Below are 70,509 nucleotides of genomic sequence, written 5' to 3'. Positions count from 1 at the left end.
TATTTCACTAACTTTTTCAACCCACAATTCTTTAAGTCTTACTCTCTCCATCCTATAAAAATATGTGCATTAGAAACGACACGAGAATTAGAAGCACAGATGATAAAGTAAGAGACAGAAAGAAAATGGTAGTTAAAGTAGTGTTTTATGAATTGTAATATTGGGTCATAGTAATATAAATTAAAATTGTAAATAAATTGATGTACACAGGTAACGAGTACGAAGGGAATATTTTTATGGTAATAATACATTTGCAATCAAATACTTCATCTATCCCTAAAAAATAGACAACATTTGAAACGACACGATTTTTAATGTTTTAATGCACAAATAGTAAAGTAAAAGAGATAAAAATAAAAATTTATTGGAGTATTGTTATTGGAGAACGGGACTCATAGAGAAAAAAATTTCTTAAATAGATTGGTCTATATATTTTAAAGGGCCGTCCAAAAATAACAAATGTGTTGTATTTTTAAGAGACCGAGGGAGTATAACCTGCCGTCTGAAAAACTTCAAGAGGAGCCCCAGCTGGGGTTACAAAGGAAAGAGTTATTCGCAGAAACTTGTGCCGGGTTTATGGCGACGTTTGCTCTACACGCACCAAATTTCTCAAGAAGATGGACCATGTGAGTTTTCTTGTAATTCCATTTTACTCCGTTACAGAGGAAAATTAGTTTCTCTAAATACTGCTGCAGTGTGAGCTGTGCAACCAAGGGGCAACAATGCTTACAACAAACCAAAAAATCTAGTCCTTCAAATATCATATTCGAAACACCGCGTGAAGCTCGACATGATGAGGAATACTGGGTAGGTATCACATTTCACTTGCTTTGTATTTTTCGACATGTTTATTTTGGTGAGTATGCAACATGAAGATTTCAAAAAGAAACATAGAATGGAATTGATGGAGAATATATGTATGTATTGCATTCTTCTATTTTCCTGGTTAGATGGCCGCTTGGTTGAGAGCTGAGAGCCAATGGGAGGGCCGAGAAAATGAACGGTATGGAATTCAAGATATATCCCTCCTTTAGTTTTCTTTTTAAATAAATATTAAAGCCTTTCTCCCATTTGAAACTTGAATTATTGTTGGCATTGTGCATGAGAGATTAATTCAGCAATTTTTTATATCAAAAATAACGGAGTAGTACAATAATTTTTCATTTACCTTCGTAGTATTGTGTGACTCAATTAAAATCTCAAATTTTTACTCCTTCCGTCCTACTATAAAAAGTAAATAAATTTGTAAATGATACAGATTTTAATGCACAATTAACAAAGTAAAGAGACAGATGTGAAAAAAATAAAAGAAAGATAAGAAAAAGATAGTAAAAGTAGCATTAGTTGATTATGAGATCCACATTCTAATGGTACAAGTTGTAAATAAAATGATGCGTAGAAATAATATGTTTTTAAAAGTTTTTCATATTTAGACTTGGTCTAATGTTAAGGGACAACCTAAATTGGTAAAACTAGTTTAATTTTGGAGGATGGGTGAAGTATTAGAAAGAAATATCTTGCCTATTGATTATAGAACAAAATTAAAAATTGGTCATCTATATATGTCCGGATTTTTTTTAATTCTACATATTAAGTGTTATAAACATAAGAAGTAAAATAATTGGTGGTTGCTCATCTTATAATATCAGATATGCCGAGAGTAACAGAAGAAAATTCGCCCAACAGGTAGAACACTGGCTGCAAATAATCACTTCCTCATAATCTAATGTACATACAAATCCTCCATTTTATCCAGGAGTTCAATGCAATGACAAGGAGATACAATGCAAATATGGGGAAAAAGTGCCTGTGTATTATTGTAATGGTACAATAATTAATGTCCAACACTTGTTCTTGAATATATATTAACAATATACTAGGCTGATGTTGATCTCCAAAATCAGGTGAAGAATGAAAATGGAGAGGTGAAACCTAGCATACCAAAAAGTGTAGCTGGAAGCTTGGACTTGAGCATTCAACATTTGTCTCATGGAGAAACCTTTCCAGGGGTACTAACTAGTTTGCCATTTTAACTCGGGCGTTTGATGGGAATGATAGATAAGATAAAACATGATAAGACCACACGTTTTAGGTCACCTTTAGTCGAGATAACCCCAAGATAGAGGACTAATATAACCTAGCAAACGTTAACTTGTTCTTATGCTTGTGATCAAACGATTAATTTAATTTAGGAATGGTTGAAGCATCCTCTTCTCTGCCTATTGGATACAAAGCCCTCGATCCGCTACGGCTATATTGCAAATTTATGCATTGCTAAATATGCACGCCGGCAGGGTGTTGCCAGCGTCATCATAGATTATGCCATTTCCGTTGCCAAGTCCAATGGTATTGACATCAAATAAGCGAGATACTGTATATTTTTTGTGAACATAGGAAATACTAAGTAATTTTTTCCATATAGGTGCAGAAAAAGTTTTCGTTCATGTCCACCGCCACAATAAACCTGCTCGAAACTTGTATCAGAAGATCGGCTTTCAGGTAAAATATTTGTAGGATAAGATATTTGTAATCATCTATGTTACTTACAACTATGAATTTCATTAAACCTTGCTTTAAAAAAGTATACTGTATACATTTGTTGTATTGATTGTGATGAAGTTTATTGCAGGTTGTTGACGCAGCAAGTACTCAACTATCCGCAGAACAAACATTTTTATTATGTCTTGAACTTTCAAGCTCTGATGTTTCAAATGGACGATGATGAATTATTGATTATTCGAAAGCTATTTTTTCTTTTAACTATGACACCGTGAAACCAAATATTCAAATGAATTTTCGAATGATTGTTCGATTATTTTATTACTAGCTGCACGTATACATATGTTTTACAATAAACAAGTCTAAATACACAAGAATTACTATTTCTAACAATGATTACTATATATTCTAAGCTGTAATATGAAATTATTCCGTTGCAACATTGATAATTTAATAATTAAGTAAACTTCCGCCCATAATTTTGTAATTAAGTTTCCAAATTTGATTTTTTATCAATAATTAACGAATGAATAAATAAATAGCTTCATCCGTCCTTGAAAATTTGTCACTTAGTATTTTCTACCTTTCACTTTTACCATTTTTAGTAATGGACCTCACATTCCACTTACTCATCATCACTCACATTTTGTTATAAAACTAATACTCCCTCCTTCCCATAAAAGTTGAGTCGTATTCCTTTTTAGTCCGTCCCATAAAAGTTGAGTCATTTCCTTTTTTAACAAAAGACAAAACATCCAATCACTCTTACTTTATTCCATCATTTATTTTACTCTCTCTTATCTTTCCTACTTTTTTCATCTCTCTTATTTATTTAATATAAATTCTTAATCTCCGTGCCCAAAAGTTTTGTCTCAACTTTTATGGGACGGAGGGAGTATATAAAAGTAGGACTCACATGCCATTAATTTTTTCAACCAACTTTCTATTACATTTCTTAAAATATGTGTCGGATCAAATGGTGACAAATTATTTGGGACGTTGGGAACTACTCCCTCTGCCCCACTCAAGATGGCCACATTCTTGAGTTGCACGGGATTTTAGGAAATGTTGTTAGATGGAATAAAGTAGAGAGAAAATAGGTAGTTGAATATTTTAATGAAGAGAGATAAGAGATAAGGGTATTTCTAAAATTGAAAAATGATCATCTTGATTGAGACAAACAAAAGAGGAAAGATGACCATCTTGAATGAGACGAGGGAGTATCAGTTTTCTCATATTTCTAAACATAATATGATCAAGCAATCAACAACTAAAATATCATAGTACTCCCTCCGTTTCACTATAGTTGAGTCATATTACTATTTCGGGAAGTTTCTTCATAGTTGAGTCATTTCCTTATATAGTACTACCTCCGTCCCCCAAATTTTGATACACTTTGACCCCGCTCGGGTTTTAAGAAATGTAATGAAAAGTTAATTGAAAAAGTTGGTGGGATGTGGGTCCTACTTTTAAAGTATTAGTGTTATAATAAAATGTGAGTAGGAATGAGTTAGTGGAACATGGGGTCCACTACCAAAAATGGTAAAAAGTGAAGTGTATCAAATTTTCAGGGACGGACCGAAATAGTAAACTGTGTCAAAATTTGGGGGACGAAGGTAGTAACTTTTTCCTTTTTCTTACTTTACTCTCTCTTACTTTATTCTCTCTACTTTATTCATTTTATACTTTATTCTCTCTACCTTTTCATCTATTTTACTTTTTTTATCTATTTATTTAACAGACCCAACATTACTTTCTAAAATTCCGTGCCGAAAAGTTTCACCTTAACTATAGTGAAACGGGGAAGTACTAATTTAATTTCGGACATAATTTTGCTAATAAATAACAATATAAAATCCAATATTACTTTTACTCAAATAGTTCTGAAATCCATTGGATTTGGCGGACCCATGTACAAAATGGGTAGGGCTAAAGCCCTTAATAAAGTTATATTTTAAATTTTTTTTTATAAATTTTTACTTTATCTAAATTTAAGGTAAATTATTATGTAAAAACCCTTATAAATAATCTAAAATACTCAAAAAAATACTTTAAAATAAAATTTAGAAATCACAACCGTTATTGTTATTTATTTCTGCGTCCTCCCCTAGATTTGGCCTACTCTTTTGAAAAGCAGATTGGCCAGCTCAATGTACTCCCTCCATCCTACATTACTTAAGTCATTTTTATTTATACTCATTTTGAAAAATAATGATAAATTGTTAAAGTGGAGACTCTTATTTTTTTCTCTCTCAACTTTAACTATTTATTGTAATTTTTTTTAAAATAAGTGCAAAAAAAGAAGAAGTGAGTCAAGTAATGTTGGACAGAGAGAGTGTGTATTAACATACCTTTAAAATATCTAATTTTGTTTATTCTTTAATTGCATTCATTTGACAAGCTTTACGGGCTTTTTATTATAATGAAAAAGATTAAGGAGTGAATGAAATAGAGAACGAGAATAAAATGAAATGATAATTCCATTTCATAATTTGTGTTTGGTGGTAAGCACAAGGAATATAAAGAAAATAGATTATTTATTTGTTTTATTTGTTTTTATTTTGCTATCTCTAATATATACTCCTATTTTATTCTTATTACTTAACTCACTTTAAAAAAAATTGAAGTTCAAATACAATCTACTGAGATGCCCAAAATAGTTGTGGATGAAGAAATATAAGGTTGGATCCTATCTCTTATGTTGGATAACATAGCAGTGTGCGGTGCACCAAACGACATCACTTTGGCTCATATTCAATCCTTTTACTTTTCTTTGGCGGAAACTTAAGTCCGATAATAGTGCCTTTTTCCTTTCATTTATTTAATTTAAAATACATAATTTTCTGTTTAGTTAGTTTATCCCTCATTTCTATAATATATATAATATATAGTCAAATTTATTCTTCTTTTCTTTTCTCTTTTTTTTCTTCTTTTCTCCTCAACTTTATTTCTTATTTTCGTAGCAAATCATTTAATCTATTTTATGCAATAAACTAAATTTATTACTCTCCTTTATTTATAAAAATGCAACACAAGCTCACACTAAATAATTTTTAAATGATAAAAGTATTATATGCATCCTATAACGAGTTACACAGTAAATTATTAAAAAATAAAAATAAAGATGAACATAATGTCTTTAAACTCTAAATTGAATTAGATTTAATTAACATAAATTAGTTTTATTTTTAACTATATTATTTTATAAAAATAAGAATGCGCGAAATGATATGAAAATTTTATAAAAGATTCACACATGATTTTGAGTTTGATTACAAATATTTATATTATATCGAATTTTTTTTTCCTTAAATTTGTTGTAGATATTTAATTTGAAAAGTTAATCTTTTTCCTAAATTATTAAAAAAAAAAATTATTTTGTACTATAATTTGTATATTTATGATAATAAGATGGTTTGATCATTAGATTGTGATTTATTAAAGTTCAATGTGAGAAATTAATTGTATAACATGATTTATTAGAATGTAATAAAGATAAATTTTGTATGGATAAAATTAGAGGATAGTAAATTTAGTTTTTTCCTTCAAATTGATTAAGTGGTAAGCAACGAGTAAAAGAAAAAAAGATAAAGGAAAAGAGGAAATAAAAGTAAAAAGACAATGACATTATCATTTTCCGCCAAAGAAAGTATAGTAAAAAAGATGGAATATAAAGTGAAACTGCGAAAGTATACAGTAGAACTATCCTTACCTGTCCATTTCCTTCCCCAGAATTCCAGAAGCCCTCCCCTTTTCTCTTCATTTGCTTGACATATCAGATAAGATATTCACTCGCCAGCTCTCAGATCAGATGACGGCGTACGGTGCACTGATTTCTTTGACGAACACAATTAACTATATTTTCCATTCTTCACATTTTAGAGTTGTTGAGCCATCTCTTCATGTCATACAACCCGCCATCAACGGGCTGCGTTCATTGAAACCAATTCTGCAAAAATTAGACAACACAAGTCCAAGCAGGTGCAGGAAGAAGGTGAATGCTTTGGATGGAAGAATCAGAGATTTCATATGGGAGTTCGAAGACAAATTGGAATCCCTGTTCACGGATCAGATTCTTTTACAAATTCCTGCAGACCATGTGTATGAAGAAATGAAGGAGAGAGTTTGGGATTTTAAAGACTTAAAAGAATCCCTTTTCTCACTACAATTTCAACTTCAGTTTCAATTTCAAAGCCCTCCACCTGACCAGCCAGAAATGGCAAGTAACATTCAGAGGAGAAGAAGCAGAAGAAGAAGAAGAGATAAACACAAAGTAGGCCACTCAAAATCAAGTAGAAAGTTTAGAAGTAGAAGTGATGCCTTGGTATTCTCCATTGATCTACGATGCCTTCAAGATGATGTTGGTTTCTTTGTCCGCGCACTCGAGGATATGAAGTGGGAATATATATATGAATTATACAATATGGGTGAGGACGAGGCAGCTATGTCGTCAACAATTGGTTTTCGTGGAATCAACTCAGAGATGATTGGATTATCTGACCAATTCCAACAACTCAAAAGAGATCTTTTGGAGGATAGTTGGAGCCATGTTGAAATGCTCGTTGGAATGGCAGGCATTGGGAAGACCACTCTAGCTGCCAAAATTTATCAAGATCCAGAAATCTTGAGCAATTTTGAGTGTCGCGCATGGGTCACAGTAGGAAGAAAACCTGAACTTAGTCGTGTTTCACGAAGCATTCTTGCTCAACTGTGTAGAGTTAGGCTAGGACACGCAAACGCAGATGATTACTGGAAGCAAAGAGTAGAGGGCAAGAAATGCCTCATTGTGATGGATGATGTTTGGGAGACACAAGTAATGCGTTCCTTGATGAGTTTCTTACCACACCCTGACAAAGCAACGATTGTTATCTTGCTTACTGCTCGAGAAAAATCGGTACTTGAATATCGTACGTTGGAAATGGTTTCGGAGTCCACGCTGGTGCGGTTTTTGAACATAGAAGAAAGTAAGAAGCTATTATGCGAGAAAGTGTTTGGCGAATTGATTTGCCCTCCTCAGCTTGACAATGCTGCTACCAAAATTGCAAAGAATTGTGAAGGTCTTCCTCTCATGATACTAACCGTTGCTGACATCATATCGAAATCTGAGCAAAACAGAGATCCAGACTACTGGAGTGATATTGCAGAAGAGAGAAACTTAGTCTTCACATATGCATATAATCTGATATCAGAGGTACTCTTCCCAAGTTACAACTACTTACCTCAGTATCTCAAAATGCCTTTTCTATTTATGGGAGTTTTCCCTCGAGAATATAACACCCCACCATCCAAGATCATCAATATGCTTACGGCTGAGGGTTGGTTTCTTGACACAAACATAAAGGAAACCTTTGAAGAGTCTGTTTGGAGATGTTTGGACAAGCTTTGTTTGGATAAAAATCTTGTTTTATTCAGCGAAACGAGCATCTATGAGTATGGGATTCCAATTGGTCATCGCAAGTATAAAACATGTCGGCTTCATTCTTCTTGGCGGCACGTGTGTAGAGGAGAAGCTAGGAAGAACAAGTTTTATCATGTCTTAAAAAGGCTTGTTGATGGCACTGAAGAAGGGATAAAAGGTCAGCGTTGCTTGTGTCTCGAAAATAACATGTTATTTGGTATCAAAGAATTTTGCAACTCAGTTAGATTGAACTGTGCATTCTTAACACGATCTATCTTTTTTTATGGTCCTTACCACCAATATCCAATCTCAGTAGATGTTGGTTTCAGATTTCTTAGGGAACTAGATGCTCTTAGCTTGCGTTTCTACACCTTCCCAACAGAAATTCTTGGCCTAGTTCAACTCAAGTATCTTGCTCTAACTTGCAACGGAGAACTCCCTGCAACCATATCCAAACTTTTCAACCTTCGATTCTTGATCATTCATCCACATATGAACATTAGATGTTATAGAGCTCCATCATATGTCCCAATACAAATATGGGATATGAAAGAGTTAGAGCATATTGAAATCTTAGGAAAGATTCTTGTAGCTCCATCTCATGTTACTTCTTTGGAAAAACTATTGACACTCGTAGGTGTGAATGCTACTATTGGCACTATCTCGGAACTCTCCAAAAGAATTCCTAATATTAGCAAATTAGTAGTTCATGCTGAGCTAACACCTTACGACGATCATAACCTTGTTTTGAGTTTCTTTGGATGCATTTCAACACTTGAAAGTTTGAAGACACTTAAATGTAGTATCATAAATCCTGTGGCCAAGTGTGGGTATGTTGTCCTTGAGAATCCTAGTTCACTAACATTCTCGCGTGGACTGAAAAAGTTACATTTGAGTGGCATGGGTTTTCCTTGGGAATACATGGATGTCATTGGCTCTTTGCCAAATCTTGAAGTGCTCAAATTGCGATCCTACGCCTTTCGAGGTCCAACATGGGAAGCACGAAAGGAAAGTTTTGCCAAGCTTGAGTTTCTTCTAATTGAAGACACTGATTTGGTATACTTGAACTTAAGATTCGGAGAGCTGTGTCTCCTTAGCTATGTAAGCCTAAAACATTGCTACAAGCTACAAAGGATCCACTGGCCGGGTCATAAGGACAGAAAGATTGAATTGGTGGACTGCAATCCTTTAGCTCTGACTTGTGCCAAGAAGTTACACATGACTCCATTTTCTCGCCTTGATGTTACTGCCTCTTCGACTATTTATGAGAAACCAATGACAGTCAATCTTCAAAGGTTAGTCCTAAATTTAATTAAACATTGTAACTTATTTTAGATTCTGTTGAGGATTATAACTGGATTATGTATGGAATAAAAACTGTCATTGTATAGGTAGCCTCTTTGTGTTATGCTTGAATTTCTCTGTTATGGTGTTACATGTCATCTTAGGATTCAGGAATATGTGAACTGTTGAAATGGGAGTTAATTGTTTTTTGCATCAATCACTAGCGAAAGCTTCATCTAGTTTCCATCAACCAAACTTTTGTGACCAATAAAATATGCTTCATCTAGTTTCCATCTACCAAACATTTGTGACCAATAAAATATGTGTATGTTTTGTTGCCCAATCTTAACTCTGTATAATGTTCCTCTCTCAAATTCATTGTTGCAGATCCTATTCCGATGATGATGATGATGATGATGATGATACAGAAAAGGATGATGGCAAAGATTCGGATGATGTTGAGGAAATGAGTAGTAGCTCTGTGGGAATCTATGCAAAGGCCTCATATTAGTATATATTTCAACTTTGGATTTATGTCTGCTTTGCTGCAATGATAAGATGAAACCGTTTCATCTTTGGAGACGACACCTTGATTCAAGATATCCGAGAGCACTACCGTGATGTATCTCATATTGTCGAAAGAGGACTCACGGCTCGGCTATTATTATGCTTTCTGTTGAGTTTCAGTTTATTTGTAATTATAATTTCGGTGTAGTTGCATGTTTCCTTCTATTTATCCTTTTGGATTGTATTTTTCCCATTAAGTCATTTTCTGTAACCAGATTTCTCTCAACCTGTGCTAAGCCCGAGCGTGTCGAGGCTTTCGAGAAGTGTTCGACCAACTGTAAATAGGGGCATGAGAAGGAAGGCCTCTGGCACACACAAAGGCGAATCTGACAGATTATTATACTCCTATACGAAAAATTTCTTGTAACAGTGCAAGAACTCATTTATTCATGAAATAATCGAATAGGGTCATAATAGTCCAAAACAACTACTATTATATCCATATTTTTATTCACATGGATAGGATTTGGTTTTCCTGGAAAAGGCTATTTTTGCCCGTTAAGTCTTATTTTTGTCATACATTTGCAACCAAATATAATCGGCCATCTGAAAAACTTCAAGAGGAGCGCTAGCAATAAACATTCACAGGTGCGACGACAGAAGCCTGGATTCATGTCGACGATCACTCTACACACACCAAAATTCTCTAGAAGATATTGGACCATGTGTGTTTTCTTGTTATAATTCCTTTACAGTTACAGAGGAATTAGTTTCTCAAAACAATGCTGCAGTGTGAGCTGTGCAACGAAGGGACAACAATGCTTACAACAAATAAACAAATATAGTCCTTCAAACATCATATTCGAGAGACCGCGTGAAGCTCGATGTGATGAGGAATACTGGTACGTAGGTATCACATTTCACTTGCCTTGTATTTTTCGACATGGTTATTTTGGACAGTAAAATTGTTATATACTTACATGTGAAGTGATTATCCAACTATGTAATAGGAAGTGATTATCTAACTAGCTTGCCATTTTAACTCGGGCGTTTGTAGGGATGATAGATATGATAAAACATGATAAGAACTCCAAGATAGATGACTTATTTACCCTAGCAAACGTTAACTTATCTTATGCTAGTGATCAAACGATTGATTTAATTTAGGAACGGTTGAAGCATCCTCTTCTCTGTCTATTGGATACAATGCCCTCAATCCGCTACGGCTATATTGCAAATTTATGCACTGCTAAATATGCACGCCGGCAAGGTGTTGCCAGCATCATCATAGATTATGCCATTTCCGTTGCCAAGTCCAATGGTAATGACATCAAATAAGCAAGATACTGTATATTTTTAGTGAAAGAGGGAATACTAAGTACACTTTTTTCCACATAAAGTTTTCGTTCATGTCCACCGCCACAATAAGCCTGCTCGAAACTTGTATCAGAAGATCGGCTTCCAGGTAAAATATTTGCAGGATAAGATATTTGTAATGATCATCTACTCCTGTAACACTGTGAAATCAAATACTCACATGAATTAATATTTCTAACAATGATTACTATTCTAGGGGCGTGTTATATTGCTAACTCACCCCTAAATTCCTAACTACAACTAAATGATATGCATTAGATTTTTAAATTAAAGGTGAAGATCATTCAACCCTTGAGTATTAATATCATTCAAAAAAAATATCAATAGGGGTATTAATGTCAATTAACTACAAAATTAGTTATAACTTTTAAAAGAAATCCCAAAACTTTAAATTCATATAACATATATCAAATTAAAAATAATTTTATAAGGATTCCAACGATATCCTACATGTATATGTTCCGACGTCAAAATTTAAAAAAAAAAAAAATCGAAAATTTTAAATTTTTTCACACAGCAGAAATGTCAACATAGTACTATATAAAATATGCCAATATAATACATATAGAATGTCAATATAAGCAATGAGTTAACATTCTTAAAGCATTGTGTTGACATTCTCAAAGCATTGTGTTGATATTTTCGAAACACTATATTGACATTTTCATCCAAAACTCTAATTTGGAGTTTTTTTTAGTATTTTTTTATTTAATTAATAAAAACAAAAATTACACATGGCAAATTGTAGACCACATATTTTCTAAAATTGACCTTAAATTAATCATAGTTAACAATTAAATGACGAGTTAGCAATTGATCACTCCCATGTTATTCTAAGCTGTAATATAGTAGGAAAGTATTCCGTTTCAACATTGTTAAATTAATATTAATATTAAGTAAACTTCCGTCTCATAATTTTGTAAGTTTCGAAATTTGATTTTTTATCTATAATTAATGAATGATTAAACCAATTATCAGTTTTCTCTTGTTTCTAAGAGCATCCGCAGCGGTGCTCGTCCGTGCGTCCGTGCCGCTGAGCAGCCATACGTGGCGTGTTCTTATTGGCCAACGACATTAACGTTGGCAAATTCGATTTTTATTTTTTATTTTAAAAAAAATCATAAATAATTCAAAATAATACCAAAAAATAAAAATAAAAAAAATTGAATTCCCAAAAAAATAGAGCCGTTTATAGACGTTTTTTTTGGATTTTTATGATTTTTTTTTTAATCCCAAAATCATCTAATAAATACACACATTCATCATCCACTTTTCACATCAAATTATCTCTCTTTCATACTTTTTCATACTAATCATCCACATCTTCGTCTCTCACCCAAACTCTCTCTAAAAAATTCAAAAATGGATTTCACCAATCTCATTGCGGAAGCGGAACGCGAAAAACAAGAATATTATGAACAATATCGTGCCGCCTATGAAGCCTATGTCGCCGCCAATACACCCGCCCCTCCTCCTCAACCAACTAGAGCAAAACGTCGCTACATTCTTCGTGATCGAGAGGGAGCCCATGAAAGGCTCGTTGCCGACTATTTTTCCGACCAGCCGCGGTATCCAGAAGATTACTTTCGGCGCCGTTTTCGCATGTCAAAATGGTTATTTATGCGTATTGTCAACACATTGTCCACCCGCGTTGAATATTTTCAAGAAGGTGCAGACGCAACCGGTCGGCAAAGTCTCACGGCGTTGCAAAAGTGTACTTGTGCCATCCGACAACTTGCTACTGGGCAAACGGCTGACCTCTTCGACGAGTATTTGCATGTCGGTGAGTCAACTGGAATCCTATGCCTCAAGAATTTTTGCGACGGCGTTCGTTCTGCTTTCGGCGAGGAATTCCTTCGGGCATCCACCACCGACGATTGTCAACGGTTGCTTCGTCTTCACGAAACAGTCCACGGTTTTCCCGGTATGCTAGGCAGCATTGACTGCATGCATTGGAAGTGGAAGAATTGCCCGACTGCTTGGAGGGGGCAACACTTAAGCGGCCACAAAGGTGGCGGCCCAACGCTTATCCTTGAAGCGGTTGCCGACTACCGCCTATGGATTTGGCATGCATATTTCGGTGTTGCCGGATCCAACAACAACTTGAACGTGTTATATTCTTCACCACTCTTCGATGATGTTTTGAATGGTGTAGCACCGGCGATCGACTTCACCGTCAACGGAAATGCATATCACATGGGTTACTATCTCGCCGATGGTATCTACCCAAGGTGGTCGACTTTCGTGAAGTCGTTCAGCAATCCACAAGAGCAAAGACAGATTCTTTTTGCGCAGCGTCAAGAGTCTGCTCGGAAAGACGTCGAAAGAGCTTTTGGTGTCCTTCAAGGCCGATTCAACATTGTGAAGTCCCCTTCTCGGCTTTGGTACGTTAAGAATATCGCCGACATCATGTACACGTGTATTATCTTGCACAACATGATTATAGCTGACGAAGGACCGATGGCGGCTAACTTTTACGACGAGGATGAAGCCGGAAGCTCAACCGCGAGGTCTCCCCCACGCCGAGGTGTGCATACGACGGTGAACGAGAGGATGGAAAGAAGACACACAATGCGCGATACAAGAGCCCACACTGAGCTACAAAAAGATCTAATCAATCACATTTGGGCGAAATTCGGCAACGAGTAGTGTAATTTTTAATTTTTAGGATTTTAATTATGTACTCCATCCGTCCACGAAAATTCGTCCCGGTTTGACCGGACACGGGTTTTAAGAAATGTAATGGAAAGTGAGTTGAAAAGGTTAGTGGATTGTGGGTCCTACTTTTATATATTAGTTTTATAATAAAATGTGAGTAGGAATGAGTTAGTGGAATATGAGGTCCACTACCAAAAATGGTAAAAGTGAAATGGGACAAATTTTGGGTGACGGACGAGAAATGGAAAACTGGGACAAATTTTCGTGGACGGAGGGAGTAATTTTTAATTATTTTGTAATTTGTAATGTATTTCGGATATTTTTAATGCATTTTAATATTGTGGAAATATTTTTATTTAAATTGAATAATAGAATGGTGGGACCCTTGAGCTTGTCCTTAGCTAAGAGCACGGATGTGGGTGTTGTGCTCTTAGCTAAGACAACAGTAAAAGTGGGTCCGGGCCCACTTCCGTGCTCTTAGCTAAGAGCACGGATGAGGATGCTCTAAACATAATCTAGTCAAGCAAACATATAAAATCTCATACTAATTTAATTTCAGACATATATTGCTAATAAATAACAAATATAAAATCCAATATTAATTTAATCAGCCGAGGTTGTCTAATGTTATTAATCGGAGTATCTTATTTAATGGAGCAATGTCATAAATAAAATTAATTAACAGTGACTAACTAAAATAAAAAAAAAAACGAAGTCCTCCAATCAAAATCCCGCTATTGGAATCCTCTTTGCCCAGTAATTAGGGTTTGGTTCTGACCATAAAATTTTTGAATTTTTATTTGTTAGTAAAAAAATTTCGTGTGCCTCACATCGAAATTTCCGGCTTTGGAGAGAAATGGGTTCACGAGAGAAGGGTTCGGCGGCGCCGCACCACCCACTCTTGAGCAGCCTTGTCGTGCGTCCTGCCGCCGATACTGCTGGAGGCGCAGCCACGGCCGAAGATGGAGCTACCGGCGCCGGCGCCAGCGATTACGAGCCTGGCGAAGTTCGCCGGGATCCGCCTCCTCACTCTCGCTCTGCTCGGCACGACGGCCATGGTACTACTCCGGCTCTTCTTTTCTTCATTTCTTAGTTAAATAGTTCCCTAACCAAACCCTAGAAGTTCTAGCCTTACAAGCACTACTTTCATCGTTTTCAATTAATTGAAGTTTGTTGATTATGTGCCGATTTGCAAGTTTTGGACATGTTGAATTTGAATTTTGGGGGATTTTCGTATGCATTTCATTTCGAGATGAGATTCTCTTAGTTGGCTCATGTTTGTGCAGTATTTTGTGTTGATTTAGAGCTTTTAAGTTCAAATATCACTGATATACATTTGGATTGTTTATGAGACAATGCCTTCAATTTCTGATTATTTAGTTCTTCTGGAGTTTAACGGACTGCACTTTTTCACGCTTATGCTAGTATGGTGATTTACAATTTAGGAATCACAAGTAACAAGGAACACATATGTTCATATTCTTCTGTCATTTGATTATTCATGTTTGTATTTGGATAAGAATGGTAATTTTTGTGGGGACATTCAGAAGTTGCTTGTTTGGTGAAGACAGCTGTGTTATACATGGATTTCTTTGAGGTCAGTGTTATAGTTGCTTTGTAAGTCGTGTCTTGCACTTGGTTGGAAGCTTGACATAACAGTAAATGATGTTTTTTTGGAATTTCTTCAAATTATGTGATTGCATTAAAAGTTACTTATTCCTATATTATTAAATTTAGTGTTATTTTTTTCTTCCAACATTATTTGGATGAAGAGGATAAAGAAGTGTTTTTCGTTGGAGAATATAGCAGGCTCCATGTGCCGCTGGGGCCTTCATCTAACTGTATATTTTCCCTTAAATTTTTCTTTGCACTGCAAGACCTTAAAATGCAAATAATGAACTCAATCGTTATATTATTTCCAAGAGCACTTCATCTTATTACAGGATATGATACAAATTGGGCTAAAATGTGCCTAACAGGCAAATAATTTCTTCTAGAATATGATTTGTCAACATAGCAAGGGATACATGCAATACTTTGTAATGCTGATGGGTTAGAGTTTTATCTTTATGTCCTTGCCTTTAAATTTCTTAACAAGATAGAATATCCACTCAAATGCCGTTAATGAATTATGATAGCCTTATATTCTTTTAGATTTTTTGTACTCCATTTGGTATCATCTAATGTACTACCTTATTCTAGTGCTTTAGTTGTTTTAGGTTGTAATCATATTTGAGCTTCAGTTTTATATTACAGTATCATCCACCCCCTCTGCCATTGCCTTGTGTCGTATGTTAAGCAATCATGCATATGGACTATTGAATTGTGAATGGGTTTTTCTGTTGTTTTCTACAGCTGTATATATTGCCTGGTGCAAGAATTTGGGTCTTGAGGATGGCTTGTTGGAACTGTTTTGATTATTTAAGAGGTTTAAATATGTGTGGAGAACTACTTGATGGATATACAAGATTACTGATATAATGATATGTTCCACTGACCAGCCTTGGGATGTGTGCTTTTGTAAGCTACTATGGGCACATGATGTCATCAAGTAGACTTTTGCTTATAGAAATTTAACATTGTTACATGGTATCTGGAAAACAATGTCTTGCCCATGAGATGCGAAGATGTCCTGAATGGTGGCAGAATTTTCGGTTAAATTAGTTTTCAAAGTCAAATTTGTTAAGATTTATTAGTAGGCCAAAAAAGCTGTTATGGTGGTGAGGGAGAGGAATGAAGAGTACCAGCAAAGCTGGCAATGAACACTAACTTTTACAATCTGTTGATTTCATGATTATGGTAATGAATAATAGAGGATACATTTTCTTTTTCGGATCTGATGTGGTTTCAGAAACTACAAAGGTTATTGAAGAGCTGACTGAAACTGGGGTTGTTATAATGTGTTCTGTTCTTAAATACTGGACCGTGTAGATCATTTTATAGCAAGTATACTACTGGCAAGAAAGGAATATATTGGCGGTGAGCAGACTGAAAGTGGAAACCAAGTTTAGTAGTGTTATATCGACTTTTGATCATATGGGATGTAACTGCTTTTACCTGGTGGGATGTCCCTTTACAGACCCTTTTAAGGTCTGCATGGTCAAACCTTCTGGCTGTTTTTTTGGCTTGGTGATGGAGGGACTATGGTGCGTAACTTAAGTAGCTTCATGTGCTTTGGATGAGCTTATGAACTCTGAAGATTTCTGGATAAAGTTTGAGTTGAATGAAGTTTGTTTCTGAAATATTTGGTGCTGTCTTCTGTACTGCAGTATTTGTCTACTACTTTCGAGCGAAACACATGGTGCATTACCATTTCTTGTTGAATTGTCATCTGGCTTTTAGTCATTGTTCGTTTAATATTTGCTTGATACGTAGGGTCTACTTATTTTAAATGTGTGATTTTTGCAACATGTAGCACTGAATCAATTTCAAGCTAGCTGACTTGTCCCGGTGGTCTTGAGTATGATCTTAGGGGTGAGTAAGTGTTGTATCTCTTGTTCGTATTCTCGGCAAGGAGATGCTTCAGCAATCGGCAGTGGTTACTGTTGACATGATTTTAATTGTGCTAGGAATTTCTGGGGTTGCAAAAATTGGCGTCTGTAGGAACTGTTCATGGTGACTTGACATCTACTCTTTGTGATTTGGTGTTCCTATCCTGAGCTTCACTGGTTTCTTTCAGGATATAGAAAGCGGGCAGGTTCTGTTTCTCCTATTCGTAGAAGGGATGCTCATCGTCGTTCTAGTCCAGGTTTTGAAACCTTTGGTTCATCAAGGGGTCGTGGTTTCCGGAATGAGAGAGAACCTGGTCAATATCGTGACTACTCACCCCCTTATGCCCGTGGTAAGGATGGTGGTCGGTTTCCTGGTAGAGGTTATGATCAGTTGGCACGTGGGTCTGGAGGTCCTGAACCAGTAAGAGTTGAAGGTGTTCCTAGAAATAATCCTAATGTACGACCAAGAGAAGGAGATTGGTTTTGCCAAGATCCCTTGTGAGTGCCTGCTATACTCCTTTTCATCTTTTGTATGCATCTTTTTCATGCTTTGTTTCAGTTGAAAAAACATTATTTTCGTAGTACTATTTATTAAGTGTATGTGTGTGTATGTTTATATGTTTATATATCTTCCATTTCTTACTCTCTCCATCCCATAATAGTAGGCACTTTGGGATCGACATGAGTTTTAATGCAAAATTGGTAAAGTAGGAGAGAGATGGAAAGAAAAAGTTATTGGAATGTTGATAGTGAGGAACGGGGCCACCTCATAAGAGAGAAAAATTTGCCAAAAATGAAGTGGACTAATTTTATGGGACGGACCAAAATGGAAAAAGAGGACTATTGTTTAAGGACGGTGGGAGTATTTTTTTTTTCTGGTAGTGGAATGAAGTTTGCATGACGCAATTGAAATGAATTTCCTAGTAATTGTGTGATAAATGAAGCCAAAGAAACTACCTTGAGTGGTGGCATTTTGTACTTGTCTGTGTTTTCTGTAAGTTTGGCATTTTAGCTTCGCTTGTTTTGTAATTGGTTATCTCATACATACTTTCTACCATGTTTCAGATGTAAAAATTTGAATTTTGCAAGGCGAGAGCATTGCAACAACTGCAACAGGCCCCGTTATGCTTCATCTGGAAGCCCTAGGAGAGGAGGGTATTTGGGTCCCCCATTTCCCCCTCGCGAACGTGTTCCACCTCCTCTATTGGATCATTCTCCTGTAAGGAATATTAATGGTGGCTACAGGTCTCCCCCTCGTGGTTGGCCAAGAGACGGCAGAGACTTTAGAGGTTCTGGACCACCGGGAAGAAATGAAGTAAGATTGCCTGATCCTCTAATGCGCGGTGAAAGGCCAAACTTTCTTGAAGATGATCCTAGGGACAGGTTTGGATATTATGATGGACCCCCACTGCCAGAGTGGGGCCATAGAGACCGTGGAAGAGAGAACTTTTTTCACGAGAGGAGAGGAGGGTATGGAAGTAGGTTTTTGTCACCACCTCCTGCATCAACAGTTCCTCCCCGTGGTTGGGCATCTCATATCAGGGATAGGAGCAGGTCACCAGCTAGAGGCGGGCCACCAGCTAAGGATTATCACCGTGATATGCATATGAACCGGAGACGAGATGGCCGGCGTCCTCTTGGAAGGGGTGCATTTTAGTTTGTAATTGACTGTAATGGCAAAAGCTGCTCTGACAATTGTTCTTTCTGGTGAATATCTCATCTAATTTTGGCTATTGGATTCTAAAACTGTGTGTATCGATAGCATTCCTTTTTTTGAAATCTAAAATGATTTTTCTCTGGTTATCACGTTTAGGTGCAGAACATCTTCATCTTCGACTCCTTTGTTTTATTCGATTCTTCATCTGCATCTCCTCTTGTAAGTACTGTCTTCATTTGATGCTATGCTGTGATATAAATGGTCTTGAAGGTTGCTGACACGATGAATTCTTCATATATATGTAGATGTCTGTATGTCTTCTTGTGGTCGAAAAATTATAATAACAGATTTTTATTGGAGGACGAAAAAATATAACAAATTTCTTATCTCTAAATCTTCTGACATTTTATCCTTCCTCTAGCTCAGCTCAGCCCCCATGTCTGCAAAATGACCCAAGACATTTTAAAATCAAAGCAAAATTTGTATTCATAATATAAAGAGAAAATTATTCATTCTTGTGGATTGCGTTACCTGAATTCTGCCATCAGAGGTTCCAATGACTAAGATATCCTGATTTGTGTCAAGGGCCATACAAAGAATTCTGCTGGTTAGGTTTGTTTGAAGCGTTTCAACTCTGCTAAGCTTCTTTCTGCACCAAACTTCAACAGTTCCCACTTTGGATCCGAGATATACGAGCTCCGAGCTCACGGCCATGGTCCGCACATCCAACATTGATGCCAATGATCCGACCAAACTATAGTTTGATGTGCTCCATATCTAATGGATCAGAGAAAAGCGCAATGGCATTTATTTTGAATAGGTTATTTGCAACATGGCCGTGTCACAATGGACTCAAATTAACAAAATACCTTAACATTTGCTCCGTCGAGGGAAGGGCCTGCTGCATATAGCAGTCCATCATGAACTTGGAGCGCGTAAACAGGGTTGGCTTTCCCTATTAGTTTCTTGGAGCCGCTCTGTATATTTCCTAGCGTTCCTGTTACTAGGTCGATTTCCTGAAATACGGGTGGCAAATCAAATGTCTGTACAGTTGCACATGCGATTGTTAGAACATTCGATTTTCTCATGAACATGTTCTTAATAACATAAGAAACAAAACCAATCCTTCACGCTCGACAGCAACTTCGCATTGTTGTGGATGAGGCACAACTCATTATTAGCATCAAACATACAAGATTTCTCTTTGAGTTCATGTTCGTACGAAAATCAAAGAATCATGCTATCGCGTGAATATATATTTTGGGACATGGCTTAAAAACCTGAATGCTAGTATCCTGACATCCACAGTAGAGTTTCCCTTGCACCAGAGCCAAACATTTGACATTCTTGTTTTGATTGAGCAGTTTAGAGGATCCATTCCACGAGTGCAGCTGCGGACATATACGCATATTAAACCAACCAGACTTCATAGACGACAGACAAAGTACGTACAAATATATCTAGTTTACCTTGACGCCGCCTCCTTGAGGAACGAAACATGCTATGTTGCTAGCAACTACCAGGTTGTTTATCTGATCCTTAACCTCCTCAACTTGTTCACAGTAAATTCCTTCCTCTGATATTGACCAAATCTGCAAACAATTTTCTAAACTTTTAGATACTTTTCTAACTAACTGCAATCTCGAAAACTCATAAAACCTCCTACCCTCACTGTCCTGTCGACCGACCCACTGTACAGTTTCTCCGTTGATTGTAGTACTGTCAGGCTAGTCACCGCCTTTGTGTGCTCCCGGATTTCTTGGATAATGCATAGCTCCGGCCCCCAAACCTTTATAGTTCCATCTGAGTGGCCGGAGAAAATTTTTCCTTTGAAGCATGTCAGTGCAACAACTTCTCCGTTGATCGAACAATCTTCTTGGCTTAGTTCTTGATGACTCCATATATCCTGCAAATGGCATCCCCATTAAAGGTGTACATTTCTAAGAAATTAAGCAAGAAGACTTACGGCGCTATTGTCGTGCTCTTGTGACAGCACTTTGAGCATCTCAAATGCCATGCTAGAGGATTTCTTAAGCTCCCTCAGTCCTTTCAGAATGTCTTTGGTGTGACCTGCTAGATCCTGCAACCCTTCTGAGATCGAAATTATACGTTATCAGATGATGAAATATCAAATCACGTAAACAAGAGTATCCATGAATGAAACGAACCGGTGTGGCGGATGAAGCTGTTGAGGCCAAGCATGGAGAGTGCTCTTTCTTCAACATTCTTGTCCGATTTGAAAACAGACACAAAATGGTCGAGCAAACACACGCGCGCTGCTCCTCTTATCCCCGTATCAGGAAGGAGCGAGAGCATGTATATCAGCCAAGTCGCGGCCATGAAGCACACCGAGTTCAACTCCTCGTTGCTGCTGCTCAGGCCTTGTGCAAGACCCTCAAACACTAGCCCAAACTCATGGCTCACAAGATGGAAAGCCACTTTTCTCTCCCACTCCTCACCAGCTCTCTCATCTTCCTATATATATATATATAATCACCAACTTATTCAAATGTCAAGTCTTAGGAGAAAGTTTCCTACTTCAAAAAGAATGAGACATTTAAAATGGGATAGATGGAGGGAATTTTAGGAAAGGAAGATGATCAGACCATGGTGTCTTGCGCATTAGCAGATATGTGGTGACGACGTTGATCCCTTCGCATAAATGCCACATAGCTCTTCTCCAGCCCTGCTCGTTTGAGGAGAACGGCCCTAGAAAGAGATTTTCCTGAATAGGAGAATCTTCCATGGAGGGAGAGTATTGTCTCTGCAGCTGAAATTTGTGCTGCTGGGCATTCTGAGTTTCTTAGACAACTAATAAGAGCATCTATTGCCTCTTCTCTGTATATACTCATCTTTCTTGGCTCCTCCTGAAATCAGATATAAATCAAACATATATTTGAGACATTATTCTAGGAAATGCTAATAGTTTAGGATAGATTAAAACAGATGGAAAAATAGAAAGGTAAGGTACCAGAAGATCAAGTTGCAGAAGAAGTCCAGCAACAACTGGAGACTGTTCGGCCCGGGCATTCTGTAGGTAGATAAGTAGTGTGTGCATTGTACTAAAAGTACCCTCATCTTTCAAGGTCCTCAAGATTTTCTCATTCAAATTTCTCCTACAGAGTTCAAAATAGAAAAATGATGATAGATTGATAAAGATGATCAAGCCATTCAAGTAGCTAGATTAGCTTCAATTGTATTCACCTGTTCAACTTGACTAACTCGGAGAAGAAATGAATGATCTCGAGGCGCTCCACGTCTCCTACTTGAAACAATATCTCAAGAAGAGAAACCAATTCAGCCTTGTGAGCTACTATGTTCCTACACTTTCCATCCTCAAGAATGCATCTCAGCAAAATACTGACAGCAGCTACTCTTTCCTCAGTCTGTGGCGCTTGCAGAGCCGCCACGATCCTCTCAACCGATGATGGCGAGGACGCAATGCTGGTGGATATCCTTGAACTACTTTCCAGGCTGCAGCTCCGTAGAATCTGCGCCAGCATAAGCACCGCAGCAGTCTGAGGCTCCATAAACATCTTGAAGTTGAGGTCATTGTTGTTGTTACGAGCATTGCTAAGGGTATCCACGAGATACCTTGGGAGCTCCATCTCCACGAGGCTCTCCACTGGCGGCCTCAGGAGGTACACCAGCACGAGTGCCTCGTGCAAGCCCTTCTTAAACAGCTGGACTATACACTCCACATCCGAGTCCACTCTGGTAAGCGTCGCCACCACATTGTCATCCCTCGACCCGAGCTCAGTGAGCAGGTACACCGTGGTCCTTAGGACAATCTCATCAACGGAGTTGAGAAGCATCTCAACGAATCCGTTGATGACAGGAGGCTTTGTCAGCATCTCCAGCATCATCTGGTGATCTGCTGACTCAGCCTCCTTCCAGCACCTCTGGATCCTCAGGACTGCTGCTTCAGCATCCATCAGAATCTCAGAGGTGCAGACTTCAGCGATGGCGAGCTGAAGCTCGCCATCGCTGGGAGGGGCTATGACGCTCGTTGGGGAGGTGGTGGAGTTGCGTTCGAGCCAGGTGGCGATGAGGCGCTTGAGGACGTAGTTGGTCTTGGGGAGGTCGGGGGAGAGGAGGTTGTGGCGGGTGATGGGGCAGGTGAGGTTGCCTCGGTCGAGCCACTCTTGGATGGCGGATCTCTCGTAGGTCTGGCCGGTCTCGAGGGTGACGGGATCGTCGAATATGCGGGTCGTGATCGGGCAGACGAAGTCCTTTGGGGCGTTAGCCGTTGTTGGGTCGTCCATTGAAGAATCATCCACGCAGCTGACCATGATGGATCAACTAAGCTTAGTTTATTTAGACACTTAATTAAATATTAACGTTGCTTAGTGTTTTTCATTACCGCTTTTTTCTCCGCTGCTTTGTCGAGTCAAACAATGCCTCTTTCTTGATGTTTTCCTACACGACATATGACTAATCACATCTCTTTCAATTAATTTAAGGGTAGTAGTAATTGAAGTCCTAATTTTTTTTCAGAAACACATGAATATATTGATAATTATTATTCCATCCGTCCATCATTAATTACTATTGGACATAAGTGATTCGTATTTCTTTTTGGGACATTTCACCTAAGAAATATGTTAATCGTTTTAGCTAAAGAACAACACATTCACAGTCTCTTATTTTATTCTCACATACAATATTCTCTCTCCACTTAACCCTTTAAACATCATTTTCTTAAATCTCGAGTTTATCACCAAAAGTAATAAAAGTAAATAAGACAATTATTTATGAATGGATGAAAAATGCAAATTGAGCCAATTAATGGCTGAAGGTGGGATTGTAATAAAAGACTCAAACCATTACAAGCTAATAGACATGCATGGGATGTAAATTTTTTGAATTGAAGGACTTGCGTGAGGTTTTTAACAAGATTTTATCAAAAAAATCTCGTTAGTACTCCTTCTGTCACATGTTATCACTTCTTTTTTTTCACCCGTTTTGAAAAGGTTATACTAATAAATAGTTAAGGTAGACAGAGAGTAAAGTAAGAGAGAGAATACGAACGAGAAGACTCTTCTCTACATTATTCTCTCTCACCACTTTAACTATTTATTAGTACATTTTTTCAAAACAAGTGCAAATTAATTGTAGTTATCAATAACCATAATATAGCCATAATATGATCACGACTAGTATTTAAGTAGGTATCTTTGTTGTTTGAGACAAGATGTGGTTAATTTGGTGTATCATTGTTGTTATCGATTACCTTATCCTGTGTTATAAAGGTAGATGGGATTTGATTGATAAGGAAGTCTGGCGATACTCTGACTGGAGAAAGGGATGGCAATTTTGAGAGTCTCTTTGAATCACCCATGTTTGATATGTCTCCTTCTCCTTCTCCTTCTCCACCCCATATTGGCTGCATTGCAACACATACAATATAATCACAGCCATAATTGATCTTCAAATTAATAAATTAGATGAGCTTGACAATGTCAAAGGAAAAGATTAATTTCAGCAAGCATGGGACGCCAAACAAGAACAACCATAATTTATTTTATTTTGTTTTTTATTAAAAAATAGCAAGCTGGGGATATTTTGTCCAGAACGAAAACTGCAATGGGTCATAAACAAATAGGATGACAGCAGAAAAAAGTGACTAATTTGTATTAGTGCCTAATTAGCTGATTAGATGGTTGATGACTATACTTGTTGAATAGTAGTGTATTCTTATTTTATTTTTTAATTTGTCTTTGTGTATTGACCTTTTTTCACGAATGAAAATTCTTGGTCTTAGACGTGTCCTTTTTTATTTCTTTAATTAATTATACTCCGTAGTTTCTTCAGCATTAATTTAAATGAAATGGTGTTATATGTGGAAGTATTTAATGAATAAGTATCTCAAAAAAAAAATGATACGGAGTACATTTTTTCAATCATAAAAATAGTGATATATTTTTCGTGAATGGAATGATTAATAGGAGAACTAAAATCCGATCACGAGCGGTTAAGAAGGCTTTGCAACTAAGTCTATGAGTTCCTTTAATTAATTACTACTACAAAATATTTTTCTAGTTTGCAATGTTAGAATATTTGTTAAATATTGTAAAGAGTACCATGACCTGCAAACTCAATTAGTAAAATGTTTTTCGACTTGAAAGACTTATCGTTGCAACATAGCTATTTTTTCGACAGCCCACATCTCATATTATAAATTAGCTGGAAAACAAATTCATCTTGATCAACAATGATCTAAAACGCCATCTTTTTTATAGAGATGGGATCTTTTCTCTCATTTTTACAACTGTTGATAATATTATCATGGGACTTCATATGATATGCTTAAAACATTATCTTGAGAAAAATTGGTGTGACTAATTTTATTTTTCATCTTAAAGAACATATAAGAATCATTAAAATGTAGTAACAAAATTTCTATATATTCTCATGCGTCATGCCTCATTTTTTTTATAATAAATTCAATTACTATAAATAGCACACCCCCACAAATCAAACTCAAGAAAACAAAGCATTACATTATACTATAATTACGAGTATGTGTTATCTTTAATAAAAACTGTTGGAAAATATTTTTTCACTATATTCGCATATAAAAAAAGGTGAAGAGTAGTTAAATATGATTAAAATTCTATACTTTCTTTTTCTTATCCATTTTTGTAAGATAAATTTTGCATGAAAGGAAAAAAAAAAAAGAAACAAAGCATTACATTATACCGTCTGTTTGGAGACTGAAATCCATGGCTTTTGATCCTCTGTTCATCTCCATCCCACAAAGTTAAACGATCATCACTTTCACCTTCTCGAAACACTATTTTAGGTGGCAAAATCATCTCCTCTCCTACACCTCTCCTCAGCACTTGCTTAAAATACCTTGCAAAAACCCTACAATTATCTTCCAACAAACCCTCATATCCCCTCTCCAACTCCTTTAGCGCCGCCGCCTGCCCCCCATCCATCTCCGACAAGATCGACATGGACTCGAGCCCCAAACCCAAGAGGATCTCAGATCTTCTGCAGTCGTACCTGTTGGAAAATGAAATAAAAAAATAAATATAACAATATCTCACATCGGTGAAAATGCTGAATATCACCAATTGGTTTTAAGATGGATTTTTATCAGTACCATTCAAGAATGGTGCCGAAATGGACGAGAAACAGCTCTTGGAACAGGAAGGGCGCGATCTCGAGGCGGGTGAGGGAGGGCTCGGCCTCGAACACGTCGAGCAGGGTGAGGGAGGCGTCGAGGGGGCGGCGGGAGAGGTGGTGGACAAGGGAGAGGAGGAAGGAGGAGTAAGGGTTGGTGGGGTTGGATGAGAGGAGGCTCTCGGCTAGGCGGAGGGACGAGGCGCGGACGGAGGGGCTGCTGCTCGAGATGGCGGTTTCGACGGTTTGGGAGATGAAGGTGAGGGGCTTCAAGAGAGTTGGAGGGAGTTTTTGGAGGAATGTGGTGTGGAGGTGGCGGCGGTGGTGGGGTTGGGATATGGTTTCCGAGAGGAAGAGGGTGGTCTGCTCTTGGATTTGAGATGAGGTTGTGGCGGTGGACATTGCGGCGGCGGCGGTGGTGGTGCTGGGGATGAGTTGTGAATGATTAGTTAAGGTTTTTTGGGTTCTTGTTGGAGGTAATGTGTGTGGGATTAGGACGGCTGCGCCTGCACATTAGTTTATTGAATGATAAATAATGTATTTGCCATTTGTGTATCTTTGTATTCCTTTTAAATGCCTAATTGAGGAAGTAAACAGCAGATTGAATTGGTTAATCAGTCTCGGTCAGATCATCAACAATCAAATGAAAATATACAAACAGAACCTTGAATGTTGTAAATACATCACAATATCATCCCAGTGGCAACTCAATGACATACACGTTTTAACAATTATTGATATCTTACAAAAGCTGACTGCTGAAAAATAAATTACTGTAAGCCAATAGCCATGTGTCAAGGCTCAAGACACCATACCGCTCTAAATAAAAAAGAAACATTTAAAAGAACGGACGATGCAGATGTACAGTAGATGAGATGAGAAACGTACACATTCCGGTATAATCAATAGCATGACAAGAACGGGATTATTCGTTCAGCTGGCAGAACCTAATGATCTGAGGTGCTATACTTCCAACGTCAACTCTGAGCCGAAGCTGCAGGATTGCTGCCTGATAACGAAGGTAAACCAGTGCTGGCATCCGCAGTATTGTTTTCTTCATTAGCATGTTGAATAAATTCATCAGGCGACATGTGAGAACCATGGCAGGCACAAACTATCTTAATCTGAGTAGGGCTATACTTGTATGTTACACCTGATATTGTTCGGCCATTTGGACCTGAGCCGTTAGTAGACACCCATGGCAAATTAGGGTAAGATCCACAACCCCCAAATTTGAGATCTGCAGTGATACCAGGCCTTATAGCTGGAAATTCCGACGGAAGTGATTCTGCTCTTGGCTGATTAGAAGCATCTTTTAACTGATGAATTATATGATTCCCTTTCAGATCACCATCTGTGTGAGAGGATGAGCCTTCTTCACCGACTTGCTGCTTTCCATAACTTTTCCCAGCTTCTACAGCCCTCACATCACACAGTGTAGTTTCAGATGACTTGTGTGAATTAACTGCCAAGTGAGCAGAATAATCATTAGGAACCCCACTTTCCATGTATACACTGACACATTTTAAGTAAACTCACAGCTCTGTAGCTTGATCATGTCAAACTTGTTCAAGGAATTACACTCCATACTGAGCTTGTTGCACACATATCTGAGAATAATTCTACTACACCTCTATATCATGTGTATACATAGACCATACTTGCGTAATGTACCATAGATGTACACCCTATCTTGGCCTAGATGTGTGCCAACAAATGTTAAGATAATTCAAGGAGCTCATGTTGGTATTTAAAAAAAAAGGTATTGTGTTACATACTACTAGAGCAGACACTACAGTTATGGCATGTTTGGTAGGGGTGATAACTCATCTAGGGATGGAAATCCATGAACAAAAATGCCCCATCCCTAGATGAGTTATCACCCCTACCAAACATGGTCTTAGTGTATTAATAGCGACTGATCTTCTTAAACAAGGTTGAGAATGAAGACATTGAGAATGTGTCACAGCTCTTATTTGATACTCCATAACTTACTGCAAGTATCTCAGCAAAATGATTCTGTTTAACATAAAAGTCACAACACTCAAAAACAACTTCTTTAGCTAATGGACTCTAAAACAAAATAAAATTAACTGAAGGAAATGATTAGATGTTACAAGCTGGAGCCAGTGAATTTCTTGGATACAGGACCTTCGTAAAAGAAGTCTCTTGGCTGGTTAAGAAGACGCAATTACCCTCTTAATGAATGATAGAGATTAAGGTGCAATAAAAGTGGAGACCAATGGCAAAATCAATTAAAAAAAAGTTCCCTGTTGCTAAGCGTTATTCACCACTAAGTAAACAATGCTACATAGTTCCACTAGCCAAAAAGTCATTGAAAAAAGCCTTCATTTTGTTGTATGTTTTACTTGCAGAGTATGTATATGTAGAGAATAAATTGAAAGATACCATTGGCTTACAAAGTATCAATAGAAAATAGATAAATAGAAAATGATTGAAATACCTTGAGTGAGCTTCCTGCCATCATTCTGAGTATCTGGGTTCCCCGGATTCCTTCCAGAATAAGTAGGGTTAATTTGTTGATGAGAAACAATGCCACGAGAGTTATCTCTGTCTAGCACAGGAAGCTGGACGGGAGGATACCCATACATTAGAGGAAAATTAGCAGGCATAACTGAATGGCCTCCTGGCCGCTCAATGTTTGTGGTAGCCATTGAATGCATCATGCTAGGCTTTGGATAGTTGGACGGATTAGGTGTACCACTAGAATTAGAATCCTTAGAAGGTTGTACGTTTGCTGGTGGAACTGGGTGTGTAGCACCATAAGATGTGGACCTATTCATCACATTAAATTCTTTTTCTGAAGAGATTGTGAACCTTTTCTGTCCTAGAATTTCAACACCACTTGAATCTCCAGATCCATGAGATTCCTTCTGAACCCTGGATACACCACCAGTGGATGCAAATCGTTTTGGGACATCTTCATGCTGAGAAACATGCCTTGAAGTTGAACCATCTACTTCTGAATCTGCAACATCTTCATTATCTGCAGTTGATCCTTCATCTGTGGTTATGGAGATGTGTGATGTCTTGCCTTTATCTGTCAAATCAGGATGGCTGGTTTCTCTCTCATACTTCTTCTGTTGGTTCGTCTCAGTAAACAGGTTTTTTCGCTTTTCCCCAGCACCTGAAGCCTTTTCATCAATTTCAATAGGCCTGTTATCACTTCGTAGCCACAATCCATCAGCATTTGAGTTCTTTGATGTTTCTAAATCAGCAGCAGGTTTAGAAAAGTTGTAACTGAAGGCCTCTCCAACTTGCGGTTGATTTCCACCTTCAAGAAAGTTTTTGAACTCATTGATCAATTTGCTACCTCGATCACCCTCATCTAACTTGACATCAGATGAGCTGGCCTGTTTACTTTTATGTGAGGAACTATTTCCACCACAAGGAAGGCCCAAGCTAAGATCGAGACCTTTCTCATCCTCCATTCGATAGCTCAAATGTTGTCTACAAAAGAATACATAGCTTAAGAAGTACTACATCCCATGCTACAACATACTAACTCCAGAATACAAAGTCAAGTGAAAAACAATCCAATGAAACTAATCAAATCAATTGTTCAGTTCATTACAAATTCAGTAACTTCTCTTTTCTAACCTTTCAACATTCATTGGACTAACTGAGATACACCTAGTTAAGAGAGTAGAGTTATTTCACTCTGCATATACTATACTAAACGACAATCCAACACCAGTTCTGATTGTAACTAGGGGGATGAATTCGTTATATTTTATCGCATAATTTTTTTTTGAAGTGATTTGTTGGCATCCAACTATCTCAGCCAATCAGCGACAAACAAGAGCAAGAGCACCGGTGTATTTCCAGTGAAATCAAAGATTGAGTAGACGAAGCTGAATCCGGAAAATTAGACACCTTAAATACAAGGTAGAAATTAAACTATTTTGAATCCTACATCTTTTCCTGCATTATTACCAAAGGTAGATGAAAAATTAATTTACTTACTATATCAAAACATCAAATTATGTATGCTTCGTCAATAAATTAAAACTAATAATACCAAATTTACCTTAGATCTTCTGAATCTACAACAAATACGCAAATTCTGCCAACACGTGTACTACATCCTCGTAGATTGATGTCAGATGTTGGTGATTAGGGAAGATCAGAAAAACTTCTGGAGCAGTCGGATGAATTTGTGGAAATGATGCCTGAGAATTGGAGAATACTGAAAAAGAGATTTAAAATAAGGGGAAGAACTATGCAATAATAAAGCAAAGGAGAAAAGATCACATACGAAAACAACAAAACAACCAAAGAACAAGATCGAAAGTTTGATGATCAATCCCTTAATGACAATGGAGCGATGTACTTTAACTGTTATGACCCTAAAATGTAGAGCACTCTTGCGAAAGATAGTATATTAAAAAATGGAGCATTCTAATGTAAACATAGTATTTAGACTACAAAAACAACAAAATTATTATTGCTCATTTGAAAGCATTTTCTATTTGGCACGATTTATAAAGTGTAGTTAAGTAAAAAAAGAATAAAATATTAATAACGATTCTATTATTTTAAAAAATGTAAATTATAATAGGACATTCAAAAAACAAAAATATACCATTTAAAATGAGATGAGAATTTTTTTTAATTAAATTCAAATTCTAAGAGCATAGTTGGCCAGTATTCATGTTATCTATTTCAAAATACTCTATCCGTCCCAGTTTAAAAGTCACATTTTACCATAAAAGTCCGTCCTAATTTAAGAGTCACATTTAGAATCTTTTATATTTGGACATAAAGTTTTACCTTATTATTCATCAAAATTACACATAAATGTCATTATCTACATAAAAATACCTCATCTTAAAAAACAAAATACTTTGGTCTCATCAAGGACGTTAGAAAATGATGTTTATATAATTAAGAGATTATAGTAGGAAAATGGAGTAAAGTTAATGAGTGGATAGAGAATTAAGTAGAAAGAGAAAAAAATTATAATAGAAAAGAGTAATTAAGTTATATTTTGCCAAAAAAAAAAGAAAACAATAACGTCCCAAAAAGAATACAAATTGCTTATGGTAGGGGCCAGAGGTGATAAAGGATCTCGAACTTGGCTGAAAATCAAAATCTGCCTGTAGCCCCACGCCCCCACCAACTCAAGCAAATACTTTTACTGTTTTTGAAAATAGACACATACAAGCAGTTGAACATGCCCTATTATTCAAGAAATTATAAATGTCAAGGAATGAACATCAAAATCATTTTTATCATTAAATCGGGAACAATTTCTAATTTCATTTGTACCACGTTCATGACAACAGAGTCCAACTTTTGTGTATTCTGCACGCGGCTCAGCACCAGATACATATTCTAACTGCAGATTGGCATATTCTATTTTTACATTTCAACTGAACAAAACATCAACGGAGAGCTACTCTCAGTACGAAATGATATCCGGGTAACCGGTTCTATATTATTAAATCATCCTCTAGATAACTGTACTCGAAAGTGAACTCCGTCTTAATTCTTTGACACCTGAGTATTGAAAAATGAAAAAGACATCAGTTAATATAGAAATACTAGAATGTGCAGATAAGTACAGATAAATTGTGGCGCCTTAACAGAAATACTAGAATGTTAGTTGTAAGATGATCACACAACGATAACTACAATCACACTTCACAGCTTTGCTGGACACTAAGGGCGTTCTCAGTATTCTAACAACCTTTTAGTTCTCTAACTGAATCAACAATGCAGCCAAAAGTTGATGTTGAAATTTATGGGATGACAAAAAAATAAATGTGTCAATATCACATTACAGACTCATTAAGGAGAAGACATCACATATGAATCCCACAAAGCTTGATTGCTAAACATTATAAAATACCAAAATGAAAACCGACTTCCTAAAGCTCCAAATATTACAAAACCTACTGCTAAAGAACTAGAATAAAGTGCAAAAAAGAAAGTGATGATCCTACAACTACAGGAAGAATACGCATGTTTGCAGGTAGTCAGAATTCAATGAAAACAGAGAAAATGATAAAGGGCAAGTAAATGTAACAAATAACAGCATAAATAAGATTATGAGGGAGCATAATGAGTCATCAGTAACTCTAAATTGAAATAGACATGAACATATATAAAATTATACACTGAGCAGAAAGTATAACAAAAGAATAAAATAAGAGTATCAACAAGAAGAAGAACCACAGCAACAATAATAATAGCCCATACCATCCATGTTGTTCATCACTGGCAATATGGAAGTCAAAATACACATATGTCCCCTGTTCAAAATCATCTGTAGCAACTTTTGGCTCCTCATGCCGTTGGAACCATGTGTTGTATTTTCTGTGGTATCTCCAAGATTGTTTTTTTAGTTCCCTAGCAGCCAAGTATTGCTGATAGGTATTCTGCATATGTCAATAGCATCAGACCAAGAACAAGAACATAAGGAACATGGCATGTAAGCAAAAAGTAAGACTTGACACCTGCTGGTAGTAAAATGAAAAGAACAGGGTATCAGTGCCATAAGTATCTGCACCAAGACGTTCCCAAAAGGCAGGATTATTAACAATAGGGGCTTGTACTTGAGGATAGCTCGGGGGAGTTGCGGCAGGATGTCTCTGAACATATCAGAAGCAGGAAGTAGGACCAGTTATGAACAGAGGGAGACCAAAAGAAAGAGAGCAAAAATAGTTACATACTGGAGTATAGGTCTTAGCACGTTCTGAATCCTTGGGCTGAGGAAGTCTATAATAAGCAGCCTCAAGCATCTGCAAATTATACGACTGATCATGCATTCCCCCAGAATTTGGAGTTGATGCGCTAATATTATCCCCAATAATACCAAGGTCAGACACACTTCTTCGACCAATAACACCGAGACTTCCAGAAGATGAAGCTGATTGTAAAGGCTGTCCTGGAGATAGATCTATCTCCCGTATTACTTGAGAAGGCTCAGCAATAGAACCAGAGGCAACTGCAGCCTGCTTGTAAGAAATTGCAAAATTGTTTTATGAAATACTATATGAAGTTCTATTACAACCCTATGTAACTAACTACAAAAATTAGAATTTTGAAGTATTCAGAGTTGAAAATGCAGAAGCTCCACCACTTATACTCAAATCCAATTTTGCAAACAAGAAAAATATAATTTTTATCAAACATTACTTATACTCCCTCCCTCCACGATTAAGAGTCCCATTTCTAAATGGCGCGGGTTTTAAGAAATGTTAAGAAAAGTGGGTGGAAGTAAGTTAGTGGAATAGGGGTCCCACTTGTATATATTAGTTTTAAATGATATGTGAGTGGAATGTGGGGTCTCTTTACCATTTATGGTAATTATGAACCGGGACTCTTATTCGTGGATGGACCAAAATGGAAAAACGGGACTCTTATTCGTGGACGGAGGGAGTATATGAGAAAAGATTCACTAACATATTTTCAAAATAAAAAAAAAGTTCCACATACTGAAGCATCTAAAGCGTAAGATTTCAGTTCATCCTCTGCAACAAGAGTTTTTCCTAGCCCAGAGTTGACAGCAGAATCTGCAGAAGAATCTTCCGCGAGGGACTGTTGCTGCTGCATTTCCTCAGCTTTGTTAAGGACATTTTCTGTAGAAATATGAAAAGACCTCACCATTAGAATTAGGCTACCAGAATAAGATAATATGGCTTGTGGAAACTATTAAGGCTTAGCTTTTGCTTGTGGTTCTAAAATATGAAATCAAAATATCAAAACATTCAAAAGTGTGCTTTATAGCTGCAGATCATGTCAATGTTATTAAAAATCTGTCACGGCACAGCCATGGCGCTTTTCCGTGGTGGGATTTTGAAAAAAGATCATCTACATGACGATTTTTGGCAGATTATAATGGCGGCCGCCAGGGGCCGCCACATTCATGGCAGCATTTTTTGACTGGCTTAGTCCTAAACATGGCCCATTAACCCTAAACTTCGCCTGATTGCCCAAATGACCCAGCCCATTTTCCCAAAATCCTACCTATTTATTATAATTTGACCCTACGACATCCCTATCTGTTCACTTGTTTTTTCAGCCTCCTGTGCCGCCCTACTGATTTAGTTTCTTTTAAAAACATGGCAATGAAACCCAGCTTAAAATATTTCATTATCCAGTATATAAGTGTCTATGTATAGTAGAATGTCAGACTTTGAAACAGAGACTAAAGAACATGATTTTTTAGTAAGACTACTGACTACCTGCATCCTTAGGTGTTGAAGATATGATTGTCTGCTGATTAGCAGGTTGGTGGATTGCACTTGGCTGTGGCTGCAGTGAAGCAGATGTTGTTACACTGTTAATACCTGAAGCCTGGACCCCAGCCCCCAACCCTAGTTGAGGTGTGATGGATGAGCTTTGAGCATTGAACTGAGAGAAAAAGGAAAGGGAAAACAAGTTGCAATTAACTGAATAAGTGCATTGCAACAGAAAATTTTGACAGATACAGTAAAAAAGTGTAAATAAAAGTTGTTTCATCCATAATAGGATGTTTGAATTAATATTGCACTTCCATTCAGTAATATTATGCTTCAGTTGCTCTAGCATATAGGTCACTGTGGCGGAGTCCCACGGATATGTACATTGCACACGAGGTCTTACTTATGAATGAAAACCAACCATTAAGATCAAATAAAATATAAAAGACATGAAGAAACGTGATTTTATACAAACTTGCGGAGTTTTGGCAATAGGGAATCATATGCAACATGTAATAGACAAATTAAGTAGTACAGCTGAAAAAACCATCTCCTATAAAGATAGAAAACATGATTAGCTTCATTAGGTGTAATGATTTATGCAGGTAACACACTTACTGTACAGGACCAAAAAGTATTTTAGAACAAATGTAAGGGACCAAATTTGGACTTCAGTCAATAAATAAAAGAGAAACGGAATTTTTTAGGAGTTTGCACCTCGTGAATTTTCCACCAATAAATTGTTTTGGTCCAAAATGTAAGGTAGCACACTTAATGTATAGGACCAAAACGTATTTTAGTGCAAATGTAAGGGACAAAATTTGAACTTCAGTATTAATTTTTTATAACATAAGATAAAGATGAGGGATGGTGATGAAAGATACATAAATATCCATGGAGGATTGCATACCATGAATTTTGCTTTAATTGGTAACTGTCTCTAGAGAGAGAGAGAGAGTTGTCGGTGCAAGAAATCATGACATGACATTGTTCTAATCTATAAGAGACCATTGTTACACTCAGAATGATTAAACTTCCGAGAAAGATCCATATGCAGACATGCATATGCACAAGCCAACACAACAAAAAAGTAGAAAACAATATATTTGGCGAAAGACAGTAGAAAGCACCTGTTGTAAGAGAATGTTTTGCTGTTGTGCAGAGTACTGCTTTCCTCCAGAAATAGAAGGCATGCCCAGAAGATTATTCTGGCCATGCAGCTGCACCTGCTGAAATCGTTGTATATACTTCTCCCTTTGATCAGGTGCAATCTCAGTTCTTCCACGAAACTGGCCCTAAAGAGAGTAGAACTAATTATACCGACGTAATGGTAAGAGAAAAATGTTTGAAACTTGCTCCAAGTGTGAGTTTGAAGTCATTAACATGGCTCAAGAAGACTGGACAATATGAACCATGCATAAGAATCCTAGTCAATACGTTATTGTATACCATAAAAAACAGAAAGAATGAGACACAAAGCATTGATGCCAGTTCGTTCAACCTTTGAATAACTAAATATATCAAACACCATCCAGAATCAATGCATTTACATGCTAACCTCATTTCTCCTAAATTACATCATTCTTTATCGAGTTCAATTGTCAGTCCTGACTCAACCCATGGTTTGCTATTTTGTATTCACCTGTCAACACCAGTAATATGACTCATATCACCAACATTTATGAGTCCATATTCCTGACAATGTTCTGATCTTAGATCACATATGTGATGCTGGAAAATTTTAGTTCTAACAAAAAATATAGGAGCTCAAACACTAAAACATATATGGCCAAAAGTATCCTCTTCTTGCTTTTGTGGACGCAAGTCAACCATCCCTCAATAACTTAGAAATCTATAAACAAAGAAAGCAAATTCAACAGGGAAAGGAAAGATAGAAGATTGTCATTTTTATTTAATAGTTTAATGAGTATGCAGGAGCTGAAAAGAGCATCACTACACCAGGAACATGGAAACAGAACAATGCAACGTACTGGTTCGTTCTGGTTTTGGAAGGAATTTCCGGGTCGCCATTGCATACCAGGAACAACAGGAGAACTGAAAACTCTGCTGCCCCCAACTGCAGAATCATTAACACTTCCGGGATCAGATGATCCAAGCCCATCACTTGATTTTGCAGTTTGGGGCATAACTGCGCGATTACTTAAAGGAGATGCAAGAGCCTGCACCATGTCACTACTCCCAGGTCGATCATCAGACCCCAAGATATTTCTTTTCCCCATTTCAGATAACAAGGGAACGGCACCAAGGGCTCCATTGCTGGAAATTGTGTTGCCAGAACTAGGAAGGATGTTAGAAGCTGGTTGACCAGGCAACCCACCTCTGCCAAGAGCCCTTAATCCAGTTTCAGCAAGTGCTGGAGATGATCTACGACCAGGGAAATTCGTAATATCCTCTTCTTTTGTAGCACTTGGCACAGCCACAGGAGATGACACACTGACAACACCTGATTATCCCAAAGCAAGAATAGGGACCCAGGTAAGGAAATAGAAATCATCTCATTGACTATTCAAAGTTCAGTTAACTTACTTGTGATGCCAGGAGTTGCAAGACCTGCCGGTGGTGTTTGTGGTGCAGGAGAGCTGAGGTCACTACCTTTAGAAGGTGAGGTTCTAGCAACTGCATCATCCTGAAAAACTGTATCATCAAGCTGGTCGAGGGTGGAAGTAACCTGTTGGATGGTAGCTGGGGTTGTTGCCTGGAAAGGGAATCATCAAATTATTCCACGACAGTATTGTCAACTACATGAATAAATACATAGAAACAACTGAAATGACTTCACATAGTTATAAGTAAAAAAGAGAAAGATCAAAGTATAGAGGGTCTCAAAATATTATCAAATCCTGCTGGCCAATCTTTAAGCTTAAAGCATAATATGCTCTCTACAATAGCAAATAACGTCTGCACCACTGACCACACTGTGGCTAACAAGTAAAAGAGAATAGATTAAGAAAGATCAAACTAAATAGAAAATGGATTTTCCTTCATACAGTGAAATGAGATATATTCAGATAATCAATCCATATTCTAGGTAAGCATCAAGGGCATTTTATATTTCTTTACTTGTCTATTTGAAGGAAGGAAAATTACACATTACAAAGCTTTTAACAGCTGTTCCAACATTACCAAATTTCTCGTCAAACCACAGACAGAAGAAACAATCATCAACTCCATCCACAAATAGTTAAAGGGTCTTAGCATGAATACAACACAAGAGACTACTCAACTAAGATGTTAATTTTGACATTCATTGGTGATATTACATAACTACATCCTCCAGTCTAAACAAAAAGAATAGTAATGACTTTTCAATTATTTACTACACAACTAGCTAGGAGAAAATATAGGAGAAAAGATGCAAATACTTAAATAGCTCAGATAAAGGTACAACTTCAAGTTTAGATGAAAAAACAAATTATTATGGAGTCTGAAACATTTGCGCTGGCACCTCATTAGAAAACTTTGAAACACGTGAATAAGTTTCCTTGAATATATTCTCTACAAGTTCCACAATTTATCAGTAAATGGGTAAAACTTCTGCTGCATAGTGCTCCTAAGCAGGTAGCTTAGCGGGTACAGCTATGGAAATACAACACAATATAGAAATGATAACTTCTTTTCCAGTGTACAGAAGTGGAAAGGACACGAGTGGTGTAAGATGCAGGATTTGGATATGAACATACTGAAGTTTGAACAGGTGTTGCAGCCAGAGAAGTTTTCATAGTTATGACTGCACTGGAAGCAGTAACTCCCTGCCAATAACAAATGAAAGATGATACGGATTTCTGCTCCAATCTATCAATTTCATCTCAGAAGAAAAGGATAAATATCCCTTATAGTTACAGTTCAAGAAACTCAATTGAGATTAAGGGCACAACTTCAAAATCTAATTTATCTTTCTCAATGTTAAGTCATCAACTGCATGGGAACAGAAAGCATTTACCTTAACAAGACTAGGAGGACCTGTAACTAGATCTTCAAGAGACTCCACCTTGTCTAGAGGTAAGGAACTGTAAAGCTCATCAACATCACTAAACTCGTCAAAGTCTTCCTGCCAGTTATACATCAAAAGGAAACATAAGGGAAGATCCCTTAATATATACTATATAAATATATATATAATTAAACAGCCATGTAGAAAACATGAGACCAAATATAAGCAACATGGAGATTGAGAAACAAAAATCATGTGATCAACTAGATAAGTAGCTTTCTAGTATAACATGCTTAAAAAATGAAACACAATATACTCATTTGAAGAGGAGGACCTGATTTCTTTCAACATAGTCATCCAAGAAATCCTTCACGTCATTGACTTCCTCTGGACTCAATTCATCATTATCCAAGAGCCTTAGAATTAATTCCAGCTTCATAATATGAGCCTTATGCCGAGTGATGGATTCCTCCAGATGCGTCTACAAAAAAAAAAAAGAATTATTCAAGCACAGTTCATAGCACAGAATTAAGATATATTCCCTTTCCTTTCTTACCAGTCTCGCTGGCCTTGTCTTCCCTTTCTTAACCGTAAGTCCTTCTATTTCAGCTTCAAAATTATCAATTTGATTTTCCAGCTCACTGACCTATTTAACAGGATATCATCTTCAAAATCATTTATAGCTCATTAAGAACATACGTAAATGAAGCCAATACTCATGAGACTCATGACAACTACTGCATTCTACCATTACATAAGGCTTCATAACTAAATGGCAATGTACTGTAATAAAACACTCTCAAATTAGCAATATGACTATAGCTAACTCCAGAGAACTACTTAAGAGGTAAATATAATTAATAATTCCATAATATAACTTCTACTCTTTTAGGTTTTGCGACACTTCATATGCGCCAATGCGGACCTTGAAAGTGGGAGCAAAAACATTAAAATGCATTCATAAACGAGATATGAGCTCAAACAGCAGGTTGCAATACTATTAGGGAACATCAAGTGTGAGCAAGTAAAGAGAATGCAGTCTTGAATGGCGTTGGAAACCAAACCTGTATGTCGTGTTGTATCCGTAAAGAATAGATGAACACATCACATGTCATGCAAAAAACTAATTCGTCTAATGAAAGTGATAGTTTTACATGCTCAAACAAAAGAAATGCTCAGTGTTCCAATAGCATACCACGTTATTCAACCAATCTCTCGTCTCTGATTTAGCTTTTTCCTTTGGATCCTACAACACCAACATGGAGGCATCCCCAAAGATGTCAGAGTACTGTAAATGAAAGGGAAAATGGCAAATAGCTCCAAGTTTCACATTCTTATAGTAATAGTCATGTACTTCATAATATCCACAATCTCCATTTATAATACAATGAATATTTTTTCCTTTCTAGCTTTCTTCATTTCAGAATAAAATTACTTACAATTCTTATGACAGTTTATCTAACTACATTTTCTAACAAAACACATTTCCTCAATTATCATGTGCACCCCCAGTTATGTTATTTCAGATAAAGACAAGAGATTAGCAGTAGTCAATGCCTACCGTCTTAGGTTGTTGGCCAAGACCTTCTTTTGAGAATGCTTTTGTTTTTGTTTCTTTTTCACATATCTTAAATCGTTCCATTTCACGCTCAATTTGCTTTCGAGCATCCATCAGAGCCTGCTCATAAGAGGCACTAACCTATGTCAACAAGTATCAGAAGAAAATCCCATGTCAACATCAGAAAAAAAAGCAGAGATAATATTATTTCAACTAATAGAAAACCAGAAATAAAATATGACCGCGACAGGAATACATTGACCATACACATTCACAAAGGCATGCACAGAGGATAGAAACAAAAATGAATAAGATTGTAAAGCCCAAACAGTTGAGTACACTGAGTAGAACAATTATATGAGAAACATGTAATGTCAACAAAACATAACATCAATAGATTCAATACTGGTAAAAGCAGAATTAGTGATCACTAGATAACTAATTAGTTAGTACAGTTGTTCAAATGGGCTTCAAAAAGCCACCAGTAAGCAATATATGTATCTGACCCACACTCTCAATGTTGGTTGAGATGAGAAGCATCAGAAATCAAGTGAGATTACTATAATGCATCCAATATCTCAAATAATTGTCTTCTTTGTAAAACCATAAATACTGTTAATTAATATATTGGAATAAACTAATCCAGAAAGCATCATTTGTTATCTTCTGCAAGTTTTTTTGGTTTATGGTGACCTAATACTCCTTCCGTCCCACCGAAGACGACTCACTTTCCTTTTTCGTCCGTCCCAACCAAGATGACCCCTTAGAAAATAATTAAAATATGCAATTACCTTCCTCTCTCTTACTTTATTCCTCTCTCCAACTTTTACCACCCAACAACATTTTCTCTCTCTAACTTTATTTTTATTTCCTACTTTAAAACACTCAACAATCTTTTCTCTCTCTTACTTTATTCATTTTTCCTACTTTAAAACACCCAAATATTTTCCCTCTTCTCATAAACTCTTTAAAATAAGTATGCATAAAATCTCGTGCATGAACGGGTCACGGTCATCTTCCTTGGAACGGAGGGAGTACTATAGTTGCTTTAGTAACAATTGTAGAAGAATTTCCGACAAGCTTTATGTGATATCTTTGTGTCCAGAAAGTAGGCCAATATGTCAAGTATCATGCACGTCAGCAACGAACAGTGACTCCAATTTTGATTTGCAAGCCCCAAACTACTCAAGTTTCTTAGAGCTATTTGGTTTATCGCATTATTCTCTTTTCTATAAACAAATCAGGCATGTCCATCAACTTTCGCGTTAGCAACCAACAGTAGTTCCAATTGTTATTTTGATAGAACTGCAGAAATCTATTGGAAATGCATGCCCCAAACTATCAAGATTCTGAGAGCCATTTGGGCTTATCGCAATATCTCTTTTCTAGACTGTTATTCAATAATACATGTCCATCATCTTTATTTGAACTAAACAGTTTAAAGAAAAATTATATTGACTAGACTGGCAACTATAAATTACTGAAATCAGTTCAAAAGGAGGAAAATTTTCTGGGAATTCTGTGAAACGTGTTCTTGTCAATAGTCAAAAGCGGGTATAAAAGTTGTAAAATGGAAACAAAACAGTGTGTTAAAACTCCCAAAATAATGAGTGAATAAAGGACAAAAGAGAAATGCAATCAATTCTCCACCAATAATACCTTCTTATCCTTGATCTCGCTGGACTGTATCCATGTCTTGATCTGGTCTCTATACCTCTGCAACTTTTTAATCTCCTTTTTCAAGTCGGCCTCGAATTTTTCCTTCTGATTCGCATTGTCTGTATCATAAACCTGAGCACAAATTGAATCAAAGTTGACATCCAGAAGAAAATTATGTTCGGAAACAAATCGCAAAGAGCGGCAAAAGCACCTTGTTCCAAATGCTGTCGAACACGTCGACACCTTCTTGAACCTTCTTCAGAACCCGATCGATCTCGCCCTGTAACTTCCTGCTAGCTCCCATTGCCGATTTTCGAATAACCAAGGATCAATTTAGGAAAAAATCATCCAAAAACCCTAGGGTGTCGACAGAAATGGAGAATGGAATTAGTTCAGTTCGAAGTACTGCTTGGAAAGGGGCAAATTTCTTTTTGGCATATGTTGTTTAACTTCTGATTTTTACATACCATTACATACTAGATATTGATATTTTGAAGGAATTCAATAGAGCCTTCTAGGGACGTCAATCGGGCCGGCTCATCGGGCTTCTGGTCAACTCTACTCGGGTTGCAGGCTTGCCGGATTGTGATTTCTTTCGAGTTGTAAAAGTTCGCCCTAACCCTAAAAGCTTGGGTTTTGGGCTAGCCCGACGGGTCAGTCGGGTTGCTACCGATAAAGTTAAGGCTCGAACAATCCAATAAATCATGACGGAAATTAGTTATATTTATAAAATATAAAATATTTAATTATGATAAATTTGATATATATGCTTAAACTCAATCATAAAATACTAATATTTGTGATATTTCGTGAAATTTTAATGCATGTTAATAATTTAAATATTCTTTTAGTGAAATTAATTTATTTAACAATTATTATATTAATAAAAATTCAATATATAATTGATATATTTACCATAAGGCATAAAATTAAAAGTTATCTTTTTTTAGTTATCTATGTCATAAAATTAGTCAACGAAGTGTCGAATTAGGAGTAAAAAATTGAAAAATATAAATTTTATAGGGTTATCGGGCCAGCCCATCGGGTTTTCGGGTCTGGCCCTAACGGGTTGCGGTTTAATCAGGTGCGGTCTTATCGGGTTTTATCTTTAGCGGGCTAGAAATTTCCGACCCTTGCCCTATACATTTAGCGGGCTATCCGAACCAGCCCACGGGTTGCGGGCTACATTGACATCCCTAGAGCCTTCTATTGGTAGTTCTCCATCTCCCATTAAAAATGTCACAATTCTATTTTTTAAAAAGGTTCATATTTATATAAATATTATATTTTCTCTCTCCACTTAACATACAAAATAAAACTTCCAAAAATCTCGTGTCGTCTCACAAAAAATCTCGTGTCGTCTCACAAATGTAACATCTTTTGTGGGACTAATCGATTACTATTATTTATGGATGTCAATTCAATCAAAATTTGTGGATTAGCCTAAATACCTCGATAATTTAATGGGGTAAGAGTTGAAATTTTAGAGTAGTTTAATAAAAAAAAAAATCATAACCCAAATGACCGTAAATAAATTGGTCTAAAATCTAATAGAGATGATCCAAATTAACCCGATTCTTGTAAAGTTGGCCCGAAATAAGTTAATTCTACCATCCAACACATGAATATTAATATTTTTAAATAAAAAGATAATGTAACATTGATCAGGTTTCCTTGTCAGTGAATTGGCCCTTCACGAAGAATGTTAGATACGCAGTATACCATAAATTATGGCATATACTCCCTCCGTCCGCAATTAGGAGTCCCGGTCACTTTTGCGCACCCGTTTTATAAAAATAATACTAAAAAATAGTTAAAGTGGACAAATAGTAAAGTAAGAGAGATAATAATGTTGACAAAAGTCTTCCTAACATTATTCTCTTTTCTATTTTACAATTTCTCCACTTTAACTATTTTTTATTATTTTTATAAAATAGGTGTGCAAAAGTGACTGGGACTCCTAATCGTGGACGGAGGGAGTACCAAAATTTCAGTATACCAATAAAAATTTAGATTGTTATTGTCCCAAAACATTTTGGCAAGTGATCATATAATATTGAAAAGGTTATGATATACTCCTTCCGTCCACAAAGAATATGCACTTTGGGTTCGACACAGGTTTTAATGTAAGATTGGTAAAGTAAGAGAGATGTAGAGAGAAAAAGTAATTAAAGTATTGTTAGTGGAGAAAAAGACTTTCCAATATTAGAAAGTGCATATTCTTGTGGGATGAAGAGAGTATAAAAATTTGGTATTTTTGATACTATGAATTGATATTCGGTATTTCTCCTTATCCCTAATTGTAGTGGAGATCATATATTGATTAGTATTTTAGTCCTTTACATTAAGGAAGTGATTGGTTGGTCATTTAGAGCCCCCTAGCTGTGCCTCATCTGTAACTATTCTACAAGGCCCGGCGAATAATGGTCATTTAGTTAGCTAATCTTTCAAAATTGATGATTTTGCGTATCTGCACATGTGAGTAAAGAAATTAGGTTCTGGGAAGTTACCTAAATAACCCCAATTTTGCCTATTTTCGAATTATTTCTCTTCTATCATCTCTTCCTTCACGTCGGACCTTCCAACGGTGACCCTAGGTGAAAGGTCACTCAATCTGGCAAGGGCGGCCATATCCAACGACAAGGTTAGGTTTTTCTGAACTAGCTTCCGAAGTATTCGCGTTTTCCCATTTTTCTTGTCGTATTATGTGTACTTCATCGAATATGTGAGGGGAAATACACCCAACACTATATTATTCGCATAATCCAACAAAATACACTCAAAATTGGAATATGAGCCACTTCCAATATCTACAACGTAATTTTGCATTTTGTTAATAAGGATTTACACTAGTGGCATCAATTAATTGGATATGTTCATTTCCCACTTGTTTCAGATGTTTATGTTTTCAATTTTTGTTTTGGTTTCATATTTTATATGTACAAAATGCATCTATTTATTAGTAATTGAATTTTTTGTGAACGCTAACTAATAACATGAATTTACACTCGGTTCATATCCCACTCAGTGTGAATGTGTATGCTTCCAATTTTTGTTATTTTCATATATTTATATGCGCAAAATGCATCTATTTATCAGTAATTGAATTTTTTGTGAAATTTGGTGAACCCTAGTTACATGAATTTACACTCTATTCATTTCTACTAGGTGTGAATGTGTATGTTTCTAATTTTTGTTGGTTTCATATTTTATATGTGCAATATGTATCATTCCGTCTAAACTAATGCTATGTTCTTATATTTTCTTGTTCTAAAATGGACCGAACTTCTAAAAAGGACAAAAATGTGGTGCATATTATGGAGGAGATTATAAGGAATTATCTAATTGTTCGACTATGTGTCATATACCTCATACTTAGACGATTGGGCCAACACAAGAAGATGAAGGGAACTCAAACTGTACTACCTTATATCAACGAGGTTGGTTGGTGTTACTGACATGGACTGTCTGGTCAATCTTAGGATGGACCGGAATGCATTTGGTAGGCTATGTGTGTTGTTCCGACAGTTGGGTACTATTCGCGACAAGCGGTGTATATTGAAGAACAAGTGGCCATTTTCCTAAGTTTATTGGCACAAGAAAAATATGTGAACGGATTTGATTTTTGGCCATCAGGCCACACAATTTCATGCTGCGTTCATGAGGTCCTTCGAGCTATCTTGAAAATGCACATATTGTTTATCGTCAATCCTGAGGTGGTGTCGACCGGAGATGGAAGCATTTCAAGGTACAGTTCTTTTGGATATAAAGATATGTGAAAAAATTATTTACAATATTCACAATACTACACTCATGAATTTGTCTGCTTGGCTTGGTTTTTCTCAGAACAAATCAAACACCAATACTACAACATTATTGAGTATTTGCGAGTATAAATCCTTATCGAGCTTACCTCCTTCTGGAAAAATGCGGTACTTTGCTCTATTGGCTTCGTCGACAAGGGGGGCGGCTTGTGTGAGAAAAAAATGGAGAAACGTTCTAATTAGGATGTATTAGATCATTGGAGGATATTCTTGTAAATACAAAAAAAGGAGGTGGGTAAAACCAAACAAGAGACGCAGTTAGTGTAACTTAAGATAAAGTTTACCATTTCATGCTCATCACATTTTCTTAAGAAATGCTAACATATGAACCAAACACTCCCTAAATTTGTTATCTTTTGGTCCCAAATAATATGTTTTGGTCCAAAATTAACAATTCCGTTAAAAACTTAACGGTCAAACATATCTTGACCAAATTTGTGACTTAATTTTGAATTTAAATAACCCAATTAACTTAATAAATATTAATCTAATTAACCTAATAATAATTAATTAGGTTCAGGTTAAATAGATTCAAAATTAAGTTATTAATTTGGTCAAATCACGTTTGACGTTAAGTTTTTAACGACATGGTTAACTTTGGACCAAAACATATTGTTTTGGACTAAAAGGTTACAAATTTAATGTATAGGACTAAAAAAAAATTAGGACATATGTCGGGGAAGTCTATATATAATGAAATAAATTTATTTTAATGAAATACATTTTTGAATTTGCAATGATGCACATAACAACCGTCACTAAAACGATCAATTCCAATCATTTGCATATGACACGTTCTAATGTAATGTTATAATGACGTGCATTCAATGTGTATAAAAACATCAGTATAATATGTACAATGAAGACGAAGAAAATATTTTCTTTCCCTATTTTTATCTCCTAAAAATTCAGAGCATTATGAGGTGTTTATCTACAAAGCTTTCATGGTATCACAGAGAAAAACTTCCGGTCCATTCTTCATATCTTTTATGTTTATCTACAAAGCTTTCATGGTATCACAACAGTCAAATCCTAGGACCTACTTCTGTGTCTTGTCTCTTTCTTAAAATGGCAGACATCCCTTTTACCCAGCCACAAAATCATCTACAAATCACCCCTCTCTTTCCCCATTCCCACCCCATCTCCCTCAAGTTTTCTTCTGGTGATAATTTTCTCATGTGGCTCCACCAACAAGTTTTGGCTACTGTCCAAGGCTATGGTCTTGAGCCTTTTCTTGATGGTTCAGTCCCTATCCTTCCCCAGCTCAATCCTGATGCCCCTACCTCTTCTGTACAACCAAATCTAGCATTCCTTGCTTGATACAGGCAAGACCATCTCATGTCTTCTTGGCTTTTGCCTTCTCTCACTGAGAGCTCCATGGTCCTTGTAGTTGGACTTTCTTCCAGCAAGGAAATTTGGGAGGCCGTCACCGCTAACTATGCTAGCCAAAGCAAGGCTAAGATTATGCAGTATAAGTTTCTTCTTCAAACCTTCAAAAAGAACTCACTCCCTATGAAGGATTATCTCAGCAAGCTTAAGTCCTACTCTCGGCTCTTCTGGCTGTCGCATTCTCGAAGAGGACCAGATCCTCCACATTCTCTTCGGTCTTGGCTCAGAATATGATCCAGTCATGGTCATTATCTCTTCCAGTGCTTATCAATGGACAATAGCGGATGTTGCCTTGCTCCTGCTCAGCTTTGAGTCGTGCTTGCAGTCTATCAAGAAAAGCTCTATCAATATTGATGGATCTCAACCTTCTGCTAACTTGGTTCAACCCATTCCCCAGCGCAACAGAGACACTTCTTCAAGATTGAACTACTCTCATGGTCAAATGATGGCAGTCGTGGTAGTTTTCGTGGCAAAGGTGGTCGTTTTGGCAACCGCCTGATCTGCCAGCTTGCCAAAAGCCTGGCCACTCAGTTGATCGTTGTTGGTATCGTTTCGATCAAAAAATTGGATAACTTTCTCACCAACCTCTCCGTAATCATCCTCTTTTGGCGCTCCAACAGCAGCCTGCTGCCCACATTGCTCAAGGTCGTGGTATACTCCCCACTCCTGTTCAATTAGAGTGCTACTTTGCTAGATCCTCATCATCGTCTTGGTATCTTGACTCCGGTGCAATGCACCATGTCTCCAACGACTTAGCCAACCTTAGTTGTGGTTCAGAGTATGGTGGAGGTAAATCTCTTCAGCTTGATGATGGTAATTGTGTTGCAATTTCTCATATTGGTAACTCTCATTTCTACCCATGTTCTGAATCTTGCTCTCGCTTCTTATTCCCCCATAACCTCTTGCTCGTTCCACATATTACTAAGGATCTTTTAAGTGTATCTAAATTTGCTTTTAACAGTGATGTGTTTTTTTGAATTCCATCCTACATTCTGTTTTGTTAAGGATCAGGTCACAAAGCTCCCAATCCTCAAGGGAACCCTTGATCGGGGGCTATATCGTTTCCTCCAATCCAGCTGCTTCATGTTTTTCTCCTTCAATCAAATTCAAGACTTCTTCAGCCTTTGTTGCTTGCTCCCTCCTCTCGCCAGAAGTTGACCCAATCATATTTCACTCTTCTACATCTTTTAATGTACTTAGTCTAGATTTATGGCTTTAAGAGTGTGTTTGAAATTTCCTGGATCAAGTCGTTACTTGATGAGCTGCAGATTAAGGGTTCGAACACTCCTACTATGTGGGTTGATAACATAAGCACAATTTCTCTCGCTAGCAATCCGGTGCTTCATGCTCGCACCAAGCATATTGAGCTTGACATACATTTTGTCCGAGATAAAGTGCAGGCCAAGTTGATTGAACTCAGACACGTCCCTTCAATTGATCAAATAGCCAATATCCAAACAGAACCTCTTGGGAATCAATTCTTCTCGAAGCTGAGAAATAAGCTTGGTGTCATTTCTCTATCTTCACATGAACCATACAACACGAGATAAAATCAAGTGGTCCTGCCGAGGTTGTTTTCCCAGCTACCAGCGGGATATGTAGGATTGGATAAGGATTCAACCTGTGTCAAAATGCAGATTAGTTCTTTAGCTAGACTAGGGTTTCACTTTTATGATTCCATATCCTTCTTTAGAGTAGTATATATACATGTATTATTTGACACTCAATATACAGAGAAAAACTTCCGGTTCATCCTTAATTTCTTTTATGTTTATCTACAAAGCTTTCATAACGCAATAGAACCCAAAGGTTAAATCTTGTAGTCTTGATCTTCTCTTGAATCCACTCTTCAAACTCTTTAAGTAATGATCACAATGCAAGGAACTCTCAAATATTATGCTCTGAAAATTATGCAGCAAAATGTTTCTTTGATGAAGCTTGATGGGATACTTATAGCCTCAAAATCGTGCCTCATAATATAGTAAAATCTTCAGCATAGTATGGTAAGTCTTGGAGAGAAAATAGAGCAAATTTGTGCGCTGCGTTTCACAGTGGGCCGCTACAAATCATCGCGTAGGTTCTGTATCTCGATTAGCGGTCGCTGACAATCACTATGTAGCTATTGGATCTAAATCAGTGGTCGCTACGCACATCTCAACGGTCGTTGGGTGTGTTCATCTTTTCAGCTCTATTTTTCGAAGCGGGCCGCTACAGGGGCAGCGGTCGATGGCGGCCAGTGGTCACTGCCAATGGTGCAACGGACCGTTGGCTGGCTAGAATACTCCAGATTTCCATTTTTGACTTTTAGCTATCTTTTTTGTTCTATTTTGCATATTTTCATAAAACACGTCAAATACCAAAATAGAAAAAATATGTAAGTAATGGACATGTACAGACACTCAAAACTAACGGCGCCAAAAACTTGATGTACTATTTATTAGCACTAAAAATACTTGCAAGTATATAAGGTAGATCTAGTATAGCTAAAGAGGTCAGTATCGGAATATTGAACACAGGTAATAAGATTGCAATTGTCTATTATATACTAAGCATCATATACATCTAGAGACAAGAGATTTTTGGATTTGGATTTATAAACTAGACATAAATAAATAAATAACAGAAAACATAAAAACAAATAATACAAAGCATGCTAAGGAATGTAGAGTTTTAGAAACCACAATCAATAGCTAATATCAAATCAACTTTCTTGAATTACAGTCTCTAGAGTTATTAAGCTATCATATATGTAAAACTATATTTTCTCCCGAAGCATACAATTTGTAGATTGCTACCTAGAAACGAAGTCTCATTTATGAAACTAAGGCAACAACTCCTAAAAGCTCCTAAGATAAATTTGCTTCATTCAAAGACTCAAATCTCTTGATTATATTGGCAAAAACGTCAATCTCTCATCTTTCAAATTAAGCTACTCATCTCCCTATTATTGTAGTAGAATCCACATGCATTTATAAGATGGTCAATCAAACAAACGTATAAGTACAAGAGAAATTAAAATAACTACAAGAGCTAACAAGGAAAATCAATTAAATAAATAACTTATAATCATAGAATTTTTGCCAAAAATTCTACAAAAGATGTTTACTGAAAACAACAATTAAAGTACTAGATATGAAGTAAAACAAAACAAAACCCAAGATTGAATTATGCAGTCTCCAGTCTTATCTTGCTTGGATCTGTAGAGTTCCACTCTAAAGGAAGGTGGAAGAATAATATGTGGAAGAATAATATAGAGAGGGAGAGGATTGGAGGCTCTGAGATAAATATTACTCCCTCCGTCCCACTTTAGGAGTCCCGGTTTACTACTTTTGGGTGTCCCACTTTAGGAGTTCCGGTTGGAATATTCCATAATTAGTAATAGGCCCCACATTCCACTCACTTTTATCCACTCACATTTTATTATAAAACTAATATATAAAAGTAGGACCCACATTCCACTATTTTTTCACCAACATTCTTTTATATTTCTTAAAACTCGTGCCGAACTCAACCGGGACTCCTAAAGTGGGACGGAGGGAGTATGAATTATGTTATGAGGTATATATAGGCTTGAAAAAATTTAAAATTGGTAAAAAAAGTGTCGTCCAAGTAATGGGAAATATGGTAATTTCGAGTTCTATAATTAATAGGAGAGATTTGGTATCACAAGACAATAATTTCTTTCCTTGAATTTTCGCCAGCTTTTGACTGTGCTGCGCAACGTTCGTAAAATGACTATAAATTTCTCCATAGAACTCCGATTTAGATGTTCAAAGTACCCATGTGAAGCTCTTTCAAAGGAGAAGAGAATGGTATGTAGTCGGCACTGATTGAACTTTAAAGTCGCAGGCAGAATGGGCTCGAATAGAGGCTGCTGCACCTTGGATTTTTTGCACATTTTTTCGTTCATTTTCTATCATTTATCAACAAATACGTCAAAATACCAAAATGTACAACATAATTTGCATAATTGACATTTAAAACGAGCCAAATCTAGGCCTTTAAAACATGCAAAATCTGTGTTTATCACTGATCTAAGTTATCCATTTTTTTTAAGTGACTATGTTTAATTTTAGTTCTAGTTCTCCAGATATAGAGTGCGTTTTATGTGTGTACATAAAACGTTTATTTTGTGCAGGGTGCAGATACTATGTTTAGACCATATGTTTGTCAAAGCTTGCCATCATATAACTACGCTAATTAAATATCTATCTCATTAAATGTGAAGTGTTAAACGTTGTAAAAAAAAAATTAGAAAAAAAAATTAGATATTGAATTCCTACATAATGCATTTTAAAAAGTTCTTTTTGTAGGTTAACAGAAAAAAAATTTAGATATTGAATTCCTACATCATGCATTTTAAAATGTTCTTTTTGTAGTCCGTGCATATTAATTCATCTAGTGACTTTGAAGTTTGAAATATAAGAAGAAAACTGTAAAATAAAAAGTACAATGAAAAACTCAAAGGTCTTTAGTCTGATATCAAAACTTTTTCCTTGATTGCAAACTGATTCTTCATTGCAGCATTGTGAAATATATTTCCTAGTCACCTGGAGTATGATAAAGATAAATAATTAATCACATTTCAAGAAAGTTTAATAATCCAACATATTTTGCTTATCAAAATTTGAATCTTTATTTTTTCATTAGAATAAATATGCTATATTTTCAAAAATATCTTGACACAGCTGGTGTTGCATAGATAAATAATTAATCACATTTCAAGAAAGTTTAATAATCCAACATATTTTGCTTATCAAAATTTGAATCTTTATTTTTTCATTAGAATAAATATGCTATATTTTCAAAAATATCTTGACACAGCTGGTGTTGCATACCTGCTGAAGCTAGCACTTGTTCCGACCCGGTTACCGGAAAGGATCACCTAATTCTTTTCCTAATACATTTCCTAATCTACCCCTCACATACATGGTAATGGACCCACCATCATATTTTATGTTTGTGAGGGGTGGATTAGAAAAAGTATTAGGAAAAGAATTAGATGATCCTTTCCGCCATGCTACTAGCATTTAACACTATCAAAGTAAACCATCTTCAGTTTCAATATATTTCCTCTGTACAAAAAAATAATAATTAAATAACACCGATTTTAATGCGCAATTAGTAAATTGAGAGAGAGAGAGACAAAATGTGGTGAAGTAGTGTTAGTGGATTGTGGGGGTCCACAGCTACAATGATGTGTATGGTTAGTATTTGTTTAAAATTTTCTATATTTAGAATTTGTCTAATTTTGGTGGACTACCCAGAATGGTAAAATTCTATTCACCACAAAAAAAATCTTTTAATGACACAAAAATTGTGGCGCAATTACTTGCATTGGAAAATTTAAAAAATGACGAATTTAGGACGCAAAAGAAAGTGTTCATAAATTAAGGATAAATTAACTTAATTTATGCTTTTTAGGACGCTTTAATTTGCGTCCTCTAATTTCAGTTGGGACACCAACAATAAGGACGTTTTTTGAAACGTCGGCGGCATATTTAAAATACAAAGTAGCATCCTTAATTGCATTAAAAATTTCCTTAATGATATTTTGTAGTGATTTTTTGTGGACGAAGGTAGTAATTTGTAACGTACATAGTGTACGGAGGCAATACAAGATTTTGGCTTTGAAGGGGCCAAATTACAAGTAACAGTAGTATATTTTCAGTATCCTCGTCACCAGAAGTAGCTGCGTCATTAGCAATACGGGCTCCGAGAGAGATGCATAATGAGAAAGGAGTAGAAGATGATCATTACTATCCGAGGGAAGCTTGCGACTAGGGACAAACTGCTTTTTGTGGAGGAGTTGGACCCTACCTGCCAGCTTTGGGGGGCGGGGGGTACTCAAAGAATCAGCAGACCATCTGTTCTTTAAATGCTCCAAGACGTGGGCAGTGTGGGGCAAGATTCTGGAATGGCTTGGAATCTCAAGAAGATCAGTGACCATCAAGACTCAAGATTGTGATCAAATGGGCATGTCGGCAGACGAGGGGCTCAGTTATAGTGCAAATGGCAAAAAGGATTGCACTTATGGCTGCAGCCACACACATTTGGAAAACGCGGAACGCAGTCATCTTCGATGGAAAGACTTGGGTTATTGCAAGGGTGATCTTTCAGATCAAGGAAGCCACCTATAGTACTTTGAACTCACGTTTCTCCCACGATCAAGTTGTTCTCCACTCCCCAGATAGATGATGATGGTGATTGTTTTTCAGGTGGTAGTGGAATTTTGGCACGTCTTGAATCACTCATTAGGGTATTCATTTTCTCTTTGGAAAGTTTTCCATGGGTTTTTATTCCCATAGGGTTTTAACGAGGCCCACCAACACTGGGTTGTGGCGGATGTCTCAAGATGGTGCTCTCTTTGTATGCTTCGATTTTGTTGATCTTATGTATCTTTCATGGGCTTGCCCATGTTATTTTGGTATTCTTAGTCTCCTTGTTGGCTAGTCGTTGATGTTTCCTCTCGGGTATGCCCGAGAGTATGATGTAAACGATAAGTTCTGATGATATTCGATTAATTTATTCATAAAAAAGAGAAGATGATCATTAGGAAGTAGAGATATATGATGGTTATCGTTAAAAGAAACATCAACGTCAAAAGAACTGATCTTGTCGGGAACACGATGGTAGTGTTGTTATAATAACTATGATAGGGTCTTTGATCTAGCAAATCTCGCCAAAGATCATCCTCAATATACATTTTTTGATTTTATTTGATTTATCATATCGTTTATTTTAGTTAGTTATATTTATTTATTTTCCGTATCTTTTATAAACTTTTTATTTATATATCTTGCTTGATTAGCAAGATGGAGTACATTTTAGGGTTTAGAATTTCTCCGTTCCGTGGTAGTGGAGACGTTTCATTTCGGCACACGATTTAAGAAAAAATGTATTAAGTGAGTTAAGTAAAGGAAGAATAAAGTAGGAAATGAAAAAGGCAGAGAGATGAAGAGAGAGTAAAGTAAGCGGGAAGAAATGCGTTGACTTTTTTATTAAAAAGGGAAATGACTTCATTACTATGGAACGTACCAAAATGACAAAATGACTCCACTACTATGGAACGAAGGGAGTAGAATTATATAGCATTTCTAGTCATCGAGAAATAAAATATTAACTTATTCTCATTTTCGGTTCTGGTGGAAATCGTCCCCTAGCACCTGAACTAGCTAGATTTATTTCTCTTCTATTTGTCGTTCAATCTGCGGTGCTCAGGCTCGATAGGTCAAGAACCTATCAAACGATTAATAACATTCTTTCTTAACAACTAAGCATCATATATAATTATTTATTTTCTCCCGCTGAAAGTATAATAAACAACACATACATTTATTCTCAGATTTCAAAGATCTGATCTTAATAAATTTTTTACATAAATGTATGAAAACAATAAAAATAAACAAGTGAAAGAATAAATTAAAAATGGAAAATCTGCAATAAATAAAAATAAAGAAAACAAAAAAACTATCAAATGGAAAATAGATGAAATTCAAAAATCAGCAATTAATGCACCAGATGGGCGAATCGAACAATAGAGTGGGCGAGGCTGAATTGAAATTCATCCACACTACTTCACGAGTAAAAATTCCATACTCATAAATTTATAATAGATTCATAAATTTATAAATAATACTTATATGGTAATTGACATTGTTTGGGGACCATTGGCCCTGTCCCTAACTAGGATAACAGCCCTAATTGTCCATAATGTATGGAACACGTCATTTAAAATTGTACAACAAATGCAAAGTCAGTTACTAGAAAATTTCAATAAAAAAATTATTCGAAGATGAAGTAGTACTCTATAAATAGCAAGCAATTATTTGCCAATATCCCATCATCATAATCTGGCTCATCCCCAACAATGGATTTCGCAATACTAATTAAGCTATCATTATTATTTGTAGCAATAATAGTAACAATTTGCATTTACTCTCACTTCAAATCAACCAACAACGCAACAACTCCACCGCACCCGCCGGGTGCATGGCCGTTAATAGGACACTGTTGGGTTTTCTTGTATTCATCTAATGAGCGCATCGAAAATTGCATACAAGAGTAACATATCTTGATTCATAATCATATTGCAAGTTGAGCATGTAAAACACAACGGAATTAAATCTTACTTGTTGTGTTGTTTTATTCTTCGATTGAATCCTGCAAGTTGAATCCACTACTATCGAGGTCCACGTGCAATCCAATCCGATGCAGGAACTATGCCGGTACAATTGATACGTAGAAGAATGCTAGGAATTCTCTCTACAAAGCTTTACGTATTTTCTCTCTACTGTACGCTATTTCTCATGCCCCACAATGGAGAATAAATAATCATTATATAGATGAAGAGTCACTAGGGTTCCACGATTGCTGGGCTTATGGACTAATATAATTGTAGCCCAACTATTATTAATTAATCCATATTAATCTAATTCTTGCCCATTTCCTTTCAATCTCCCACTTGGACTAGCATTAGATATAATACGCAGTTCCAACTTTGTACCCTTAAGCGGATCAAAATACACATATAGTGTGACCCTTTAGACCCTCATTATCGACGACGATCTAATCGAAGTCTGTACAAAACTCCTAGACTGCGTTGGCAGCGTAGCTCGATATATGAAGGACGTTTACGTGAATTCGGTAAACAAGCCTTTACATAATGTTTATAGTAATATCCTTTCATTCACGAACCACCCGATTGAGCCTAAGATTTGCTATGTGTCATCCAAATAGCTCAATCACTTTATCTCATATTTATTAAATGACCCATTCGATCATATTCAATTACTTTAATCGAATATATCTTTGCATTGGCCAATGACTTAATGATCAAGTAATATAGAGAATTTGAGTGTTTTCTCAAAATTCTAATCGAGAAATGAATTTCATTCTTGGCTCAACTACCATTTTCATTTATCTTATGATATACCCAACACAGGTACGTGTCTCAATCATCCTTTGGGAGGCAAAGCGTTGGACAAGATCAAAGCACACCACTCAACAAACAAAATATGTAATGACCTCAGATCCAAGGACTATTACATACTTCCTGCACTAATAAACTGTAGACACTTAACAAAACAATTTAATAGTAGGGTATACCAATACTCTCCAAAGTATACTATGTGTCCATCACGAGTATCTGATATCTCATAGTTGTGAGAACAACTACATTCTCGAAGAATGCGATGCAACCCCCATGCTAACCTGTAACATATCATCAATATCTCATTCTTGATGATCATTGGTTAGAGCTATTTTAGAATTATACTATATCATTAATGTCACACTCCATTAACGACCGTCATAATTCAAGGGAACAAATATTTAGAATACAGACAAACATTTAAAACAATTATTCCAATAAGTGCACAAAACCGATAGAAAATAAAATTTTCATAGAATGTGATCAAGTAATATTGTCTCAATACAAAATGTTTCTAAGACATATAAAACTTTAACACCCACTGATTCAAAGCCATCTACCAACATGCTTAACACCTAAACTCTCAAAGTGCTTGTGTTTTGCTACACATAAAGGTTTGGTGAAAGGGTCAGCCAAATTATCATCAGTGGGTACTCTTTCTAATTTTATGTCGCCTCTTTCAATTATTTCTTTGATCAGATAATATCTTCTGGGAACATGCTTGTTCATGTTCATAGCTCTGGGTTTCCTTTGCTTGCGCAACAGCACCAGTGTTGTCACAGTACAAAGGTATTGCACTACTGGCACTCGGAACGACACCCAGTTCCTTAACGAACTCTAACAAAGCAACATCTTCTTTGGCAGCTTCAGATGCAGCAATATACTCGGCTTCGGTGGTGGAATCAGCAGTTGTACCTTGTTTGGAACTATTCCAACTCACTGCTCCACTATTGAGGATAAAAACATATCCAGACTGAGACTTATAGTCGTCATGGTCTGTTTGGAAACTAGCATCAGTATACCCAGTAACTGATAACTCTGGTTGTCCACCATAGACTAAGAAATATTCTTTAGTCCTTCTAAGGTACTTAAGAATAGTCTTAACAGTTTTCCAATGTTCCTCACCGGGATTTTGCTGAAATCTGCCTATCATGCTAAGCGCATAGGCCACATCTGGCCTAGTAGATATCATGGCATACATAATAGATCCTATAGTCGAAGCATATGAGATCCTCTTCATGTTGTCTCTTTCTTTGTCATTAAAAGGACAATCCTTCTTTGACAATACAATGTCATGTTCCATAGGAAGAAAACCTTTCTTAGAATTCTCCATTGAGAAGCGCCTTAACAACTTGTCTATTTAAGTGGATTGTGATAATCCTAACATCCTATTTGGTCTATCTCGATAGATCTTAATTCCAAGGATAAAAGAAGCAGCACCCAGATCCTTCATCATAAAGGATCTAGACAACCACTCTTTTACGGATTGCATCATAGAACGATCGTTTCCCATAATCAAGATGTCATCAACATATATGATAAGGTATACGATGTTTCCATTCTCACGTTTACTATAAACGCAAGGGTCCTATTTGCTTTTGACAAAACCAAACGATTTGATTGTTCTGTCAAAACAAATATTCCATCTCCTTGAAGCTTGCTTAAGTCCATAAATGGACTTCTTAAGCTTGCATACTGCATTCGGCCTTTCTTTCGATACAAAACCTTCAGGTTGTGTCATATAGACATCGCCTTCTAATTCTCCATTGAGAAATGCGGTTTTGACATCCATTTGCCAAATATCAAAGTTGTAGTATGCAGCTATTGCAAGTAATATCCTAATGGACTTGATCTTAGCAACTGGCGAAAAGGTTTCATCATAGTCAATGCCTTCGCGTTGACTATAACCTTTTGCCACTAACCTAGCCTTGTAGGTTTGTACTTTGCCATTTGCATCTCTCTTCTTTTTGAAGATCCATTTGCAGCCTATAGGGTAAACCCCATCTGGCAAGTCAACTAGTTCCCAGACTAAGTTGAAGTACATCGAGTCCATTTCAGATATCAAGGCTTCAAGCCACTTCTCTCGATCGGTGTCTGACACCGCCTCGGTATAGGTTTTAGGCTCATCGTCATCTAAATCAACTTCATCATCTTGGTTCTCAACCATTAGATTTAGTCTCTCAGGTGGACGACGAGTCCTTCTAGGCCTATTGAGTTGGTTTTGCTCTGGTTCAGGCTGTTCATTCTGTATGTGAGAAGATTCAGGAATATCCCCATGATCTTCTTGAGGTGGAGGTGATGCAACTATTCTTGTCTTTGATGCATCTCATTGTCTTGAGGTGGTCCTTCGAGAGTCTCTCTAAGGTCCTCTCTAAGAGTAATTTCCCCTCCCAATAGATCATCAAAAACTCCCACTGAGTTATTGTTCAAACCATTTAACAATACCTCATCCTCAATGTTATCTTGTGATTCTTGAATTTCTTCAAGATCTACAATGTTGTAACCTTGTTCCTTTAAGACATAATTGTCTTCAAGAAACGTCACATTCCTAGAGATTATCACCTTGTGATCTCCAGGGCAGTAGAATTCATATCCTTTAGTTTCTTTAGGATATCCCACAAAATAGCATTTCTTACTTTTAGTTTCCAATTTATTAGTCATCATTTTCTTAACAAAAGCTGGACAACCCCAGGTCCGGATATGGTTAAGACTTGCTTCTTGCCACACCATAACTCATATGGTGTTTTCTCGACTGATTTAGAAGGAATCCTATTTAGAATGTAAATAGCTGTTAATAAGGCATGACCCCATAGGAATAAAGGGAGACTGACGAAGCTCATCATGGATCGAACCATATCTAATAATGTTCGATTTCTCCTTTCAGATACTCCATTCATTTGAGGTGTACCAGGAGGTGTCCAGTCTGACTTGGATTCCATGTGACTTCAAGTAATTAAGAAATTCTCGGCTCAAGTATTCCCCTCCTCGATCTGATCGAAGAGTCTTGATACTTTTCCCAAGTTGTTTCTCAACTTCACACTTAAACTCTTTAAATTTCTCGAAGGCCTCGGATTTATGTTTCATAAGATACACATACCCATACCTTGATAAATCATCAGTAAAAGTTATGAAGTACGAATAACCGCCTCTTGCTTGAGTTGGAAACGGTCCACACACATCTGTGTGAATTAACTCTAGAAAATCCTTAGCACGCACCCCTTTCCCAGAAAATGGTTTACTTGTCATTTTTCCTTTGAGACAAAATTCACAAGCTCCATATGATTCTAAATCAAATGAAGTGAGATAGTCTAACTTTCTCAATCTTGCTATTCTTTTCTCATTAATATGACCAAGTCTGCAATGCCAAAGATAAGTTGCATTATTCGTATTACATAGCTTAGGTCTTTTGTTTTGCACATTGAGAATATTTCGTTTGTATTCAAGCATATATAATCCATTTTCAAGAGTGACATTTCCATAAAACAATCCATTAAAAGAAAACGAGCATCTGCTGTTCGCAAAATGGAAGGAAAAACCTTCAATGTCTAACATCGGAATGGAAATAATATTCTTAGAAATAACTGGAACGAAATAACAATTGAACAATTCTAGTCTATGTCCTGAGGGAAGATCCAATCTGTAAGTCCCCACGCATTCGGCAACAACTCTTGCTCCATTCCCAACACGCAAATCAACTTCCCCAGGCCTCACTTTCCTGCAGTCACTTAGACCCTGCACATTATAACAAATGTGTGAGCCACAAGCTGTATCTAATACCCAAGATTGTGAATTATTCATAGACATATTTATCTCAATGACAAACATACCTGAGCTCCCACTTTCTGCACCTAGTGCCTTGAATTTTGGGCAGTCTCTCTTCCAATGTCCCTTCTCATAACAGAAAAGACACTCATCCTTTGATGATTTCGACTTCTTCTTAGCCCCTCCACTCTTAGGCTTTAGAACAACATCCTTAGATGCTTTCTTCTTCTGTTGCTGCTTATTCTTCCATTTGGAAGACTTCGCAGAAGAACTCACTATGAGCACAGATTTGATCTTAGCAGTTGAAGACTCATAAGTCTTAAGCATGTTGTGCAACTCTGGCAGCCCAACCTTCGTGTTGTTCATGTTGAAATTCACAATGAAATTCTCAACACTACTAGGAAGAGACTGAAGAATTAGATTTGTTGAGACATTTGCGGGAAGCACCGATCCAATCGATGCTAACCTCTCAATCAAACTAATCATTTTCAGCACATGCTCAGAAACCTTGCCTCCATCACGAAGCTTGCACTTGAAGAGATCGCGAAGTATCTCATACTCCATAGTTTGATCTTGTGAAGCATACAAACTCTCCAAGTGTTTAAGCATCTCATATGGAAGCATATGCTCATGTTGTCTTTGAAGTTCCAAACTCATGGATGACAACATGATGCACTGAGCATCATTTGCAGTTTCAACATGTTTCTCATGAGCAGCTGCGTCAAACGTAGCAAACTCATTCCTTACTGGGAACGACACCAATTGGTTTGTCCAAGACATAATCAGTTTTGTCATGCCTTAGCATCAAGCGCAAACAACGGAGCCAATCCGTGAAATTTGACCCAGTCAACTTGTGTGTTTCCATCAAACATTTGTAAGTCAAGTTTGACATTTTATCTGAACAGAAAAATACAATGAAAAGTAAATTAGAAAAGCATACAAAGATCACATTCGTATCACTAACCAAACAAGGGTTTATTGTATTGATTAGATCCCACTAATTTTAATATATATTATGTCCCCCAAACATAAAATACGAATTTATATCAAATATAAATTTTAGTGGTCCAAGATCTAAGTCCATATTATCGCAGCCCCTGCTTTGGCTGATCACTACAATAATATTACAAGGTAGTCCTCCAAGCCAATTGCAACAACTATTTTGCAATTCTTGGTTTATTAATCCAATTAATATGCATCCATAAACCATTTAGGTCGCTTTGGCTTTACTAAACAATTTAAGCAAGTCAACCCCATCACACGATGCCAACCATGCATCTATGAATGAGCCTAGGCCTTGTGGATTTAGAGTAAACGCTTTGGTGTAAAACTCGTGGTCGAGAAGACTAGGAAAATCAAACAATTATGATGGACGATGCGTTTGTTTCAAAAACAAGACTTGTATTTTATGGGGAAAAAGTGTGATACTAGTTTGTGAATATAATATCCAATATTAAATTTCAAACAATTAGTGGGCGCCGCCTACCCAGACATAGTATAACACGGACTGCAATTAGTGGGCGCCGCCTACCCAGACATAGTATAACACGGACTACAAATACTGGGCGCCGCCTACCCAGACATAGTATAACACGGACTACACATACTGGGCGCCGCCTACCCAGACATAGTATAACACGGTCTCAAACTACTATAGTTAAAATAAATAAGCATAAATCAAATAGCATGCTTATCACATAGGATATCAAATAATGCTCAACAAATAAAATCAAATTTTATTCTCATATTAAATGTGGATTCAACTATTTACATTAATTCTAAATTAATGTAAACTGTAAAATATTGATCCAATTAATATTAACGTAATTGGACTTACTGTATATAATAAATTTTAAATTAATTATATACCTAATTATAAAAATCTGTCCTACTATTTTAAAAGGAAAGGCCCGTGCCTGATATTCGAAGAAAAGATGGCAATCAATCTTAAAAACTCAAAATTTAAGATTTCAAGATTTTCAAAACAGATATGATATTCAAAATATCAAATCAATTTTCAATAAAGCTTTAAGACGTTTTGGAGTTGTCAAAATTTTCGAATGATTTTGAAGTCTAACTTCATGTTTAAAACTAGTTCCGAAAAGATATTAAATAAACCAAAAAAGATTTTCTTTCCAAAAATCTAATTAAAGGGTTAATTTCAGTTTTTCTGTATCTTCGATAACAAGTCTCCAGAATAGTCAAAATCTCCAAAATTTTCTTTAAAAAATCAAAATTAAAGCTTTCTGGCTTTTCTTTAAAACCTTTCAAACGGAATAGAAATCTAATTTCTAACTTCCAAAGTTAATTACTAATCAAATTTTGATAGAAATTTCAAATTTTATTCCTCATCCAATTTAATCTTCAAAAGATAGAAGACTGTTTCACGTGAAATCATATTTCATCCACAAACCCAATTACGAGAACAAGTTACGGTAGTCCACAAATAATTAGCGCACAAAATAATTATTATTGGGTTTTCTTGTATTCATAATCATATTGCAAGTTGAGCATGTAAAACACAACGGAATTAAATCTTACTTGTTGTGTTGTTTTCTTCTTCGATTGAATCCTGCAAGTTGAATCCACTACTATCGAGGTCCACGTGCAATCCAATCCGATACAGGAACTATCCCGGTACAATTGCTCCGTAGAAGAATGCTAGGAATTCTCTCTACAAAGTTGGGAGGCGATCAGGGAGTGCTTCACCGCCAACGACCGCGTCTTTGTGACGCGGCCGAGCACGGCCATTGCGAAGCACTTGGGCTACGGCGGCGCGAGCTTTGGGTTCGCGCCGTACGAGCGCTATTGGCGTGACGTCAGGAAGATGGTGACCGTTGACCTCTTCTCCGCCCGCCCCCTTCACGACTTAGGTCATGTGCGGGCGGAGGAGGTCGATGCCTTCGTCAAGGAGTTGTACTCGATGAGCGACGGTGGCCGGCCAGAGGAGACGGTGGCGTTGGGTCGTCGGATTGAGCACTTGACGTTCAATATCATCGTCAGGATGTTAGTTGGGAAAGATTCTCGTTTTCCATGTAAGCTATGTCAAAACTTTATTTTGTATGAAAATATGAAAATTCAAATAATTAGGTACTCTCTCAATCCCTTATAATTTGTCACAATTTGACTTGGCACAAGTTTTAGGAAATGTTAAAAAAAAATGAGTTGAATAAGTTAGTGGAATTATAAGAAAAAGTTGGTGGAATATGACCCTAGTACTATTTATGAATATGACCCTACTTACTATTTATGTAAAAGTGAAATAAGACTCTTATTATGGGACGGATTAAAATGAGAAAATATGACTCTTATTATGGGACGAAGACATCATGTATTAATTCTAGACATGCATTAACTCTAGTTAACATGAAAATCAAAATCGCACAATTATATTCAAAAAAAGAAATCAAAATGAACTGTCCGAAAAAAGGAAATTGCACATTTATATATAAAAAAAAATCATAAAAAATGAAAAATCTAAAAATTAATTTCTATCACCGGTAGTGTGACCAACATTACCAGTTTTAAGCTAATAATGGTTGTTCCTGCAGAGGAGATGACAAAAATTGGAAGTTCCAAGAAGCCATACATAAAGCATTGTATCTCGGTGGAGCATCGGCGGATCTAGGTGGGGTCGGGCGGGGTCGGCCGACCCCACCGTTGTTCCCGGAGAATAGCCGGATAATACCCTTCCTTAGCTGCCGACCCCACGCCGCCGGAAGCAAACCTGTGGCCGCCTCTGCCGAGAAGAAGAAGACGCAAATTGCCAGATTCCAATATTTTAATATTCGGACTTCATAAATGGGCTTGCCTTGTATTAATTGATACCATAATTAAATAAACCCAACTTTCAATAATTTTAACTTATTTAAATATAGAGAATGCAAAAGATTTGTTAACTTGCTTACAGACTTGGCGATTTTATAACAGGAAAAGAAAACCCTTTCATTCTCTATCTAATATTTATACTGTATCAAAGAGAATTTCAAACTTTAGGCTTTAGGGGTTTTGTGCTACGAAAAGAATTTCGAAGGAATTTCTTAGTAATTGGCGTCAACAATATTTTTTGAGAGTTTCTTGTATCTTATCACTTATTGAGGTATTTAAAATAATCATTCAAGTTTAAGTTGGTACTATTATTTGTTTTTTTTTTTTTCTTTTTTCTGATTTCTTATCGATTGATAAAATTGGTCTTACTTTACCAGTAGCTACAACATCCGTTGAAAGAGTGTTTTCTGCAATGAAATTTGTGAAGTCAGAGCTGAGAAATAGGATGGGAGATGACTGGTTGAACGACAGTTTGACGGTATATAGCGAGAAGGGGGTGTTTGCAGCTATTCCCAATGCAAGGATTTTGAGTCGTTTTCAGAAAATGGATACTCGAAGAAGCCAACTATCTCGCATAGCATACGATTGTGGTAATGATTTCTTTGAGACCTAATTGTGACTTGGAGTTGAGATTTGGCTGTTGAATAGTCAATATTGTTGAAGGAATGGCGTGGTTGTTGAATAGTCAATATCGTTGAATATGTGACGTGGCTGTGAATAATTGATGCGGGGGAAATATATCGTGGTGAATTATTTCCTAAGGGCGAGTGAGATTAAATAGGATTACCCATAAATATCATACCCATTTTATTTGTAATTTTTGACCACTATGATTTATTGGAAATGAATTCTATCTTCTTGGATTTAAATATTTCTTTGCGATATTTATCCAAATTAAATCCAATAACCAATTATCCTTATTTTCTTCATGAGAAAATCGACCCCATGCTTGTTCAGATTTCGAAAGTCCCCTATTTATGAGGAGAAAGAATTATTTATTATATTATTTAATCCCTTATTTATTCTCTTCCATGAATAAATTCAAATATCCTAGCAAATCTTGCCATATCCTATTTAAATTAGGATTTGAAATTGATTCATTGTGGGAGAGCCTCAAATTCACGCCTACTCTCCTATTTTTATTGAGGGAATTATTATTTTTATTCTGCTTCGTGATATCTTGCTCTCCATGAAAATTTAAATAAATCCTACCCATATTTAATAGGCAGAAATCGCCTACTCCTTGTTTTAATAGTGGGATTTATTATTTTTATTCTACTCTGTGATATTTTATTTCACTCTGTGAGAATTAATTCATATGCTAGCTAATTAATTAGCATAGAATTCGAAATCCCCTTATTTCTCCCTATAATTCACGCCACTTTCCTCCTCATATCTTCTCAAATCTTTATTTATTTAATTGTGGGATTATATTCTTGAAATCTATAAATAAGAGAGAAAAAAACTCTAACCCTAGCCAAACTACACGCCTCTCTCACGCCTCCCTCTCTCCTACTCTCTCTCAATTTTTCTTCTACTTTTCACCAAGAATTCTTCATCCTTTGAAAAGAATTTGCGTTGAAGCCTCAAGATTCGTTGAAGAACTAGAGTATATCCTTCTTCTACTATTTGTTTCCATCAAGAAAAGGTACTTTTGATCTATCTTTTCTCATCTAACCGATTAATCGGTGTTCTTTAACCTTCATGCATATAGATCGAATGAAAGGGGGGAAAATAATTGATGAAAGAGAAGCATGTATGTGTGTGTGTGTCGGCGTGTACATGTGTGTGTCGATGTGTGTGTATGATGCGTGTTGTGCGAAGAATACTCATGCGTGACCATGTTGTGATGGTAAATCTGACATTGAAGTATGAATAAATTGATATGATGAACATGTCTTGGTTGTGAATGTTAATATAAGACCAATCGGTGGAAAAAGGGAAACGTTCGGGGGCATGCATGATTTAGAGTTCGTTGATTGAGGCTGATTCGTGATACATATTATCTAAACGTGATAACTCACGCACGAAGTGTGATAGCAAAGGGAAGAAAGTACTTGAAATTTGAGCAGTCGAGGTGGGCTTTATTTCCTACTCTTTTATTTTTTGAAATTATGATTACGGTGTTATAAGTGTGGTTTAAAATGTTATGTCATGCCTATGATTGTTTTGACGATGTTGTGTGCCTGATGCCTAGTTTGTGAGTTCGCTCCATTAGGCTATAGGGCTATGTTGTCTAATGCCTAGTTTGTGAGTTCACTCCATCAGGCTATAGGACTATAAAAACGAATTCGGGTCTGATTAGGGCCGCAAACCCTATCAGGCTAGTGTACACGGTTGAGACTGGGAGCCATCCTTGCTAGTCGGTCGGTCTCGTGGGCGAATAGTGTGGCCACACATTCGTCGCACCATGGAAATGTTGTGATCGATGGATTGATGAGAAAATGGGGGAGATTGATTTGACTGGCTAGTCTATGAAATTATTTTGTGATACTCGATGATATTCTTTTCTTAATGAAAAAAACTTGAGTTCACTATGATATGGTTGTCATAACTATAAAAATGTTTTCGGCATGAGTCCACTGGGTATTTCAAAATACTCAGCCCTGCATGTGTTTTCCTTATGCGCAGGTTGAGCTGGCGACGAGCGGTTGGTGGTGTTGAGCAATTTAATTAAAATACTATGGTTGTCTTGAAACTCCGAGTATCGTTGTGTCTTCATACATGACTTCACTCTTCTCTTGGATGCTTCCGCTGAAACATGTTGTACTTATCGTTGGTTGATCTTGAAACTATATTAATTTCCGTTTAGAACCTAGAGACATGATATGTTTTGGATTAAATTGAACCCTTGTCGTTTTGATCATTTATGATGATTGTTGTTATCCATTGTATTTAACTACCAAAGCGTTATTCTGATTTTTTTCTTGTTGTTAACCATTCATTAAATACGTTATTCAAATCCTTTGATGAAACCCTAGTCCTTTCTTCGTTTGCATTTAAGTCCTTTTAAGTCGTCATCGCCCGCATTTATGTAACCCTAGAAGGGCGGTCGTGACAATTTGAGTTTAGGATATAATTAAAAAGATGTGATAATTTGAGAAATCTTTTGATTTTTCTACTTACCATTAATTGACCGACCTAATATTTTATATTCAGATTCTAATCATGACGGGATCAGAATGCACATCTGCGATAATAATATGGGCAATCTCGTTGCTCCTAAACAATCCTCATGCCATAAAACTAGCTCAGGACGAAATTGATAGAGTAGTAGGTACAGATAGATTCGTGCAAGAATTCGACATCAACAACCTCACCTACCTACAAGCAATCTTCAAAGAAACCCTAAGGTTGTACCCACCGGGCCCCTTATCAGGACCTCGCGAGACCCTCAAGGACTGCTAGGGGTGCTTAAACGGTTATCCGATTCTCGGTTAACCGGAATTGGAATCGGAACCGACCGGTTAATTGAGGAACCGGAAACGGAAAATTCGGTTCCGGTTCCGGTACCGGTTCCAACTTTTTAAATAAAATTGGTTCCGGTTCCGAATCGAAATCAACCGGTTCCTTATCGAGAACCGGATTATAATTCAATTTTATTTTTTATAATATATATATACTAATAAATCTAATTTAATTGAATTAATTTTGAATTAAAGGTAAAATAATTTGAAACATTAAATAATTTTTAGATTTAAACTGTGTTAGATTCGCGAACTTTATTGTCTGAAGTATTTAAAATGTTTAAACCGTGATACTTTGAATCTACAATTAGTTCCCTAATCCATTTTTTATGAACTAACTACAATGAGTAGGACTCATAAGTTTGTTTTTAATTTATTAAAGAACTTATACAAATACAATATCATTTCATATGATAGAAATTTCACTTTATAACAAATTTATGTAACAATTCATTTAACATACGATTTTAATATATTTGTAAATAATTTATTAACTGTTCTTTTATAAACCAAAAAGTCACAACCTACTTCACTTGGCATCACTCTTATCCATATATGAATATTATTGTATTGTTGGTTAGTATTTTTTGTGTATTTATTTGAATTTTTAGTTATTATTTGTTATATTTCTAGATGTTGGATTATTATTTTTTTAGTATTGAACTATTTAAAATTATAAATAAATTCGGATTAAAATTACACATTGATTCCGGTTCCGGTTCTAGGATTCATGAAAATTTAAAATCGGTTAACCGGTCCGGTTAGAACCGGAACCGGCCGAATAAGCAGGCCTAAGGACTGCCACATCGGTGGATACCATGTCCCAAAAGGTACGCGTTTGGTCGTTAATATATGGAAGTTGCACCGTGATCCAAATGTTTGGTCCGAGCCAGACGAATTTAGGCTCGAGAGATTCTTAAACGAAAAAAATCAAATAAATTTTAAAGGACAATGTTTCGAGTTCATCCCATTTAGCTCGGGTCGAAGAATGTGCCCCGGGATGACAATGGGGTTGTAAGTTATACAACTAACCCTAGCACGTTTGCTCCAAAGTTTTGAGTTATCAATGCCAAATGGGGAGACAGTTGACATGACTGAAGGGTTGGGACTCTCTCTCCCAAAATTGAAGCCTCTCGATGTTGTTATAATTCCAAGGCTTTCTACAACATTATACCAGCATATCTAAGTGCCATAACATTATCTTTTCAATAATGGAGAATGTGTTGGAATAAAGCAATCAAGAATCAAACAATCATGAGGAGATGAAGGCAAAATTTGAGAAAAGTGCCAAGAAGAGTTCTAAGTCCAAAAACAAAATAATTGAAGATTAATTTAAATATTTGTATTGATTTACATTCCAAAATTGTTAAAGGATGCAGTTTTTTAAATTGTTCAATGTAATAGTAGATAATTATAGGGAGGTGATCAATTGCTAACTAATTAGCAATCCAAAACTAAGGCCAATTTTTAATCATTAGATTAGGAGATCTAGTGGTTGATATAATGCCAAGTGTATTATATTTAAAATTTAAATAATTATTAAATAAAATTAAAGGGTATTAATGTCAATCTCCTCTTATTAAAATTATCCTAAAACTTTAAATTTACGTAACTTTCTCAATTTAAATTATTTTTTTGCAAAAAATATATCAAATTAAAGGCAATTTAATAAGGATTCTAACGAGGTCTCAATTGCATATGTTCCGACGATATTCGGATGATAAAATTTGATGATTTTTATATCAGTTTTCGTATATGTTGATGATTTGACGAAATCTCAATATAATGCATGTAAAATCTCAATATAATGCATGTGAAATCTCAATAAAACTGGGTTGATATTTTCCTGTACTTGTGTTGAAATACTAATGTCATTGTGTTGATATTTGTAATACAATATGTTAATATAAAAAAAAAACACGAAAATTATGATAGGATGATGAAATTTGATGATTTTTATTTCAGTTTTCGTGTATGTTGATGATTTGACGAAATCTCAATATAATGCATATAAAATTTCAATATTATGCATGTAAAATCTCAATATAATGCATGTGAAATCTCAATAAAACTGGATTGATATTTTCGTGTATTTGTGTTGAAATACTCATGTCATGTTAATATAAAAAAAAACACGAAAATTATGATATGATAATAAAATAACGATCTTACCCTTTTGTTGATATTTTGTCTACTATTTATTGAGATTCGTAAGATTTAATCTCATCTACTCATTTTAAAATCAAAGGATGGAGATTTGGTCTTGATTTTGGATTATGATGCTATAAGCGATTGAAGATGACCCTAAATGTTATATTAAGATCATTTCATTATTTTTTTGAATTTTTTTTTTTTTTTTCCATCATGTTGGTCGCACCTATCAGAAAAAGCAAAAGAAAAAGCAAAAGGAAGAAAAACATTGAAAAAGACCCAAAGCCTATACTTCATTCCAAATCACATTTAAATTCAAACATGCACATAAAACACCTGCGCCCCAACATCACAGATTGTAACCTAAGAAGGATGCCGATGTCTGCACCACGATGGGGAGACAAGGCGCAATGGGAGATAAAAAAGTCGGAACATAAATGACCCTTAGGGATGTCAATTGCGCTCGTTGTCGTTTGGGTCCGGGTCAAATATAGGTTCATGATGATCGTCAATGGGGTTGCAAGATATGAAGATAATATTGTAATTCAACTTTATGTATCTTGATATGATTTTGAACGTTGTGTAATTGCATGGTGTTGTGACCAATAACGGATCCAAAAAATCGAACTCGTGGGGTCGAAAAATAACTTATAATATATAAATATTTAAATAATTATTATATATTAATATAATTTAATATTGCATTATTTTTGTCAAAGCACAGTAATTATTTAATGCCATATCATTTTTTGGAAGATATGAAAAAAACACATCATACAATAATTTAATTTTATTTGTAATTTTACAAATATTATTGTTATTTAACTACAAATAAATATAAAAGTCAAATTAAATCAAATTAATATGAGTCATACTAAATGACAATTATTTATAATATTTTATATCATTTTTAATTATACTTGGACTATTAATACAACATTAATTAAATCAAACACACACATGTTAATAGTACTATGGAGTATTTAAGTTTACAGCTAAATGCATAAACAAAATAATGCCGTATTAAAAAAAAACTCCCTAGGTTTACTAAAACAAAACTACAGCTAGCCTTGCGCCTCTTTCTTCTTCGTTATCATCTTTTCCAAATTTCTGCAAATTTTCTACTTTTTTAATTTTCTCATGAAACTTTATTTCACCTCTCCCCTAATCTATCTTCTTCTAATTCTCTTCCATGGAGATGAAGTAGCCATAGCCTGGGGTCGGAGCTGATGCAGAGCTGGGTCGACGGCTAATTTTGGGAGGTACTCGGTGGTATTCACGGACCGGCGGTGGGGTCGGCCGACCCCACCCGACCCCACCTGGGTCCGTCACTGGTTGTGACATACTCCCTCGTCACCAAAAAATACACACTTTGGGGACGGCACGAGTTTTATGTAAAATTGATAAAGTAATTGAGATGTAGAGAGAAAAAGTAAGTAAAGTATTGTTAGTGGAGAATGAGTCTCACCTCATTTAAGATAAGTGATTTTTCAAAATTAGAAAGTGCATATTTTTGTGGGACGGACTAAAAAAGAAACAATATAGATTCAAGACATACTAGCGTATGGGATATGATTGTTGGAGTTTTATGAATTTGGAATTTTTATTGATTTGAATATTACGAACATTATTTGGATTTGTTGAAGTTTTATTGAGTATGGTTAATTGATGAACACTGTTTTCAATTTTTTTTTTGAAAAATAATACTCTCTCTGTTTCCTCATAGTTGAGTCATTTTTCCATTTCGAGAAATTCCCTCATGGTCGAGTCATTTC

At 36.2% G+C, this 70,509-nt stretch overlaps 9 protein-coding genes across 22 annotated transcripts; 4 read left to right on the top strand and 5 right to left on the bottom strand.

The window, feature by feature from the left end:
- Nucleotides 1–476: 476 nt before the first annotated feature.
- Nucleotides 477–2,760, top strand: LOC125215048. 5 transcript variants are annotated; one of them, XM_048116344.1, is made up of 9 exons: nt 477–626; nt 696–807; nt 951–1,003; nt 1,650–1,686; nt 1,757–1,819; nt 1,905–2,009; nt 2,193–2,346; nt 2,423–2,499; nt 2,630–2,760. In XM_048116344.1, exons 1-9 carry the CDS (start codon nt 577–579, stop codon nt 2,720–2,722), a joined length of 744 nt encoding a protein of 247 aa, XP_047972301.1. In that variant the 5' UTR covers nt 477–576; the 3' UTR covers nt 2,723–2,760. The 5 variants fall into 5 exon arrangements, with proteins under 5 accessions (XP_047972301.1, XP_047972302.1, XP_047972300.1 ...); XM_048116345.1 differs by having other exon boundaries at nt 1,757–1,825; nt 2,205–2,346; XM_048116343.1 differs by having other exon boundaries at nt 1,757–1,825.
- A 3,463-nt stretch (nt 2,761–6,223) lies between these two features.
- Nucleotides 6,224–9,959, top strand: LOC125215047 (late blight resistance protein R1-A-like). The gene is made up of 2 exons (XM_048116342.1): nt 6,224–9,192; nt 9,569–9,959. The coding sequence occupies exons 1-2, from the start codon at nt 6,311–6,313 to the stop codon at nt 9,690–9,692; spliced, it is 3,006 nt and encodes a 1,001-aa protein (XP_047972299.1). The 5' UTR covers nt 6,224–6,310; the 3' UTR covers nt 9,693–9,959.
- A 4,549-nt stretch (nt 9,960–14,508) lies between these two features.
- Nucleotides 14,509–19,151, top strand: LOC125213673 (RNA-binding protein EWS). 7 transcript variants are annotated; one of them, XM_048114339.1, is made up of 6 exons: nt 14,706–14,781; nt 16,079–17,024; nt 17,139–17,197; nt 17,293–17,338; nt 17,403–17,712; nt 18,280–19,020. In XM_048114339.1, exons 3-6 carry the CDS (start codon nt 17,186–17,188, stop codon nt 18,869–18,871), a joined length of 960 nt encoding a protein of 319 aa, XP_047970296.1. In that variant the 5' UTR covers nt 14,706–14,781; nt 16,079–17,024; nt 17,139–17,185; the 3' UTR covers nt 18,872–19,020. The 7 variants fall into 7 exon arrangements, 5 of the variants coding, with proteins under 5 accessions (XP_047970293.1, XP_047970294.1, XP_047970296.1 ...); XM_048114338.1 differs by having other exon boundaries at nt 16,079–17,197; XM_048114340.1 differs by lacking the exon at nt 16,079–17,024 and having other exon boundaries at nt 14,757–14,781.
- On the bottom strand, nt 19,143–26,535 carry LOC125213671 (putative E3 ubiquitin-protein ligase LIN). The gene is made up of 15 exons (XM_048114334.1): nt 25,983–26,535; nt 25,567–25,882; nt 24,105–24,257; nt 23,235–23,290; nt 22,076–23,155; nt 21,843–21,987; nt 21,478–21,738; nt 21,040–21,346; nt 20,838–20,962; nt 20,538–20,777; nt 20,341–20,463; nt 20,152–20,262; nt 19,741–19,887; nt 19,403–19,648; nt 19,143–19,311 (listed from the first exon to the last, which is right to left on the bottom strand). Exons 1-15 carry the CDS (start codon nt 26,402–26,404, stop codon nt 19,294–19,296), a joined length of 3,750 nt encoding a protein of 1,249 aa, XP_047970291.1. The 5' UTR covers nt 26,405–26,535; the 3' UTR covers nt 19,143–19,293.
- Nucleotides 26,536–26,654: 119 nt separating this feature from the next.
- Nucleotides 26,655–30,272, bottom strand: LOC125213672 (ninja-family protein mc410). The gene is made up of 3 exons (XM_048114335.1): nt 30,054–30,272; nt 28,467–29,473; nt 26,655–27,467 (listed from the first exon to the last, which is right to left on the bottom strand). The coding sequence occupies exons 2-3, from the start codon at nt 29,452–29,454 to the stop codon at nt 26,980–26,982; spliced, it is 1,476 nt and encodes a 491-aa protein (XP_047970292.1). The 5' UTR covers nt 29,455–29,473; nt 30,054–30,272; the 3' UTR covers nt 26,655–26,979.
- Nucleotides 30,273–31,236: 964 nt separating this feature from the next.
- LOC125213727 (general negative regulator of transcription subunit 3-like) lies at nt 31,237–41,826 on the bottom strand. 4 transcript variants are annotated; one of them, XM_048114425.1, is made up of 17 exons: nt 41,593–41,826; nt 41,382–41,513; nt 39,726–39,863; nt 39,360–39,410; nt 38,721–38,810; nt 38,499–38,645; nt 38,174–38,281; nt 37,914–37,982; nt 36,760–36,928; nt 36,204–36,676; nt 35,343–35,507; nt 34,216–34,384; nt 33,467–33,609; nt 32,701–32,985; nt 32,485–32,619; nt 32,228–32,406; nt 31,237–31,525 (listed from the first exon to the last, which is right to left on the bottom strand). In XM_048114425.1, the coding sequence occupies exons 1-17, from the start codon at nt 41,683–41,685 to the stop codon at nt 31,459–31,461; spliced, it is 2,613 nt and encodes an 870-aa protein (XP_047970382.1). In that variant the 5' UTR covers nt 41,686–41,826; the 3' UTR covers nt 31,237–31,458. The 4 variants fall into 4 exon arrangements, with proteins under 4 accessions (XP_047970382.1, XP_047970383.1, XP_047970384.1 ...); XM_048114426.1 differs by having other exon boundaries at nt 32,701–32,982; XM_048114427.1 differs by having other exon boundaries at nt 39,726–39,842.
- Nucleotides 41,827–56,205: 14,379 nt separating this feature from the next.
- Nucleotides 56,206–56,766, bottom strand: LOC125209611 (secreted RxLR effector protein 161-like). The gene has a single exon (XM_048109202.1). It carries the CDS (start codon nt 56,764–56,766, stop codon nt 56,206–56,208), a length of 561 nt encoding a protein of 186 aa, XP_047965159.1.
- A 2,292-nt stretch (nt 56,767–59,058) lies between these two features.
- LOC125209042 lies at nt 59,059–59,661 on the bottom strand. The gene is made up of 2 exons (XM_048108625.1): nt 59,354–59,661; nt 59,059–59,258 (listed from the first exon to the last, which is right to left on the bottom strand). The coding sequence occupies exons 1-2, from the start codon at nt 59,652–59,654 to the stop codon at nt 59,248–59,250; spliced, it is 312 nt and encodes a 103-aa protein (XP_047964582.1). The 5' UTR covers nt 59,655–59,661; the 3' UTR covers nt 59,059–59,247.
- A 122-nt stretch (nt 59,662–59,783) lies between these two features.
- Nucleotides 59,784–67,769, top strand: LOC125209610 (dimethylnonatriene synthase-like). The gene is given in 4 exon segments (XM_048109201.1): nt 59,784–59,836; nt 61,971–62,397; nt 66,276–66,522; nt 67,387–67,769. Coding segments are annotated over 4 exon segments (1,110 nt in total).
- Nucleotides 67,770–70,509: the final 2,740 nt, after the last annotated feature.

The sequence above is a fragment of the Salvia hispanica genome, chromosome 3, assembly GCF_023119035.1.
Source record: "Salvia hispanica cultivar TCC Black 2014 chromosome 3, UniMelb_Shisp_WGS_1.0, whole genome shotgun sequence".
Lineage (NCBI taxonomy): Eukaryota > Viridiplantae > Streptophyta > Magnoliopsida > Lamiales > Lamiaceae > Salvia > Salvia hispanica.
Note: the sequence above shows the minus strand (reverse complement) of the source record. Positions and strands in the feature narration are given on the sequence as shown.

Coding starts and splice junctions, on each gene's coding strand:
- LOC125215047 (XM_048116342.1), top strand. CDS start 6,311: ATGACGGCGTACGGTGCACTGATTTCTTTGACGAACACAATTAACTAT. Junction 9,193..9,568: donor ATGACAGTCAATCTTCAAAG/GTTAGTCCTAAA, acceptor TCATTGTTGCAG/ATCCTATTCCGATGATGATG.
- LOC125213671 (XM_048114334.1), bottom strand. CDS start 26,404: ATGTCCACCGCCACAACCTCATCTCAAATCCAAGAGCAGACCACCCTC. Junction 24,258..25,566: donor CTCCAAACAGACGGTATAAT/GTAATGCTTTGT, acceptor GTTGCAATGCAG/CCAATATGGGGTGGAGAAGG. Junction 23,291..24,104: donor CCTTTATAACACAGGATAAG/GTAATCGATAAC, acceptor TATGTCGTGTAG/GAAAACATCAAGAAAGAGGC.
- LOC125209042 (XM_048108625.1), bottom strand. CDS start 59,654: ATGAACAACACGAAGGTTGGGCTGCCAGAGTTGCACAACATGCTTAAG.
- LOC125213673 (XM_048114336.1), top strand. CDS start 14,580: ATGGGTTCACGAGAGAAGGGTTCGGCGGCGCCGCACCACCCACTCTTG. Junction 14,782..17,402: donor TGCTCGGCACGACGGCCATG/GTACTACTCCGG, acceptor GGTTTCTTTCAG/GATATAGAAAGCGGGCAGGT. Junction 17,713..18,279: donor TGGTTTTGCCAAGATCCCTT/GTGAGTGCCTGC, acceptor ACCATGTTTCAG/ATGTAAAAATTTGAATTTTG.
- LOC125215048 (XM_048116343.1), top strand. CDS start 577: ATGGCGACGTTTGCTCTACACGCACCAAATTTCTCAAGAAGATGGACC. Junction 627..695: donor TTCTCAAGAAGATGGACCAT/GTGAGTTTTCTT, acceptor ATACTGCTGCAG/TGTGAGCTGTGCAACCAAGG. Junction 2,010..2,192: donor ATGGAGAAACCTTTCCAGGG/GTACTAACTAGT, acceptor AATTTAATTTAG/GAATGGTTGAAGCATCCTCT.
- LOC125209611 (XM_048109202.1), bottom strand. CDS start 56,766: ATGAAGAGGATCTCATATGCTTCGACTATAGGATCTATTATGTATGCC.
- LOC125213727 (XM_048114425.1), bottom strand. CDS start 41,685: ATGGGAGCTAGCAGGAAGTTACAGGGCGAGATCGATCGGGTTCTGAAG. Junction 39,864..41,381: donor GCGAGATCAAGGATAAGAAG/GTATTATTGGTG, acceptor TTGTTGACATAG/GTTAGTGCCTCTTATGAGCA. Junction 34,385..35,342: donor AAAACATTCTCTTACAACAG/GTGCTTTCTACT, acceptor TTTTTCTCTCAG/TTCAATGCTCAAAGCTCATC.
- LOC125213672 (XM_048114335.1), bottom strand. CDS start 29,454: ATGGAGGATGAGAAAGGTCTCGATCTTAGCTTGGGCCTTCCTTGTGGT. Junction 27,468..28,466: donor TGGCAGGAAGCTCACTCAAG/GTATTTCAATCA, acceptor CTCACTTGGCAG/TTAATTCACACAAGTCATCT.